The following is a 58,686-nucleotide window of genomic DNA, read 5'->3' on the forward strand; positions in this document are numbered from 1 at the left end:
TTTTCACTGTATCAACTAAATTTAAAATATCGAACTACGTTTTTTATTCCTTTTTTAAATTATTTAAAATAGGTCTTCCATTTTCAATAATCTCATTTTTTTCTTCAAATTTATACAAGGAGAATTACTTTTCAAGTAGATGATCGATTACGCAGCCACACTCCTCCATGGTTAATTGCACGCACACTGTAATAGGTACTGTAACCAAATCAAAAACTGGTAACAAGCCTACTGATATACACAGCGCACCCATGCCGTCGCTCCTTCAAAATTTTCAGCCAAAATCCGGTCCCGACCGACAGCGAGGATCACCACATGTAACGTGCACATGTAACCACAACCTAAAGTGGTAACAACGTATAATAAAGTACAACTGAGTCACATAAAGTTGCTAATATTTTCGTGTGTCTACGAGTAGTTGGCTATTTACTGAATTAGGTACCTACTATTAACACATATTATATTTCTATCGGTAAAAATATAAATGGAATTATTTCACAGTAGTCATAAAATATTTATTTGCAAGATTTTTAACTGTTACCAATGGTAACAGTGGTTATATGGACGCTTCGCCAGTGACCTAAGCCCACACGTAAGAAATGGTTAAAAATTACTGTATGCGTCGCGCGTCCCGTGTGAAAAGCTCTATTTGGGTCCAGATAATATCTGCGTCTGGGATACGCGTATCTCGGATTCAGTATCCTCGTCTGAAAGGACTCTAATTCATACAGGCGTACAGTATTTAACAGTATTACGTCAGAGATTATATTAACATCCATCGTTGAACATCGCAGAGTGGCAGCTAGAGATCCCCAAGTTGTTCCATATAACTTATGGATGTCCAAAGAGTCAGGATAAAATCCAAAAAAAAAGGACAGAAAGCATTATAATCACTGTACCGAAAACAGACGACACCTCAAAGTGCGAGAACTAGAGACCTATAACCCTCTTATCTGGTGCGAGTAAAATAATGACCCGTTTCATGCTTAATAGAATGTAAAATAAAATGGACCAAAAATTAAGACAAATCAAGCTGGCTTCCGAGCAAATCAGTCATGTATAAACCAGATTTGCACGCTCAGAATGATCATCGAGCAGTCGGTTGAATGGCAAAGTAAACTATATCTAAACTTCATTGATTTTAGGAAGGCATTCGATATCCTACACAGAGATAAATTGTGGGAAATAGTAGAAAGTTATGGGATACCGGACAGATTATTAAGAATGATGAAGTTGGTTTATGAAAACACCACAGCAAAAGTATTATACGACGGTAATTTAACAGAACCAATCGACATTAACAGCGGTGGAAAACAGGGTTGTATACTGTCTCCCACTCTGTTTATTATTGTCATGGACTGACTCATGACAAAAAGCAGCAAAAGTAAAACTGGGATACACTAGAATACCTTTGAACAATTAGAAGATCTTGAACACGCAGATGATGTATGCTAATTTTTAGCAGACATAGCATGCAGAAAAAAACCGAGAAATTTACCAAAGAAGGTAAAAAATTGGGTATGGAGATAAACAAAAATAAAACGGAACTAATGAAGATTAAGACACCGAGAGAAATAGGCATACAAATAGAAAACCAAGAGATGAAATCAATGGAAAGAGTCAGATATCTAGGAAGCATACTGAACATGACAGGAGGAGCAGAGGAGAATATTCAAACACGGATTGGTAAAGCACAGACAGCATACTATATGTTAAATAATATATAGAAATCTAATGAGATAATACTGGACACCGCAGTAAAAAATCTAAAGTAAAAATGTAAAGGCAGTACTATTATACGTATCACAAACTTGGAGAATAACAAAACATAACACTGGAAAGATTCAATCCTTCATTAATAAATGCTAAGAAAAATTCGAAGAAAATTTTGGCCCAACCAGATCACAATCTCAAACTTATGGAAAAGAAAACTAAACAAGAACGAATACATAAAGAAATAAGAAGGACAAGATGCAAATGGTTGGGTTGACAGAAACCGGACACAGACATAACAAAACAAGCATTAAAATTCCAACCTGCAGGAAAACGGCAACAGGGGAGGCCGATAAATACATGGAAGAAAACAATTATTAAAGAAGCAGAAAACGTCGGTCTAACCTGGAAAGAAGTCAGTGAAAAAGTACAAGATCGGCAAAAATGGAGAGTTGCCGTAGATGCCCTATGTTCCAGTGGGAACGAAGAGGATACGTAAGTAAGTAAAATGTAAATCTTAGGTATTTAGGATTATTTGTATTGTGTCTTGAGGAGTGCTGCTTATTTTTCTGGGTGCCATTTTATTATTGAGATGGTACTTCAGCTTTACTAGCACTGAATAAAATCTTCTTTTATTAAAATATTCTTACATAACTTTTACATCCTAGGAATAATTAAAACGATCGAAAATATCTACGAGAACAACACAATAAAAGTAAAAGCAGAACTAACTGATCCAATTGAACCAGGCAAAGGGATAAGACAGGGGCATTCCCTGAGTCCTCCATTGTTCAACCTGATCATGGATGAAATAATGACAAAAAGTAAGAACTAAAAAAGGATACCAAATGGGAGAAAAACAACTTAAAATAATCTGCTATGCAGACGATGTAATACTAATCTCTCAAATTGAAGATGATTTACAAACGTATGCTGCAGCAGTTTAATACAGGGTGAGTCATGAGGAACTGTACATACTCCTACCTCGTATAGAGGCTCCTATGGGGAATAACAAATGACCATTAAAAAGTGTCTGCTCCCATTGTTTAATAATATACAGGGCGAGTTTCGCATTTTGACCGAAATTTGTATTCGTCATAATTTTTGAACGGTCAGATCGATGTGTCTCTTATTTTGGTCAATCGTTACACTATTACCACCTAATCAACTGATTTATTCAAACTTGAAAAAAATCAGGTCCGGCTTCAAAAAAATTAGTTCGTTTGGGTCTTAGAAAAAATTTCACCCTGTATACGCTTTTTGAAAACTATAATATGAATTTTACAAATTAGACAAACAAGCAATTAAAATGACATATTTATTTTTTTCCCCACACGATTACTTAATTTTTTATAAAAAAATCAAATTTGACTATGAATTAAAAGTTTGGTAAAGTGAACCATAGATTTAAAAAAAAATAACTTTTATTACAAAAATTAATTTTTTTTGGACAAATATTTAATTTATGTTACTACCCAATCACCTGATTTAATCAAACTAAAAAAAAATCAGGCCCGGATTTAAAAAATTAGTTCGTTTTGGTCTTAGAAAAAATTTCACCCTGTATACGCTTTCTGAAATGTCTAATATAATTTTAAGAAATTAGACAAATAGACAATTAAAATGGCATATTTATTTTTTTTTCCCACACGATTACTTAATTTTTTATTAAAAAATCAAATTTGTCAAAATCGGAATTTTAACCTAAAAATGAAAAAAAAATGAAATCACGCTTAAACTCGCTACAACTCTGTTCCAGTTTAATATTTTTTTTCTGAAATTTTTACAGCACATATCTCTTACCATTGTGAAGACTATGAAAATTATTGTTGTAGACTTTCAGTCTTCTTCTCATAAAAGTTATGAATTTTTAAAAATGAAAGGTGCAGATTTGTTAATTGCAAAGTTAAATCGCAAAAATTAAGTGAAAAAATTTAAAAATCTATTTGATCACGCCTATGTTAGAGACTTTGATCACGTCTCTAAACTATAGAGACCAAAGAGAAGTGTTATGGGTTTTAGATCTAGACGTGGTATAGAAAAAAAATGGTGAAGCTTTTAATTTTAAGAAAAACGTTGTTTAATTTTTTTTATTTTTATGGTAAAATTCCGATTTTAACAAATTTGATTTTTTAATAAAAAAAATAAGTAATCGTGTGGGGGAAAAATAAATACGCCATTTTAATTGTCTATTTGTCTAATTTGTAAAATTCATACTAGAGTTTTCAAAAAGCGTATACAGGGTGAAATTTTTTCTAAGACCAAAACGAACTAATTTTTTAAATCCGGGCCTGATTTTTTTCTAGTTTGAATAAATCAGGTGATTGGGTGGTAACATAAATTAAATATTTGTTCAAAAGAAATTAATTTTTGTAATAAAAGTAATTTTTTTTAAATCTGGTTTCTAGTAAATTTCACTTTACCAAACTTTTAATTATTCATAGTCAAATTTGATTTTTTTATAAAAATTAAGTAATCGTGTGGGGAAAAAATAAATATGCCATTTTAATTGCCTATTTGTCTAATTCGTAAAATTCATATTAGAGTTTTCAAAAAGCGTATACAGGGTGAAATTTTTTCCAAGACTAAAATGAACTAATTTTTTTTAAATCCGGGCCTGATTTTTTTCTATTTTGTATAAATCAGGTGATTGGGTGGTAACATAAATTAAATATTTGTTCAAAAAAAATTAATTTTTGTAATAAAAGTTATTTTTTTTAAATCTATGGTTCACTTTACCAAACTTTTAATTCATAGTCAAATTTGATTTTTTTTATAAAAAATTAAGTAATCGTGTGGGGAAAAAAATAAATATGTCATTTTAATTGCTTGTTTGTCTAATTTATAAAATTCATAATATAGTTTTCAAAAAGCGTATACAGGGTGAAATTTTTTCTAAGACCCAAGCGAACTAATTTGTTTGAAGCCGGACCTGATTTTTTTCTAGTTTGAATAAATCAATTGATAAGGTGGTAATAGTGTAACGATTGACCAAAATAAGAGACACATCGATCTGGCCGTTCAAAAATTATGGTGAATACAAATTTCTGTCAAAATGCGAAATTCGCCCTGTATATTATTAAACAATGGGAGCAGACACTTTTTAATGGTCATTTGTTATTCCTCATAGGAGCCTCTATACGAGGTAGGAGTATGTACAGTTCCTCATGACTCACCCTGTATAATCGCCAGAAAATTTAACAGGTTAATTTTCCCCAAAAAGGAAAAATTCATGGTTATAACGAGCAAATCTACTAAGATGTAAATTAGAGCTGTAGGGTCAGATAATGGAACAATTTAAGTAATGGAGTTTAAATATCTAGGCATCACACTGTCTAGCTAGGGAAAGCTCAAAACAGAGGTGGAAGATCAAGTGAACAGAGAAAACAAAGCCGCGTGTGGCGTGAATGAAACAATATGGGGAAATAAAGATAACGGAAAAGAAATGAAAGACTGAGTTTACAAAACAGTCATCAGATAAATAATGACATAAGCGGCAAAAAGAATGCTAGAAACAGCAGAGATGAAACTGCATAGTTATAACAGCAAATCTAATAAGATGTGAATTAGAGCGGAGGGTCAGATAATACAACAATCGATGGAGTTTAAATATCTAGACATCACACTAGCTACGGAAAACTCAAAACAGAACTGGAAGATCAAGTGAATAGAACAGAGCCGCAGGTTTCCTGAAGGAAACAATATGGAAATAAAAATATCAGAAAAGAAACGAAAGGTAGAATTTACAAGAGTCATCAGACCAATGACATACCTACGCGGCAGAAATACGATCTGGCACAGAGAGGACAAAAATAATGCTAGAAATACCAGAGATGAAAACCCTTCGAAATATCGAAGGTAAGACACTATGGGACAGAGTTAGAAGTACAGATATGACAGAGATGTAAGGTGAAAAACATTAATAACCTGGGTAAGAAACAGAAGAGTAGAATGTAACGACCACATAATCTGAATGACAGCAAATAGTATGGCGAGGGACAGTTCCCCAATAGAAAGACCACGAAAACGATGAAACGACAACTTACTGGAAAAAAATTGAAAAAAACAGGCAGCCATGTTTGCACAAACAGAAGAATAAGAACTTGTACATCAAATGTTAAAGTTTCCTCTACGGTTTTTATGAATTCCTAAGTAAACCAACGAAAGTGTATGTCATCGACATAACCTAATTGGCGAGAACTACTATGTGGAAAATACAAAATATACAGATTGGAAAGAAGGGGATAGGAAAGAACAAAGAGAAGAATATTGAAACACATATGACCTTTATCGACTTGGAGAAAGCATACGATAGCGTGCTCAAGAAATAACTGTAGGAAGTCAAGACAAGTCAAATTTATTGATCACATGCGACATTATACAAAGTACATGTATGAGACAAGTCAAAGTTACAGACGTATTGATGTACACACCTCCGAAAGTTTGGCTGATGTAAATTCATTCGTATATCTATTGGTAATTTGTTAAAGAAACTTATGGCTGCATAATGTGTGCTACCTTCCAACAAAACAGAACGATGTTGTGGAAGCATAAAGTGATTGTCTCTGAATCTTGTTGAATAAACATGGTTAAATTGAAATTTATTAAATTCATAAATTTTGCAATGTAAATACATTATATACGAAAATATATACAGACCAGGAATTGTAAGAATATTGTTTTGTCTAAAGATGCCTCTACAAGAATCTTTAAATTTCATTTTATACATTATCCTAATAGCTCTTTTCTGAAGTACGAATATCTGCTCTAATTCATCAGAGGTACAACCCCAGACTTAAATGCCATATTTAGCTATTGAGTAAAAATGGGCAAAGTATACCTACTGTTTTTAATATTGATGTATTAAAGAGACGTGAAAGAATTCTCAATGCATAACATGCGCTACTTAATATGGATTTCAAATTAGAAATGGGGTTTGACCATTTACAATTACTGTCTAAAAGGACCCCCAGCAACTTCGTGCAGTCTGTTTTATCTATTGCTGCTTGTATAGTGGCTTGATGGTTTAATACATTATTTGACGTGAAAATCATATACAGTGGAACCTCGATAACTCGGATTAATCGGGACCGCGACCGATCCGGGTTAACGAAAATCCGAGATAGCCGGAGAATATGGTAAAAATTAATAAAATACGGTATACTTATAGATAAACTCCGTTAGAATTGAAATAACATGAAATATATTTATAAATATGCACAGTACCTGCTCATTAAGATTACTAAAAAAACACCAAACCCAAACGTAAGCAAATGGAAGCGAACAATACAAGATACACAATACTAAAGACCATTGTTTATAAAAGAATTTTTTAAATAGTCTTTCCTAAACAATGCTGACAGTTTGAAATAAAAAGGAATATATACTACATACAGGTGGCTGTTGTTTCTGCGGCGTGTGCTATGAGTCATTTTTAATATCGTATAGTTCAAATTACACACATACTCGTACACATTATCTCTCAAATATTATATTACACATTTTTATTGTTGAAAGGTTTGTCTGATAATTAACTATTTTGATTGGAAATAAGCCACAATTAAATTGAAAAATACAAAATATTGAAAATCAAAATGTTTATCTGATGAAAATCGGTCCGGGTTAGCCGGACTTCCGGGTTATCGGGGGCCGACTTATCGGGGTTCCACTGTACTTTAATTTCTCTTCATTCAAAACTAGTTTGTTGGATAAGAAATAACTGTTTATGGTGGATAGTATCTGTGTAGTTTTATTTTGCAAATTTTGATCAGATGTTCCTGTGACTAGAATGTTGGTATCATCCGCATAACTGATGATGTTAACCCCAGTCAGTGAATTAGTTACCAAAGCTATATCATTAATAGCAATGAGAAGAATGCACGTTAGAGAGAATTGAGTGAATAGAACACAAAGACTGTATAAATAAACACAGGTGCAAATAAAGTTAGGCAATGAAATAACAAAAACAATTATCGCAACAAAAAGCCCCACACGTTTGAACATATACATCAGGCTTTAAAAAGATTGTATAAAAAATGTGGAACAATGGGCATACCAGTACAAAAGAATATATAACATTCACTACTTCGCGCTGATGACCAAGTTATTTTTGCAGAAGACATGGAGGACATCGAATATACACTCCTGGCCAAAAAAATCGGGACACCATAAAAATGGGTCTTTTTGATGTCTCGAATCTCCTAAACTTGTTGTCCGATTTTAGTGATTTTTTAATATGTTACAGCCTTATTCTCTAAGAATATGGATGTAGTAATCGTGTTGCTAAACAGGTAAATGTCATTGTTTACCGGATGTAACAATAATACTGTGTTTTTTCCTGAAAGTTCGTCACACCCTGTGGAATATTCTAGCATTTAAAAAATATTGAAATTAAAACTTAATTGTAGCCTTAGCCTTTCTTAACATTCTTCTTTTTGACTCATTCACTTATGTTGGATAATGAAAAAATTAGGTACTTGACAACTAGCCATGTTCTCCATCAATACAGGGTGTTTCTAAATAAGTGCGACAAACTTTAAGGGGTAATTCTGCATGAAAAAATAATGACAGTTTGATTTATAAACATATGTCTGCAAATGCTTCGTTTCCGAGATACCGGATGTTAAATTTTTTCTTATACACTGACGATTTATTTATTGCTCTAAAACCGGTTGAGATATGTAAATGAAATTTGGTGGGTTGTAAGGGTCAGTTATTGCGCATTTTTGACATACAATTATATGTATTTTATATTCACCATTGGCGTGCATACGGGTCATATTACCTGTATGTACGCCAATGGCGAATATAAAATTTTTAGTTGTATGTCAAAACTGTGAAATAACTACCTCTTAAAACCTACCAAATTTCATTTGCATATCTCAACCGATTTTAGAGCAATAAATAAATCATCAGTTTGTATGAAAAAATTCAACATCCCGTATCCCGGAAACGAAGCATTTGAGGACATAGGTTTATAAACCAAACTGTCATTATTTTTTCATGCAAAATTAACCCTTAAAGTTTGTCGCAATTTCAATATTTTTTAAATGCTAGAATATTCCACAGGGTGTTACGAACTTTCAGGAAAAAACACAGTATTAATGTTACACCCGGTATACAATGACATTTACCTGTTCAGCAACACTATTACTACATCCATATTCTTACATAATAAGGCTATAACATATTAAAAAAATCACTTAAATCGGACAACAGGTTTAGGAGATTCGACACATAAAATATGACCCATTTTTAAGGTGCCCCGATTTTTTTGGCCAGGAGTGTATGATAAGGAAATTAAAGAAATAGTATGGTATGAGCTATGTGGACTCAAGATAAATATGTGTAAGACCGAATACTTATGCATTGGATCCGAGGTTTGTTAATTTGAATTTAGGTTTAGAAGAGACTATAAGAGTTGTAAGACTTTTAAGTATTTAGGGGCGCGAGCTTATATCGTCGGCTTATAAACCGAGACGGTACTTGTATGAAAGATATAGAAACGAAAATAGTACGGGGAAAACAGCCACGACAGCACTTCATGGAGTGATATGGAACAACACTCTAACCAAAGAAAACAAAAATAGGATATTTCAGAGCATAGTGCTGAATATTATCCTATTTGGGGCAGAAGTATTGCCAATGACAACAACAATACGAAATAAAATACGTACAGTTGAACTGGGCTTTGAGAAGATGTCTACAAATCACCAGAGAGGACAGAATAAGAACAGATATGGAACAGAAGTATAATGCTCAATTACAAAAAAAGTTGGAAAACAGAGTCCTATAGTGGTACCTGCGTTGTACAAAGAATGCGAGAGCACAGGTCGCCGAAAAGAATACTGGGCAGGGCCAGCCGGGAAGACGGAGAGAAAGATCTGCTATGAGACGGAAAACGTACAAAAGAAATGCTGATTAGTGTGACCAACTAGTTCGAAAACTCCAGGACATGGCCCGAATTACGAAGTCGTGCCCCGGCGTCCCGGACAAGACTTCCGGGCTACATATTTACAGATGCTAGCGTGTGTAGACACCAGGGTGTTGAAATCAGTTAAGGTTTGGAAAAACAGTACATTTACAAATACTAACAGATTTGGACACCAGAGTGTTGAAACCATCTAGCTTTTTTAGTGGCTATACATGCATAGATGCTAACGGCTATTGACAGTGAGTTTATATACCTACTTCTGTGGAAAAATATTCAAGTGATTTAGGTATTAATTATGATAATTATTATATTATTATAATATGATAATTATTATAATTATTATCTAATGATTTAGATAATTAAACGTTGTTGGGATATGAACAATATAAATATATTAACACAAAAGAACAACATAAAAAATAATATTAGGCTAATGGGCTGATCCATGACTTTTAGGTTGGTTGTGTGTGATGTTTCTTATCAGATTTCTACTTCTTTTTTTTTCAATCTGGACGTCCTTCCAAACCAAGGCAACAAAAGGAAAAAAGTATAAACCTGATGAGAAACATCACACAGAACCAACCTAATGCTAAAGAGGATGGATCTGCTCATTACCCTAATATTATTTTTTATGTTGTTCTTTTGTGTTAATATATTTATATTGATTATATCCCAACAACGTGTAATTATTTATTAATACCTAAATCACTCAAATATTTTTTCACAGAAGTAGGTAGGTATACAGTGAGGACGTTTGAGTTGGAATAAATTCATTATCTCGAAAAGGGGCGAAATTGAAGAGACACCCTGAGACAAGTCGATTTTTATTTTTAAATTATGACTTTGTGGCATATACATCATACTAGTGACGTCATCCATCTGGGCGTGAAAACGTAATCGATGATTTTTTTAAATGAGAGTAGGGGTCATGTGATCGTTCATTTGAAAGGTTATTTAATTCTCTATTCAGTACTCTAAACGTTAACATAATAATTTATACAGGGTATCCAAAAACAAATTTTTGAATTAAATTAATTCAGACAAAAAGAAGAATGTATGTAATTCATTTATTTCAAAATACATTTGCGTGCTGTCAGAAAACAGAAAGAAATGTTTATTTGACAAATAAACATTGAAAAAGACTGTATGACTTGTACACACTTCTAAGTAGACCAAACAGGCAAAAGAGTTTGTTTTACATACTATCAATTTTTTTGAGAACATACACCTGTTTGCCGGTTTGACCTAAATAAACCCACCTCTCTCTTAGCAGTTTGAACATTGATTTTAAGTGAACAGCAATGTTTATCTCCGAAATAAACATTACCTATGTATGTTCTTCTGACAACAGTAAAATGTATTTTGAATTAACTAAATTGCTTACATTCTTCTTTTTGTGTAAATTAACTTAGTAAAAAAAATGTTTTTGTACACCCTCTATAAATAATTATGTTAATGTTTATATTACTGAATAGAGAATAACCTATCAAATGAGCTATCACACAACCCCTACTCTCATTTAAAAAAATCATAGATTACGTCATCACGCCCAGATGGATGACGACAGTCATCATCATCATTCTCTTTGCCTTATCCCTATGCGGGGTCGGCTTCCCTAATTGCATTTCTCCACACAATTCTATCTTGGGTCATATCAATGTTAATCCCCTTTACCAACATGTCCTGCCTTATCGTCTCCCCCAGGTCTTCTTTGGTCTTCCTCTCCTTCTCCTTTCAGGAATTTGCATTTCAGCTATTCTTCATATTGGGTGATTAACGTCTCGACGTTGAACATGACCAAACCATCTTAACCTATGCTCTCTCATTTTGGCATCAATTGGTGCCACACCTAGACTTACCCTAATATACTCATTTCTAATTTTATCCTTCTTTGTCACTCCACTCATCCATCTAAGCATTCTCATTTCCGCCACATGCATTCGTTGTTCCTCTTTCTTTTTCACTGCCCACAGTGATGATGACAGTAGTATGATATAATATATGCCAAAAAGTCATAATTTAAAAATAAAAATCGACCTTTTCGAGATAATGAATTTATTCCAACTGAAACGTCCTCACTGTATAAAATCAATGTCAATAATAGTCGTTCGCATCTATGCATGTATGCTTCTTTGCATGAACATTTTTCAGTGCGTCACAAATGATAGTAAAAGAGGTAAGTCCCTGATAATATACATTTATAACATTTTTTCTAACATGACATTTTAGTTAAATCTGACAGTTGTCACATTTTATTTGCAATTTGGCATAAAAACAAATCAATTGTGTTTACTGCATTTATAAAATGGTATTTTCTTTTATTAGTATAGTCTTATAAACTGTACAGATTATATTTGTAGATATGTATATAATTCGTAAATAATTTTTTTCCGATTATAGCGCCATCTATTGACAACTAAAATAAATGTTATAAATGTCACCGACAAAATGTAATCACCGACGTGCGTTTTTTCTGTCACATACAATTTAATGCGTTAGAAAGAAATCGAAAAACTGTTACGCACTGAAAGATCCTCGTGAGAAAAAGCATACATATATCCACTAAAAAAGCTAGCTTGTTTCAACACTCTGGTGTCCAAATCTGTTAGTGCATACACTGGGGTGCAAAATTAACCGGACACCTTAAAGTGGGTCATTTTTGATGTATAGAATTTCCTAAACCTGCTGTCCGATTAAGTGATTTTTTAATATGTTATAGCCTTATTCTTTAACAATATCGCTGTAATATTATTGTTGCTAAACAATTAAATTTTCATTGTATACCGGGTGTACCAATAAAACTGTGTTTTTTTCTCAAAGTTCACCACACCCTGTCGAATATTCTAGCATTTATAAAATACTGAAATTAAAATCTAACTGTAGCCTCATGTTTTCTGAACATTTTGTTTTTTACTTCATTCGCTTACATTGGACCATAAAAAAGTTAATTTAACAACTAGCCATGTTTTTTATCAATACAGGGTGTTTTTAAATAAGTATGGCAAACTTTAAAGGGTAATTCTGCATGAAAAAAATAATGACAGTTTGCTTTATAAACGGTATGTCCGCAACTGCTTCGTTTCTGAGATAGGGGGTGTTGAAATTGTTCTTACAAACTGGCGATTTATTTATTACTTTAAAACCAGTTGAGATATGCAAATGAAATTTGGTGGGTTTTGAGACGTAATTATTGCACGTATTTTTGACGTACAATTAAGAATTTAATATTCACCATTGGCGCGCATACGGGTAATATGACGGCTCATATTACCCGTATGCGCGCCAATGGTGAATATTAAATTCTAACTTGTATGTCAAAAAATGAACAATAACTACGTCTTAAAACCCACCAAATTTCATTTGCCTATCTCAACCTGTTTTAAAGCAATAAATAAATAGTCAGTTTGTAAGAAAAATTGTCAACACCCTCTATCTCAGAAACTAAGCATTTGCGGAGATAGGTTTATAAAGCAAACTGTCATTATTTTCTAATGTAGAATTACTCCTTGAAGTTTACCATGCTTATTTAGAAACACACTGTATTGATGAAAAACATGGCTAATAGGGAACTTGCACATTTTTTTTATTAGATAATAATGTTCAGTTTTGTTTAAAAATGATTTTCAAAATTTCACGCTTCAAAAACTCGTAATAACTTAGAAATACATATTTAAAGTCTTCTGCGGTATAAAGTAGTTCAAACGGCCCGTGACGTCACATAGTTTTGCATTAGTTTTTATTATAGTTATATTTCGCTGTGTCTAGGTACACGATAACGTGTACGCAAATAAAAAAGTTAGGTAGACGCGAATTAAACTTCATCAAGCCAGTGACGTCATTATTTAGCTTGCGCAGTGACTATATATTTTGGTACATGCTATTTTGATATGTTTAGTGTTTGTTTGATAGAAACATATTTGTTAAGGGAAGGGAAGCAGAACTATTCAGATGTTTCAAACTTAATTGTAATAAATCAATGTATAATATAAAAGTATATATTTAGGTTAGCAAAATAATTATATGTATTTAGTTTACATGACATGTAGGTACAAAATATTGTTAAAATAATTTTTATACGTAAGTGAATTATTATAATCAACTATTCTAAATGCAAAATAAGCCACAATTTAACTAAAAAAAAATATTTTATTAACGTTTAGACGTCCAAATCGGATGTCATTGTCAAAATACAAAAATTAGTCAGATTAAATAAATTATTTAAAAAAATCTTTTACTAAGCAACAACATGTTTGTTTAATTTAATAATATTTTGTATTTTGACAACGACATCCGGTTTAGAAGTCGAAACGTTAATAAAATCAATTTTTTAGTTAAATTGTGGCTTAGTTCTCATTTAGAATAGTTGATTACAAAAATGCCACAAGGATAATAGCTTCAGAACAAGTTAATTATTATTGTGAAAACTTTAGGTCTTCCTTTTATTTTAATCTTTTACGGTAATACTATTTCATTTATAACTAAAAAAAATATATATTAATTTATAGTCTCTTATCTTTTTCGTACTATTTTAAAATGTTCTTAAACTCATTAAAAGAACTAAATAATTGTCCACACTCCGTAGTTACTTTAAAAACAAACACTAAACAAATAAAAAATAAGAAATCACTGACACTAACTTTTTTATTTGCGTACACGTTAGCGTATACCTAGACACAACCTTATATTTAGGTATGTTCTTCTTCTCCTTCTTTAGTTTATTGGCCTCCACCTACTTGGGTATTTGGCAAGCTCATCGTCGTGGAATAAGTCAAAAATATTTATATTCTAATGACATTTATCGTATATCATTGTAATAATATATATCAGTTTGTTAAAATTGTAGTTTTATACTGTTTTTGAAGGAAAGGAACGAAGGTTTATTATTGAAAATAAAACCATTTTGTAAAAGTACAAATTTTCTATGAATAGGTCTAACGATCAAAAACACTTGTAACGTCACATAAATGTATTTTCTACTGACGTTTATAACGTCTAATTTAAAATTCTGTTTACTTTATTGGAAAAATGTAAATGTAAAACCAAGTGACGTCACGACGCATTTTGGACCACCTGTTTTAATTTGAATTTTTAATCGTCTTTAGGGGCCAAACGAAAGACAAACAAAACTTTTTTATCTTTGATACATGTTTTAAATTATGTTCTGTTGTGATTTATAACATTTTTTTCGAATTTAAAAATTTATGCAAGTTCCCTATTGTTAAAGTACCTAACTTTTTAACGGTCCAACATAAGCGAATGACTCAAAAAACAGAATGTTGAGAAAACATGAGATTATAGTTGGGTTTAAAGAGTATTTTATAAATGCTAGAATATTCCACAGGGTGATGCGAAGTTTGAGAAAAAAACACAGTTTCATTGGTACACCCGGTATACAATGAAAATTTAGCTGTTTAGCAACAATATTATTACAACGATACGATATTGTTAAAGAATAAGGATATAACATGTTAAAAAATCACTTAAATCGGATAACAGGTTTAGGAAATGTGAGACATCAAAAATGACCCATTTTTAAGGTGTCCGGTTAATTTTGCACCCCAGTGTATTTGTAAATGTACTGTTTTTCCAAACCCTAACTGATGTCAACACACGTTAGCATCTGTAAATATGCTTCCGGGCTATTCGAATTTTCAGCGTTTTGGTAAAATGCAATTTTGAAAATGTTATTCTTCTAAGAATTCACATCAATTGAATTGGTGAGACGAAAAAAAGTCGACAATTTCTAGAGTGTAATACTAATACCACATCCAAAACGCATGTATTTTATATCGTGGTATTATAGTTCTAGTTCTACGCAAACTCAAATTGTGGACTTTTTTTGTTTCTGTATTTGAATAATTATCCTCTTCTGAAAAGACGATTCAAAAACATGGAAAATTCCATCAAAAATATCACTATCAACATAATAATGTTAAATAATCAATAAAATGATATTAAATTTCTGTATTTAAAAGAAATAGCCCGGTTTTCATTGAAAAGTCCCGGATTTTAGGTATATTCTTCAGCCTTGTCCCGAATTTGACAGATTTAGAGTTGGTTACACTAGCTATGGTAGATAGAGACCTCAGAGAAGGTGGCTAGGAGAATACAAAGATTACAGAAAAAGAAACAAAAGGTTAACTTATTCACTTCTTTATTTTATTTTTACAGAATGTTAAAAACCAGTAATCAATAAGTATAAACTAATTAATGTTCGTGGTTAGAGTTAAAACCAGTGCCGTTTTATCCATTGGGCGCTTGAGGTGGGCGCCCAGGGGCCCGGGCACCGGAGGGGCCCGTAGGGACCTTTCCTTTTATTAACCTATTAGTTCCTAGCGTTACAATTATGTAACAGCAAAGTGGTGCCATCTAAATGGATCCTCCATCCCATACGTCGCAAATTTTCAGTTAAAAACAGGTTAGTTCTTGTCAGAAGGTGATATTGTTTACATTGTTTTAAATGCTTGATTTTTTTAGAACTTTGTTTTGAATCTGTGCGTTGATAAAATACAATAAAAAAAATAAAGCTTCAAATAATGGACTTCGTTGGTAACGAATAAGTATATAAGTATACTTATAAGTATCTTATTTTGTATAAAGTTAATATTAGAAAACAAATAGTATAAGAAGATATAAATAAATACTTTTTGTGTAAAAAAGCTTTGATATTTTTTTAAATAAAAAAGTTATTAGGTTAATTGACTGTTACATATTTGTAACGCTAGGATGTAATGTAAGCATATTCTCCAGTTATTTTGTAGCAATATATCACATGTTTTATTTTCATTGTATGGTATTTTTAGTAACATTTTTTAGAAGTATGTATTAGTATTAGTATACAGTGTTTATAGAACTTAAGTGAATTTACAAATGCAGTATGTATCTAAGTTGTTTTATATCAGAGGTTTGATGCAGTTCTCCAAAGAGACCCGACTGTTTATGAAGCTATTAACATAGCCTTTGGAGAATACCACGAGATAGATGACTCTATAGAGGAAGTTTATATAGCGCCACCGGATCCGGCTACTCTGACGGATGAGGATTCCGGAGAAGAGTACGAGGGCGGAGATTTGGAAAGTTTGAGCTAACGTCAGCTACTTTCCGATGCAGAAGTTAGAACTGCTGATGGAATTATAATAGGCGAAGATATTCTTATTCAATAGTCAAAATCGACAGTATATAATATTTCTTTGACAAATGATATCTATATTATCTACACCTGCTCATATGGTATATCCAAAAGTTTCTGCAGCCCGGGATTGGGTTTCGGGAGATTTCATATATAACGAGAAACGATTTCCTGAATCAGATTATTCACTGTTTGAAAACGAATCAGTTGTTGATATATTCGGAATGTTCACAGATGAAGAAATCATTTTTTCCTGGTACAGGAAACCAATATGCTACTTTCAAGAACCTACCCGACCCACGAGTCTCGCCAGAGGAAATGAAATGATAGGATGGAACACCTCAAAAAAGAAGAAGTCAAAAAGTTAATTAATATTTTATGCGAGGAATATAAGAAAGATGTTGATGAAACCAAAGAGAACTTTATTTATTAACGCGAAAATTTTACTGTCATCGTTGCATTTGATTGTCTTTTTAAAGACAGATCACATGCTATGATTTTTTGTGACGGATATTCTTGAGTTGGGATTGATTTCATGTAATCGAATGAACTATCTTTTAGTAAAGTCGTCCCAGGAACGCAACTCATAAATATTGGCGGTATCATTTTAAAGTCTTCTACTTTAAAATACGTCTGAATTGCCAATATAAATGAGTCAGATTAAATAAATTATTAGAAGAATTTTTTTACTTAGCAACAACATTTTTGTTTATTTTAGTAGTATTTTGTATTTTGACAACAAAACCCGATTTGGGCTTCGAAACGTTAATAAAATCATTTTTTTGGTAAAATTGTGGCTTATTTCCCATTGAAAATAGTTGATTATAAAAATGCCACAAAGAAATAGCTTCAGAACAACAAAGAGAACTTGCATAATGAAATTATTCATTTTATAACGTTATGCCAAAATTTGAATACATTTGAAAATTTGGTGTCATCCAGGATATAAAGGCAACTTTTGCCAATTTTTAGCTTCACTGCAAGTTTATTTGACGATACCAATTTCTAATGCGTCAGCGAGCGGTCTTTTTTGGCTTTAAAAAGAATAAAGATACATATACTGAAGGTAAGAATGTCAAGAAAACCTAGACGCATAATCACTACCGTATTATAAAAAATGAAGAAGTGGAGCAACTGAATTTTGATAGTATTAATATGGCAGTTTGCTAATGCCTAGTCAAGAAAAAAAGTGAGCAAATTTTTGTCTTATATATTTTTTAGAATATGATTTTTTGTTTGTCATGTGTTGTTCTGTAGAACTTTCTGTTCTTTTTAATATTTTTAAATGTATTTTTTAGAATATTTTTACGTTTGCTATTTTTCTCGTTTGTTTTAAAAATCTTTTTTTTTATTTTTAAAAATGTATGGGTTTTACAATAAACGTTTATAGTTACAATAAAGCAGGTTAATTCATGTGTTTTTTTGTTAAAAAAATTGACAACGAATAGCAATGAAGGGGCCCCCTAAATCTCTAGTGCCCAGGGCCCGAAGTTAGGTTAAACCGCCACTGGTTAAAACTTCTCACAATTTCATGATTAAAAACCTAAAATATAATCTAAACATTACATCTACTCGCCTTTTGAATCTTCTAGCGAGGGCGCATGCCATTTAAGCCTTTCTTCATAGAATTTTATGACAACCTGTGGACACCTTATATTAGCCTGTTTAGCGGGTACGAGATCTGCTTCATCGGTTCCATTCCATTTGATTAGGAACATTAATTGTCCTAAAAATGTTAAATACAAAATATATTAATATTTAAAATAAGGTAATAATAATAAAGAAAACAATTTGAAAGAAAAAATAGACTCATTAAGTAGGAGAGAATAATAAAATGTTAAATCCTCTTCTTCTTTCTTATTTTAAGCCAATTATATATTATCTTCATACAGCTGCCCTCTCCGTGCTTAGGTCAGCAGTTCATCTCCTTCAAAGACGACTCACTCACCGATGTCCCCTTTGGTGATTTACTCATCCTCCTCATATTCTGTTAATGAGTTCATTCCATTTTAACACCCACTACTTAATATCATCGAAATTGCTTGTTAGTCAAGGAAATGAAACTGAAAAAGCAATTTTTTCGTCCAGCATCGATTTGAACAAAAATTTAGGATTAGGCTCACTTTACCCTCTAGTTAATTTTCTATATTGAGCCGTTGTACGCTTTTGGTTTTTTAAGGGTGAAAACTACCCCTAATTGTAAAAAATTATAAAATAACATTTTAAACTTTAATATTGTCAACATTTGGTTCTTATTAGTTACATAATGATTGTTTTACGTTTATCATAATATTTCAAGCCTTACAACCACCCTTGTTGGAGCTATATACAGGGTGTCCCAAAAGTAGTGGAACAGTCGAATATTTCGCGAACTTAACATCGGGTCGAAAAAGTGAAAAATACGTGTTCAATCATTTTCAAAAATCTATCCAATGACACCAAACACCAACCCCCACTATACCCCCTGGAGGTGGGGTGGAGGGTAACTTTAAAATCTCAAATGGAAACCCCTTGTTTTTCTTGCAGATTTGGATTCGTTACGTAAAAGTAAGCAACTTTTATTCAAGACATTTTTTCGAACTGTAGATAGATGGCGCTATAATTGAGAAAAACTATTTATCCTGATACCATAGGTAAATTATAGTAACGGCCTAATATCTCGAGAAATACACTTCCAAATGAGAAACCAAAAAAAAGGTTTTTAATACTTTCCGAAAACCTATCGAACAACACTAAACATGACCCTCCAACCCACCCCCTGGAGGTGGGGTGGGGGGTAACTTTAAAATCTTAAATAGCAACACCCACTTTTTATTACAGATTCGGATTCGTCATGAAAAATTAAGCAACATTTATTCGAAACATTTTTTAGAATTGTTGATAGATGGCGCTTTATTGGAAAAATACGATTTACTAGCGCCATCTATCAGCAATTTAAAAAAATGTTTCGAATAAATGTTGCTTAATTTTTCATGACGAATTCGAATCTGCAATAAAAAGTGGGGGTTGCTATTTAAGATTTTAAATTTACTCCCCACCCCGTCTCCAGGGGGTGGGTTGGAGGGTATTTTTGATGTTTATCGATAGGTTTTCGAAAAATATTAAAAACCTGTTTTTTGGTTTCTCATTTCACCCCAGTGGAAAGTAGGGTCAGGGCTGACGAGGAAGGGAGAAATGGTCCTCCGAAAAGGGGGTTGGGCGATAGGCCAGTAACCTATTCTTGTAAAAAAGTACTACTACGAAACCTTCAGATAGGCCTTGGAATGGACGGATATCAAGACGACGACTTTGGCAACGGAATATGGAATTTATGCTGGGAACATGGAATGTCAGAACGCTAAATAGACCAGGAGCACAGAGGGTCCTTCTACACGAACTGAAAAGATATAAAATAGGAATCACTGCAGTACAAGAAACTAAATGGTTGGGAAAAGGTATCCGGGACACTAAAACACACACTATACTGTATAGCGGTAAAGATGAAGGAAATAAAGAATTTGGAGTAGCCTTTATCGTAGATAATAAAATGAAGCACCTGATAACAGATTTTCAAGCCATCAATGAAAGAATCTGCAAGCTTAGGATAAAAACGCATTTCTTTAACATAACCCTTATAAATGTACACTGTCCCACAAATGAACAGGAAGAAGACACTAAGGTAGCCTTTTATCAAGATCTAGAACGAATATATGACTCAATACCAAGAAACGACATTAAAATGGTGATAGGCGACACAAACGCCAAGATCGGAAAAGAAGAAGAGTACATAGGGGTAATAGGGAAACATAGTTTGCATAGAGACACAAATGAGAATGGTCAGTTTCTAATAGATTTCGCAGCTGGAAAGAATATGATTATCAGTTCGACATGCTTCCCACATCGGGACATACACAAGGGCACTTGGATATCACCTGACGGAAACACAATAAATCAAATAGACCATATACTGACTGAAAAAAGAATGGCGACGAGTATATTAGATGTAAAAAGCAGACGTGGCGCAAGCTGTGACTCAGACCATCTACTAGTGCAGACACGGTTTAGATGCAAAATCAGTCGACAGGTAAAGGAAAAATATCCAAAACAAGAAAAACTAAGTCCCTGAGGTACAAGAAATATTTGAGAGAACAGTGGATGAAAAATTACTAGAAGAAAACAGAGCAGACTCCACAATAGAAAATCAATGGAACACCATAAGCAGTATCATACTAAACACAGCGAAATAAGTCATAGGAACAAAGACACAACGGAGAGAAGAAACATGGTTCGATGAAGAATGCAAACAAGCTATACAGGAAAGAAATGAAGCACATAAGAATTACATACTCAGACGTACTAGAGAGAGAAAAACAGAATTTGAGAACAAAAGACGAAGAGCAGATAAACTGTGCAGGCAGAAAAAGAGAAAGTATGAAAATTAACGGATACTAAACATAGAGAGGGAGTTTAAGGAAAACGAAACACGTAGTGCATACCAACTTATTAAACATTTAAGACAGGGATACAAACCGAAGACTAGCCTCTGCAAAAATAAGAAGGGTGAAATCATTAGCGATATGGACGAAATTAAGATAACCTGGATGACATATTTTAAGGAAGTATTAAACAAAGGGGCACAACCACCATTACAACAACAGAGGCAGCAGCAGGCACGGCAGGAGGTACAACAACAAGAGCTGGGGGAAGATGGAGAAGAAAATGAATTAACTAGACCCCCAACGCTAGAGGAGGTCCAAACGGCAATCCACATACAAAAAAGCCATAAAGCACCGGGAATAGATAAAATACCGGCAGAACTACTCAAGCAAGGAAGAAGGAATTTGACACAACAGATGTATCAGCTAATACGAGAGATATGGATAGAAGAAGAAATCCCCCAACAATGGAAGAAAAGTATAATCTGCCCTATTCATAAAAAAGGAGACAGACTGTTGTGTCAGAATTATAGAGGCATCTCTTTACTTTGTTCGGGATACAAAATATTCACAAACATCCTTAATCGAAGACTTCAACCTCTCACGGAAAAAATCATCGGGGAATATCAAGCAGGGTTTAGGCAAAATAGATCTACCATTGACCAACTATTTACAGTTAAACAAATACTAGCCAAAGCATGGGAATATGACATGGACGTTTACAATCTCTTTGTAGATTTTAAACAAGCCTATGATTCAATAGATAGAACAATTCTACCTAATATATTGGAAGAATTTGGCATACCATCAAAATTAATACGACTAGTGCAAATGACAATGACAGAAACAGAAGCACAAGTATGTATTCAAGGACAGATCACTGATGCGTTTACGATAACGCAAGGACTGAAACAAGGCGACGGACTGGCTCCAACGCTTTTTAATCTTGTTCTTGAATATGTAATTAGACAGTTGACGGTAAGCGGAAATAACATACTTTCAAACAAATCTACCCAATTAGCAGCATACGCGGATGATATAAACATAATGAGCAGAACAATGAATGCAGCGGAAGAAACCTACGTTGAGTTGAAATAGAGTGCAGAAGCAGTAGGGCTAGCAATAAACACAAATAAAACAAAACTACTCATACAAACCAGATCAAATAGACCGGCGCAACAACACTTTATTGACGATATAGAACATGTGAATAGATTCACGTACCTAGGAATGGATCTGGCTGCAAGCAATGAAGAAGAACCGGAAATAAATAGAAGGCTTGTGCTGGCAAATAAAGCCTATTTCGCGATGGGCCACATATTCAAATCGCGAGACGTACACCGGAAAACAAAACTCCGGGTATATAAAACAATAATCAGGCCCATAGTAAGTTATGGCTGCGAAACATGGGTGGTGACACAGAAATCTGCCAATGCATTAGATGTGTTTGAAAGAAAAGTATTACGTAGGATACTGGGCCCAATAAGTGAAAATAACAACTGGCGAATTAGGTATAATAGAGAAATATACGAGCAATATAGCGAACCAACTCTAGCACAACACACTAAACTGCAGAGATTACGGTGGGCAGGGCACGTGGTCCGCATGCATGAGAATAGAATCCCCAGAAAATTGCTGAATGCAAAAATGCAGGGAAGAAGACCTGTTGGAAGACCTAAAAAGAGATGGGAAGACGAAGTCGATGAGGATGCCAGGAACTTTCTGGGAACGTGTTCATGGAAAAGAACAGCGGTAAATCGAAATGATTGGAGAAGCTTATTGAAGGAGGCCAAGGCTCGATTTGGGCTGTAGTGCCATTGGATGGATGGATCAGGATAAATGGTTTTTCCCAATTATAGCGCCATCTATCCACAGTTCGAAAAAATGTCTTGAATAAAAGTTGCTTACTTTTACGTAAAGAATCCAAATCTGCATGAAAAACTAGGGGTTTCCATTTGAGATTTTAAAGTTACCCCCCACCCCACCTCCAGGGGGTGTAGTGGGGGTTGGTGTTTGGTGTCATTGGGTAGATTTTTAAAAATGATTGAACACGTATTTTTCAGTTTTTCGATCCGATGTTTAGTTCGCGAAATATTCGACCGTTCCACTACTTTTGGGACACCCTATATAAAAAACTGACTTATCCTAAAAGAATAATTTCGGCTTGCATCGATTTACATAAAACTTTGGGATGAGGATCATCTCACCCTGTACTTCATATTCTATATCATGCTCAAGGGCATTGATTATTTTTAGGGGTGTAAACCAGTGGCGGCTCGTGACCACTAAACGAGGCGGAGCACAAGTAGATAAATTTACCGTAGGTAAATTTACTCTTTACACAACTTAATAAGTAAATTTGACGGGTACTGGATGAAAAAGGATTTTTCGCTTTTTGACGCACTATCTTTAAAATTAGCATTTATGTATAAATAGATGATCGCATGGATAAAGAATTATTAAAATAAGGCAAAGATTAACGATATTATGTCATAACAAACCAACAACAAGAACAAGACTAACAAACTATTAACAATAGGTAACGTACTATGCATTTTTCTCATGAGGATTTTTCAGTGCGTCAAAGTTTTTCTATTTCTTTCTAACGCATTAAATTGTATGTGACAGAAAAAAACGCACGTCGGTGATTACATTTCGTCGGTAACATTTATTCTAGTTGTCAATAGATGGCGCCATAATCGAAAATAAAATAATTTGCGAATTATATAATATATATACGCATATAATCTGAACAATTTATAAGACTATACAAATGAAAGAAAATACCATTTTATAAATGCAATAAACACAATTCATTTGATTTTATGCCAAATTGCAAATAAAATGTGACAACTGTCAGATTTAACTAAAATGTCATGTCACTAAAATGTATATTATCACGGACTTACCTTTTTTTCTATCATTTGTGACGCACTGAAAAATGCTCATGAAAAGAAGCATACTTTAGTATTTTTAAATGCTAACTGCTAAATGCTTTTTAAACTGTTCCTTGCTATTTTCATGAGTTTTTATTTTTTCGTAAATAGGTATGCACTAAATCAACGACACCATGTCTTGCCCATGTAGAATCACTCCCAGACAAAACACACACGAAACAGAAAAATGCATTTTTTCATCACATCCACAAATTAAGCTATTTTTTGAATAACTATATATTTCTATTGAACTTCCTTAAACGGCCTTTAAAATTTGAAGAGCTAGATGTTGAAGCTTTCTGCGTAATTGATATATTTAAATCTGGAAGTGGTCTACCAAGTTCCTTGATTTGAATTTTCTCGTCCAGCGAGTGAGTTTTCACTAACAAACAGCTAATTTCTTCACTAAACAGCAAAATTTAAACAGAGCAAACACTCGATTCTCTGGTTATACCTAGATAAGCGAAAACCATTCTAATACACTGGCAAAATCACATTCTAAAACACACTCGAGCCAAAGTTTGCCTGGCTCGGAATCTCATAAGCACCGGCGTTGGTTGTACGCTGACCGCGTCTCCCTTTTCCTATACTGTTTAAGTCAAATCTCGAGCCATACGGAATGGTGCTCGGGCAGAGTTAAGTCACATGAATTACATGTTTTTTCGTGGAGATTAAATTACATAGGTAATGATAAATAATGTATGTAGATAATACATTGATATTAAAAAAAAAGAATGTGTGTACTTTGTACGCACGTAAGAAGTTATACTTCTATTATATGATTTCATCGAAATCAATATACTTTAAACAGTTTCTCTACTACTTTCCAAAAATTTTTATTAAAACAATACCAAAAATTAAAAAAATAAAAGAATAAAACACACACAAACACATTGAAAAATGCCACAAATGATTTCTGAACAATAATTGTTGCCAAAAATTTTAATTAAATACGTATTTTCTGAAAAAAATTATAATAATAATATACTTACAATTATAAAATCTATAAAAAAAAATAAAAAAATAACTTGCTTGGGGATTGAACCCACTTCACGTCTATCGCGCCGTAAGAATGTCGAAGCGATTTTCCACTGGACCACCTTAGCGTATACGTCATGTGGGAATATACACAAACTAAACGTTTACACCATAAACTTTTTGACATTTTGTTTATTTATATGAATTTAATTAAATTATTAGTTTGATTTTTGTCGAATTAAAATACAACAAAATATAGAGTAAGAAAACGATATATTAGATGAAGATTTGTAGAAAGTTTGTTCGTAATCAGATTATGTAAATTAAAGCATTGCCTACTAATAGGTAACTAGGTACATTATTTTTTTACATTTTCCAAATAGATAGGTATGAAGATAATTTTTTATTGGAATACAACTAAAACATTTAGAATTACGTACCTGCGGCTTTTCAAAACTATTTAAAAAGTCACTATAATTATAAATTTTATTTTATTTCTGTCCTCACAACAATAAAAACTAATATATACAATATTTTTGTTTACACCGATAACCTCCATATTGAACAATTATTGACAGATCATTTCAACACCCAATCAGAGCCCGTATAACGACTAATACCATACTGTCGGTGTGCGCATGCGCCAAGATTATTAAAATTTCACCCTCAATGAAATCGCGCCTAAAGAAGTATAACTTCAAAAACCAAAAAGCATAGTAAAAATATGTATTTTTACTGATCAATATATTTTCCGATAGCTCCGTTTTTCAGAGCCAGTGCCATAGCTCCGTGGCTTCTTAGGACTAGCCGGCACTGGTGTAAACTACCCCTTATTGTCAAAAATTATATAAAAACATTGTAAACTTTAATATGGGTAACATTTGGTTTTGATTGGTTAAATAATGATTGTTTTATGCTAAAGGATATAATATCATAATATTTCAACCCTTAAAAACCACCCTTAATAACACTGCAATTTTTATAAATAGATAATTTAATAGATCTATACAGAAAAAAAAGTAGAATTAAAGAATTACAAAAACATTTATTTACACAAAAATACGAATTTACAAATATGTACAAATACAACTACAGTAGAACCTCGGTATAACGAATCTGTAGGGTCCGAAAGAAAATTTGGTATATCGAGAATTTTTCAATAACGGGGTTCGCTGTATCGAGGTTAAATGCGCCCAATATTCGTTAAAAAGGGGTTCTTTAATCTGAATAGTACAGGAGTGTACTCTAGGAGTACACTAGGTATTAATCAAAGTGTAAACAAACACCAGCGTCAATGCTGCACTGACTGATTGATGTTTTAACTATTTATAATGGGAAATAAGCCACAATATTATTAAAAAATGATTTTTATTGACGTTTCGACTGATTGATGGTTGTAGGGTAGGGAGCAGGAAGTAGGTCCGATTGTTTTCATGTCTCGACTTGTCTGTGAGTCGCCACTATCTATACTCAACTACGCTAAACCGAGGTTTGGAACGGAAAAATGCGTAATACAGGGTTTGTGTGCGTTATACAGGGTGTCCCGAAAAGATTGGTCATAAATTATACCACAGATTCTGGGGTCAAAAATAGTTCGGTTGAACCTAACTTACCTTAGTACAAATGTGCTCATAAAAAAAGTTACAGCCCTTTGAACTTACAAAATAAAAATCGATTTTTTTCAATATATCGAAAACTATTAGAGATTTTTTATTGAAAATGGACGTGTTTCATTCTTATGGCAGGAACATCTTAAAACAAAATTATAGTGAAATTTGTCCGCCCTATAAAAATTTTATGGGGGTTTTGTTCCCTTAAACCCCCCCCCCCAAACTTTTGTGTACGTTTCAATTAATTCATTATTGTGGTACCATCAGTTAACCACACCATTTTTAAAACTTTTTTGCCTCTTGGTATTTTTTCGATAAGCCAGTTTTTGTCGAGATGCTGCTTCTTTTATAATATGTTTACATAAAAATTTTTTGGGGGTTTTGTTCCTTTTAACCCCCCAAATGTTTGTACACGTTACAATTAAGCTATTTTTATGGTACCACTAGTTAAACACAGTATTTTTAAAACTTTTTTGCCTCTTAGTCTTTTTTTGATAAGTCACTTTTTATCGAGATGTGGCTTCTTTTTCAAAATATACCTAAAAATGTAAATTATAAATAAATTTTCAGATTATTAACAGACTGTATAATAGTGTATAATCGTACTTTACCATATACAAATATGTGGTGGATTCGAAAAATATTCAAAATATCTCAATAAACACTGGCTTATCGAAAAAGGACTAAGAGGCAAAAAAGTTTTAAAATCATTGTGTTTAACTAATGGTGCCACAATAATAATTTAATTGGAACGTACACAAAAGTTTGGGGGGGTTTAAGGGAACAAAACCCCCATAAAATTTTAATGGGGTGCACAAATTTCACTTTAATTTTTTTTTAAGATGATGCTGCCATAAGAATGCGTCATGTTCATTTTCAATAAAAAATGTCTGAGTTTTCGATATATGAAAAAAAATCGATTTTCATTTTTGTAAATTCAAAGGGTTGTAACTTTTTTTGTGTGGACTATTGTAAATAGGTAAGTGAGGTTAAATCAACCTATTTTTGACCCTAGAATCTGTGGTATAATTTATGACCAATCTTTTCGGGACACCCTGTATAGGGGTTAGCTACACTTAATATTCATTATACAGGGGTTTTAATTTATTTCCGCAAATCGTAAAAATTCGTTATATCGAGGGTTAAAATCGATATAATTCATTATATAGAGGTATTTTTTACATTGAGTGTTATGGACGTTTGAAGGAGATTTAAAAAAATTCGTTAGATATATCGGGGAATTCTTTATATCAGGGTTCGTTATATCGGGACTCCACTGTAGTTTTTTATTCATCTTCCAGTATACGAATCGGTTCTGTGGTATTATACATACATTGAAAATGCTATATTAAGCAGACTATTCAAATTTTTCGAAAACAAAAATTCGTGTTATAAACATAGCTCCTTCATTTTTGGCGATAAAAAGTTTTTTCAAAAATGATTTTATAGGATTTTTGAAGAGCTATAAGACTATGTAAATTAAATTCCATAAGATCCCGTAGTTTTTAATTGGGGTGGGTTTAAAGGGCTCGAATAAGGGGGTGTACTATTCACTGTAATGAAAATATATGCACAAGAAAATTTTAGTTATTAAAAAAGCTACAATTTAGTAATCTATCATTTTTTTTCGTGTCTCCAGTATTTTCCGAGATATTTTGAAGAAAAAGGTGAAAAATACGAAATTGCAAAAAATCTATTTTTCTTTAAACTCCAATGTTTCCAAAATTAGGCCTTTTAAATATGTCACACTTCTTGGGTGTATTTATAATGCAAATATAAAAGGAATTACAGAAAGGTGAAGAGGTTTTCGTAGAGAAAAGCAGGCACCTACCTTTTTTTGATCATAAGTCGCTCAATTTTTATGCTAGAAACTTTTTATTATTTTTTTAAAGGTCTAATTGTATGCTTGAAAAATATTATCTCAGTTTTCCTCGAAAAATGCAAAGTTTTTCGGCACTGAATATTTCAAATTGTGCATTTCACGAAAAAAGCTAACCTTTAACATGCTGTATCTCGGTTCGTATTGGTCGTAAAAATATTATAGAAAAATAATTTGGGTTGTGTTACCAAAAGATACAATTTTGATATATATAGTTTTTTTTATTAAATGCATATTTTTCGAGTTATTCTGAAAAAACCCTCAAAAAGGTGGATTTTTTCGTCGAAAAACTGTTACTGTCAACCGCGAATAACTCGAAAAATATTAGTTTTACGAAGAAAATGTAAAAACATTTTTTTCTTAGAATCACTAGTTACATCGATTTACATGGTTAAAATGTAATTAAACATTCCCACCCCCGAGATGGGGTGGCAATCACCCCCAAGGTTTTAGCGTACAGCGGCATGATATAGAAAATGATCCTTTCACTATTTCCTACTTTCTGCGAAAATTTCAAGTAAATACATGCTGGACGAAAAAATTGCGAGCCAAAATGCTTCATTTGCTGGCCTATGTATGTATAACAGCAGCTTTAGGTACATCTACAGTCGGAAAAATGAAAGAGTACCCATGAACGAACATATAAAACACGCTGTATTTTCCTTTCACCGTGTGACAAAGAAAATTGCCCAGCGCAAGTACATATACAGCGCAAATAATAATTATTACATGTACTTGCGTTGGCCAATTTTTTGTGTGACACGGTGACAGGAAAATACAGCGTGTTTTATATGTTCGTTCATGGGTATTCTTTCATTTTTCCTACTGTAGGTCATGCAAGTCTCATGCTATGCAAGTCCGTCTTGCATGGCATATCTCTTGCCTAGTCTGATATGTTCACATCACAGCTATTTCTTATGTAATTTTAGATACCACTTTCATTGTTGCCAAGAGAAAAAATATATCAAAACATTCATCATCCAGCCTCAAAAGTCCACTGCTGAACATAGATACCCTCCCCTTGTTTACAACCCTGTCTATCCTGCGCCGCTCAAAACCATTAACTTTAGATATTGGAAATTTAAGTCCAGCATTAAATATATTCAAATATAAATCACAAATTATTACATCCAATAAATAAGATTTAAACTTACACAATAAGGCGTTAAGTTTTATTTTAAACTATACATTTTGCTATATTGCCAACAACTTGCATCAAAATAGCATGAAAAATAGAACACAATCTAATATTTCGTCTAGCAGAGATATTGCTTGTAAATACCACGTTGGCAGGCACAGTTACATAATCCAGCTCTTGCGTAGCATGAAAATTTCATACTGTAAAAATAGCTTTACAGGTTTGCTTTTTTCTGTTAGGTATCTTTTCAGCTATTCTACATCATCATCATCATCATTCTCTTTGCCTTATCCCTATGCGGGGTCGACTTCCCTAATTACATTTCTCCATACAATTATATCTTGGGTCATATCAATATTAATCCTCTTTACTAGCATGTCCTGCCTAAGCGTCTCCCCCAGGTCTTCTTTGGTCTTCCTCTCCAACTCCTTCCAGGAATCTGCATTTCAGCAATTCTTCGTATTGGGTGATTAGTGTTTCGACGTTGAACATTACCAAACCATCTTAACCTATGCTCTCTCATTTTGGCATCAATTGGTGCCACACCTTGACTTCCCCTACTCATTTTTAATTTTATCCTTTTTTGTCACTTCACTCATCCATCTAAGAATTTTCATTTCCGCCACATGCATTCGTTGTTCCTCTTTCTTTTTCACTGCATAACATTCAGTTCCGTACATCATAGCCGGTCTTATGGCTGTTTTATAGAATATTCCCTTCAGCTTCATTGAAATTTTTCTGTCACAAAACAACACACCATTCCATCGCTTCCTTCCATTTCATCCATCCAACCCTAATTCTATTGCATGCATCTGAATCCATTTCCCCATTACTACTATCGGTATTAAATCTGTAATACCGATCCTAGGTACTTAAAACTCTCGCTTTTCACAATCATTTCACCATACAAAGATATCATTTTATTTGTAGAACTCACATCTTTAAATGAACATTCCAGATACTCTGTTTTTGTCCTACTAAGTTTTAAATATTTTTCCTCCAGAGCTTGTCACCACTGTTCCAGTTTTTGTTTTTGTTCTAAGTCTCTTTCACTATTTCCTACTAGCACTAAAACATCAGCATACATTAAGCACCATGGGATGTTACCTTGTAGTTTTTTTTTGCTGTTATGGTGCTTCTCAGGCTTTTTTCATTACGTCACAAGTGACAGAAAAAAAGGTACGTCCGTGATTATAGACATTTATAACATTTGTTCTAGTTGTTGACAGATGTCGCTATAATTGGAAAAAATTATTTAACCCATTACATATCTATACGAATAAAATATAAAGTTCTTCTCAGTATTTTACACTGTAATTAATTTTGACTTTAATGGTTTTAAGAATGTACGGAATCATTGAATGACATTTTAGTGAAATCTGACAGTTGTCAGAATCATAATCAGCCAAATATGAAAAGGTTATTGCCCTTTTTTGAAATTTGGTATAAAAGCAAATCAATCGTGTTTATTGCAATTATAAAAAGGTATGTTCTTTGATTTGTATAATCGTATAAATTATTGTACAGATTATAGTCATATAGCCTCCTAAGTCCATAGGTCCAGCCAGCTGGACAATGTTTACTAATTTATTACACAGTGACTATTCGGGTTGAGCATCGCTGCGTCCTATATTGAAAGCATATTGGACTTCCTATTTATAAGTCAAATTTACTCGTTTCAAAAATTTGACAACAGCGTCTACCTCGGTAGTTTGTTGTTACATGTGGTGAAATTTTTTTAAGTTATGATGGTGGCTCCACAAAAATAAAGTAAGTTGCAGTGTTTTTCTGTATTTTACAGTATTGATTGTTTTTAATGTATGTTACTTGATGATTGGAGGTATTTGTGGTAAATATATATTTGAAAATAATTACAACTGGACACGTCAGGGGTCCTCTAAACTTTTTGTCCAGCATTTTGGACATTGGGACTTAGTTAGCAAAATATGTTACCATACTTACGTTTTTTAAGTTTAGTTACAAATAGTAAAAGGATATTGATGGAACGTGAATTGGAGGCTATTTTGACAGATAACGATTTTTTAGTCAGTGAAGATAGCGATAATGATCAAAGGAAATGGATTTATAGGAATTTAAGATGTATGTTCGAAGGTCACTAGCTCTAGGTGGTAAGCCTGCAAGTGGGAGGCAAGCTAGTGCGTCTATTTCAAGAGAACCAGAGACATCTGAAGATGAAGTTCCCATAACTCCTGTAAAAAGTCTACAGTTTTCCAGTTACCGCCTATAGATGTAAGAAAAACCAGTAATGACCATTTCCCAATAAGCTCTGTCAGCAATAGAAATTCTTATCGCGTTGCCTAAACCTCTTGGATGCACTAAGAAAACGAGATTCTTTTGTACAAAATGCAAAATGTATGTCTATTTCTCCTGAACCAGAATGTTTTTTCAGTTTCATACTTAAATTATATGAAAGTTAAATCCTGATGTCCATCATGCTGAACCTGTCATATTATGTGTGTCAAATAATTTTTTTATAGTTTTTATAGATTTTCGTTTATTGTTTTCACAAATGAGGAGAGAAAATAGAAAATATTAATAAAATAATAAAAACTTTTTTCTTTGGGCTGAAGAGGATAGACAATACGTAAATCATTTTTTTTATTATAGCGCCATCTATCAACAACTAGAATAAATGTTACAAATGGGTATATTCACGGACATACCTTTTTTTCTGTCACTTCCAACTTAATGCGTTAGAAATAAATCGAAAAACGGTCACGCACTGAAAGAAGTCTCTGAGAAAGAGTATATCCTACTTTCACATGAAATTTATCTTCTTCTTGAAATTTATCACACCCCATTTATCTCTCCCACAGCTGTCCTACCACTAGTCGTTACTCCCTCATACATATCTCGCACAATCTTTACATAGTCACCAGGGCTCCTTTCTTATCGAGTGCCCACCACAGAATCGAGGAACTCCATATGCTTTCTCAAGATCAATGAATACCATATGAGCGTTTGGTTCTTTATTCCTGTATTTTTCCATCAATAGCCTTTTCAGCTAATCTACAAATATCTTAATTTCTTTTGCTTATCTTTTGGTCTTTGATGTTTCGGGTCTAGTTTGTGCATTTTGGTAGCTGTCTTGTAGATTCTTAATTTGATATCAATACTTCTTTTGTTTCGCCACACTATAGGTATAGTTTTGCTGCCAGTTTACATTCTGTCATTTTTGCTGCCCTTGTAGAGAGACAGATATTGGGAGGCGGAAGCTAGGGGAGGCCAGGGCCCAACTTGGGCTGTAGCGCCATAGACGAGAGACTTCTGATCTTTTAAGGTTTTAGTTGAGTAAAAACAGTATAGTATATTTCTTAGAAAAGCAACGAAGATTTAAATCATTGTCTTGGACATATGATAATATGATAGAAATTGAAAAACTTATTGACTGCAATAAGCCATAATTCATGCATTTTACAATATTGAGACTTAATAAAACAAAATAATAAAAAGCATTACCCGGACTATCAGTAGCACCAATTATCTTCTCTGGCTCTAACCCCCTATCGAAGCCTAATGATTTTTTGTCGTCAGTTTTTTTCTTCACTGATCTTTGTTCTGTTAAAGTGCTTGGTCTGCGTTTTCTCTCATTTTCTTTGTCTTTCCTAGCCTTTTCCTTTTCAAAAGCTTCAATTAGTCCAGGACAATCTAAGTTACCTTCTGGTTCCCAGGTGTTGTCTTTTTCTTCATAGCCTATCCATTTTAAGAAGTACTCTTTAATACCATGATCATTAATACGACTATCAAGAATTTTTTCTACAACATACTCTTCTGGGGCTGGTGGTTCTTCTTCCGGAACAGGACTGTTTCTTTTACTCATGATTACCTAAAACATAGGACATTTTATAGTATAACAAATAATTTATTATCTCATTTTCATCATAATGAATAGAAAAATCCTATTTAATGTGCCACTCTTAGCCAAGCACAGGCTACAGAGACAGTACACATATTTATCCAGTACAGAGTATGCCTCAGTGCTATATTTCTTTGTAAATATATTTAAGGCAAAATGGTAGTCTTCCTTAAAGTCTTTTTAAGTTTTTATTATAAATAGGCTCTCGGGCTCGTTGAAGAATGGTGCCGAGGGCAGTCACTCTGAGTTAATTCTGAGAAGACTGCTGTGGTTTCGTTTACTCGGAGAAGGGTCATCGGATCTACTAGAGAGCTTAGCTTCTATGGCAAAACATTATCGATTTCCAAGTCAGTGAAGTACCTAGGAGTGACTCTGGATTCTAAACTGACATAAAAGGAACATCTGGACGCCAAGTTGAAGAAGGTCGCTGCAGCTTACTGGGCGTACAGAAGAACTTTCAGAGCCAAGTGGGGTCTGCAGCCGAAAATTCTACATTGGATATTCCAATCCATGATAAAGCCTATACTGACGTATGCGGCAATCGTGTGGTGGCCCCGGGCTAGACTGTCTTCAGTCAAGGTCCAGTTGGCTCACCTACAGCGGTTGGCATCTTAAGAGCCATGAGGACCACTCACAGCAGCTCTTGAGGTTCTGCTGGATTTACCTCCTCTACATCTCATTGTAGAGCATGAAGCTATGATGGCAGCCTATCGTCTCAACTGCTCTGGATACTGGTTGGGAATGAATGGGCGGATGGGACATTGTGACATTTGGAGACAGGCTATCGAGTGTTGTTCTTTACTTTGTATGGTACAAGACAGCACAGCCCCTCAATTAGAGTTCTCATCCTCCTTCTTGGTTCAATTTCCTGACCGGGATGAGTGGGTAGAACGAGAACCCAGACTAACTTGTAATGGGCTCACCTGGTTCACAGATAGGTCTAGATTGGACGAGCGGGCAGGTGCTGGAATGTATGGTGGTGGAGTCGGATTTGAGTCTAGCCAGGCTCTCAGCTCTCATGCATCAGTTTTTCAGGCCGAGATCTTTGCGATCCTAGTATGTGCTCAAGAGATTACAGACAGGGCTTGCTCAGGCAGGACCATCTCTATCTGCTCTGACAGCCAGGCAGCGCTAAGGGCTTTGGAAACAACCAAGATCAGCTGTAAGCTGGTTCTTGAGTGCAAGAGAGCACAATAGCTAAATATTTTTCGATAATCGCCGATTGTACCTCAGACGTAAGTCATATAGTGCAGTCACTGAAGGTGGATATGAGCTATTATCTCCGATTTCGTTGAACCTCCATCGATTTGCATGAAAATTGGTGAGTGGTTAGAGGATATCTCAAGGAACAAAGGTGACATGGTGCTAACTTGCGCTCTTACCCTGGAGGTGGATGGCACCCCTCCTCGGGGGTGAAAATTATTTTATTAAAAATAACCCCACAATTCGATAGAGGGACAAATTATAAGCAAAATTTATTATATAAATTTATTAAAATAAATCAAAACTTTTTGAGTTATTAAATATCAAAGATTCTAATTTTTCGTGAGAAAAATGTATGTTTTTAACCGATTTTTCATAAATAACTCAAAAACTGTAAGTTTTTTTAAAAAAAGTTATTATTATCAAAATTGAGGCTAATAAAAAATAAAACAAACTCCTTACTAGAAAAACCTTTTAATATTAACTAAAAGTGAGTTATAGGTAATTGAATGTATATTTCTTTCGTTGAGTACCCAAATCTAAGTATTCAAGCTTAAATACCGGGAAAATGGGTGCATTTTATAACATAAACTTATTAAACATTTGTCAAAGTTCATAGAAATATCTATCAAACAAGCCCTGTAACAAGTTGCTAGCATTAAAATTTATGCACCAAAAATTTTCCAAAAAATATTATTGTTTTTTTGTAAACACCTCTGTTAGTTTTTAAGATATAAGGTTCACCTAAAAACTAATTAGAATTTGATTCCAAGAGCTATTAAAAAACGTCAAAATTAGTCTTTAAAACCTCTTACTTTTTTAAAAATAAAAGATTAAATGGATCCTGTTACATGGTTCTCGCAGCAAAATTGAAATATTAAACGTTTCTATCTCGGTTATTTTTTACTCTACGGAAATAGTAAAATGGATAAAGTATTTGGAACAGAAAAAACTAAAATTTAATCAAATATGATTTTTTACGTATATTGAGTATTTTTGGAGTTATTATCAAAAGAAAATGAAAAGTACGATAATTTTAAAAATTCTGATTTTTTAAAATTATATCTTTTTTTCAAAAATATGCATTCTAAACCGGTCAAAATTGTTGAAATCATTAACTATGTTAACCTAAAGAAATTCTTGTGAGGATTATTAATAATTTTTATTTTTATGGAAATTGCGTATGTTTTATTTTTCACTTTTTCCTAAAAAAATCGAAAGGGTTCTCTTATTTATTTTATCATAACTTGCTTAATTTTGATGCTATTGACTTCTACTGGAGCTCATTTGATAGGTATTGCGAAGTACTTTGGCAAGTGTTTACCAAGTATATTATATAAAATGCATCGTTTTCCCGTTATGTAAGCTTGAAGACTTAGATTTGAGTACTCGTCGAAAAAAATATACATTCAATTACCCATAACTCACTTTGAAATAACATTAGTTTAGTTCTTTAAGTGTTGAGGGTATTAAATTTTTTATTATCTTTAATTTTGGTAATTATAGCTTTTTTACAAAAGGTTATAGTTTTTGAGTAATACGTGAAAAACAGCTTTAACACATGCATTTCTTTTAAGAAAAAATAAAATCTTTGATATTTAATAACTCAAAAAGTATTGATTTATGTTAATAACTTTATATAACAAATTTTGCTTAGAAGTTGCCCCTCTATAGATTTCTGGAATTATTTTTAATAACAAAATTTCACCCACGAGAAGGGGTGGTATCCACCCCCAGGGTAAAAGCGCAAGTTGGCATCATGTCACCTTTGTTCCTTGAAGTATCTTCTAACTACTCACCAATTTTCATGAAAATCGATGAAGGTTCAACGAAATCGGAGGTGAAAACCTTCAGTGACTCCACTAATATTAAACAGCTCTGACGATAAGAGTTGTCGCTTTTAATTCTAGTCAGAGTAAATTATCGAGGAATTATTTTTACTGGTTTTTTTGAAGCTAGTGATTCAACCGGTGAAGGTTTAACAGACTTATTTTGACAAATTTGGAAAAGTTATGGAAAAGCGGTGTAGTATAAAGATGTTGCAGCATGTAACTATAAAGTCAGATTGTGTAAAAATGTTGTCAGCAACTACAGAAAAAATTAAAAGTTACAGACAATCTAGCTATGACCAAATGAAAATTACTGCTAATGAAATTGCAGAAAATCTTGATATTAAGTTCCGAATTTCCAGCTGAAAATGAAATTCGAGCCACGAGAAAAAGGCGCCAATTCGATTACGATCATTGGACTCATTTCATCTGGATCAATTTAGCACTCATTTCAAGAGTCCTCACTAGCTGCTACTTTAGACTGCACCAACCGGATTGACAGTTTGCCAAAATTAAAGTCAGAAGGCAAAATTCTAATTTTTGTAAATGATATGTTAATACATATTTCATTTAATTTAAGGTATGTTTTGTTTTTAAAATAAAAGTTTTGGTTCATTTTGTGTAGTTTCATTTAATAAAAATAAAATTAAGTTTCAAAATACTTAAGGGGCGGCATTTCGAAGATTTGCATCATATTGAAAAGATGTATCGCACGGCTCTGGTCATCAACAATATTATTCTACATTTTCACGCCGCTAGTGGTCAAGACTTCTTTTTTCTTGATGATAATGTAACTCCGCATCGGTCTGCCACTGTAGTTGAAGCTCGAGAAAATCAAGGTATTCAGGTCTCCTGATCTCAACTGCATTGAACATGCTTGGGATCGACTCTAGAGAGCATAAAGTTGTGCTCATTACGAGGCGCCAAGCCTTACTCCGATCAATGTATCGTACCCATGTATCCAATACCAGGTAAAATATATGCAATATTTTAAATACTGTCGGCAAACGTACAACAAATACTGAGTAAATACGAAGGGACGACAACAATAGATACTAGGCAAGGATACAATCCATTGCTCTCCGTGGTGAGCAAACCCTTAGGGTTTGTTCACTACGAGGCGCCAAGCCTTACACCGATCAATGTATCGTACCCATGTAATACTGTCGGCAAACGTACAACACTGAGTAAATACGAAGGGGGACGACAACAATAGATACAAGGCAAGGATACAATCTATTGCTCTCCGTAGTGAAACGACCCTTAGATGCACACGAGCTACTCCCTGAAACTTTTCAGCAATTTTTGAGTTGTTAGATTTTTTATAGAAATAAGATGCAGCGATCTTAATTTATTTTATAATAAAAAAAAATTTATCCTTTACGTTTGATTATTTTTGTTTTTAAAGCATTATCTGATAATATCCCTAACTTTTGACGAGCAGTTTATTTTGATTTTCTGGTCAGTAAGCAACATATATATAAATTTTGCAATAAATTGTTTTTGTCTTGGCTTTTATATTTTATACTGTACATTATTGACGATTTATCTAATTTTAGTAAATTGTAGTTGTTATTTGTTATTTATATTATGTTTTTCTTTTGACTGTATGTAAGCTTTGTCCATAAAATTGTAAAAATTTTCAGTGGCAATAAAGCATATTTCTATTCTATTCTATAACATATTAGATCGATTCTGTTACATCACTCACAACAATTTGTTGTACTTTTGTTGACAATTGTTTACACATATATTTATCCTTGAAAATTGAGATAAGAAGTACCAATCTAATAAAATTATGCCCACACATAAACGAGGCGTTATAAGTAATAAAATTCTCTAATTGTTATGATTCTGCAAATCGCTTTGATGTTGCCCATTAGGTCAGAAAACTCAAAGACAATATGGCCCCAGGAATCGATGAAATCTGTTCTGAAATGTATAAAAAAGGTGGTGATCAACTATTTGCAACAATCCATAAATTAACAGTACTTATATGGCAGAATGAACTGGTACCAGAAGAGTGGCTAAAGGGAATATGTTCATTGCATAACAAAGATGATCAACTGGATTGTAAGAACTATAGAGGCATTACTCTCCTAGCATCTGCATATAAAATATTCGGCAATGTATTGTTTGAAAGACTAAAACTTTTCACAAAGGATATTGTTGATCAATATCAATGCAGATTCACTTCTGGAAAGTCAACTATGTATACATCAAATTCAAGCACATATGCAGATTCTAAAAAAGTCATTAGATTATAACATAGATACCCACCATCTCTTACCCACGTCGACTTCAAAGCAGTCTATGACAGTGTTAAAAGAACTGCATTATATAATGCAATGATAGACTTTGGGATCCCACCTAAGTTGGTTAAGTTGACACCACTAACAATGCAAAATGTAAGCGTTAGAATTCAAGGAGAAAACTCGACGTTTTTTGACATTAATAATGGTCTAAGACAGAGGGACGCGCTGGCGTGTCTCCTCTTTAATATTGCCTTGGAAAAGGCAGTCAGAAAATTAAATAGAATGAATGGAACTATTTTTAATAGATCAACGCAAATTCTCGCATTCGCTGACGATATAGTTATAGTGGGCAGAAGTATGAGAGATATGGTGCAGTGTTTTACAAGGCTTGCGGACGCGGCAAGTCAATTAGGACTTGTGGTAAACGAGGAAAAAAACAAATATGCAGTTGAGTCCGCGAATCTTTACCCGTGCGTCATCATTTAAAGCACAAGAAATAAGTCGATGATAAGTCGGAAATTGAAATTTAAACTATGCCACAGATTCTGGGGTCAAAAATAGGTTGATTGAACCTGATTTACTTATATACAATAATTCACATAAAAATAGTTACAGCCCTTTGAAGTTACAAAATGAAAATCGATTTTTTTTTCATATATCGAAAACTCTTAGAGATTTTTTATTGATAATGCACATGTGGCGTTCTTATGGTAGCAAAAAAAAATTAAAGTGAAATTTGTGCACCCCATAAAAATTTTATGGGGATTTTGTTCCCTTAAACCCCCCCCAAACTTTTGTGTACGTTCCAATTAAATTATTATTGTGGCACCATTAGTTAAACACAATGTTTTTAAAACTTTTTTGTCTCTTCGTACTTTTTCGATAAGCCAGGGTTTATCGAGATATTTTGAATATTTGTCGAACCCACCACATATTTTTACATGGTAAGTACGATTATAGAAACCTGTTAATAATCTGAAAATTTATTTATAATTTACATTTTTAGGTATATTTTGAAAAAGAAGCCACATCTCGATAAAAGGTGACTTATCAAAAAAAGACTAGGAGGCAAAAAAGTTTTAAAAACACTGTGTTTAACTAATGGTACCGCAAGAATAGTTTAATTGGAACGTACCAAACATTTGGGGGGTTTAAAGGAACAAAACCCCCATAAACTTTTTATGTAAACATATTAAAAAAGAAGTTGCATCTCGATAAAAACTGTCTTATCGAAAAAATACTAAGAGGCAAAAAAGTTTTAAAAACGTTGTGTTTAACTAATGGTACCACAATAATGAATTAATTGGAACGTACAGAAAAGTTTGGGGGGTTTAAGGGAACAAAACCCCCATAAAATTTTTAAGGGGTGGACAAATTTCACTGTAATTTTACTTTAAGATGATCCTGCCATAATAATGATACATGTCTATTTTCAATAAAAAATCTCTAATAGTTTTCGATATATTGAAAAAAATCGATCTTCATTTTGTAACTTCAAAGGGCTGTAACTTTTTTTGTGAGCACATTTGTACTAAGGTAAGTTAGGTTCAATCGACCTATTTTTGACCCCAGAATGTGTGGTATAATTTATGGCCAATCTTTTCGGGACACCCTGTATGGGGCTGAAACGTGGTCCTTATCTCAAAATGAAAGACTTCTCGGTATTTTTGAGAGAAAAATTCTTAGAAAGATTTTTGGGGCCGTAAATGAAAATGTGCTATGGAGTCGAAGATACAACTGTGAACTGTGTCGGTTATACACCGATCCAGATATTGTGAAATTCGTTAAAGTGCAGAGACTTAGATGGGCTGGACACATTGCTAGAATGCCAGATCACGAATACACTAAGAAATTAACTTTTTCAAAACCAGAGGGCACAAGAAGTAGAGGACGGCCACGAAGAAGATGGATTGATGATGTAGAAGAAGACCTAAAGATTCTAGGGGTCAGAAGATGGAGGGAAGTTGCCAGGAATCGACAGGAGTGGTGACTTCTTTGCGATCAAGCCAAGATCCACGACGGATTGTCGGGCCACTTATGATGATGATGATGAATCTAATAAAATTATGCCCACACATAAACGAAGCGTTATAAGATAAGTAATAAAATTATCTAATTGTTATGGTTCTGTAAATCGCTTTGATGTGCCCATTAGGTCAGAAAATGAACGTGAAATACGGCGATACCGTATATATAATTTTTCAGGGTTACCACAGAATTGCATGAAAATTTGGATTTATTTCCGCTTACTCTCCACTTCACTTTTGGACTTGTGCCGTTGGTTGCTTTTACTTGGATGGTGAAAGCCACGCCTTCTCGGGGATGAAAAAACATACGTTCAAAATAAGTCCGTAAATGGATAAACTGACTAATACTAATCAACTTTGCTCTACATAGTTTTTTCACTAGGTCAATACTTTTTGAATTATTTGCGAGTGAAAATGTTTTTTATAAAATTAAGTATTTTATCGAAAAATTTTTTGGCAAAATTGTAGCTTATAAAAAAATTTAAAAAATGGTGTATGTAGAAAGTCTGTGGACCCAGTAGAAATAGAGTAGGAGCTCATGAAAAGTAGGTTCTTATTTGTAAAATTACAAACCGAATATTTCAAAGATAAATAACCAAAAAATTAAGCACTTTTCACGAAAAACTCATAAAAACTTTTTTAAAGTGTTTAAAAAAGCTTTATTTTTGTTTGTTTTATAAAAGTTTCTAATAGCATCAAAACTAAGCAAGTTCTGGCAAGCTTCTAGCAACCCTCAAAATAAAGCTGATCACTTTGTTGTAAAAAAAATGAAAATCATCCCTTAATTAGCATCCCAAATGAAATTAATTATTACCGCTTTACAATTTAATTTACTTATGTATTGTTTATAAATAATATGTGAGTTTCACTGGTTCAAAGTGCTTATTTTTGAAAGGGTTATAGTTGAAAGGACTTAACGAGTAACTAATCACAAGTGTATGCAAACTTTGAACAGCCATATAATATGAACAAATTCTTGTCTTAGACCCGTTTGCCATTATGCTAATTTCAGTACTGATTTCAGTACTAAAAATATTAGTTAGCTGCGCGAGCCGATTTAGTATGAAAAATCTGGCTTTGTGTTTGCTACTATCTTAATTTCAATAATTAGCATGTAGGCAGCATGCAATTTTGTATTGATAACCGAACCTATTATATCTGAAGTTTGTTTTATTATTAGAGTATGTAAATAATAGAAACAGGTAAATAATGATGGTGAAAAAGAAGCTAAAATTATGTGCAGTAACTTTAATTGTGATAATGATTTATTATGACAATTAAGAAAAAATACCATACACTTAAGAAATAGCATGGAGGGTACCAGATTATACAAGAAAGAGAGGAAGACCACGAAAGCGATGGAGAGAGGCAGTAGTAGAAGACCTAAACGGAAAGAGAATAACAGACTGGAATAAGTTGACAAGTAACAGAAAGGTATGGAAAAGAACAACAAAGCTCTGGGCCTTAAAGGCCTGTAAAAAAGCTTCTTCTTCTTCTTCTTCATCTAGCCATTCACGTCCAGATCTGAACATAAGCCTCTTTAAGTCTTCCTTTCCATTGTTTCTTGTTGTACGCTACTTGTAGCCAATTTTTCCCGGCAGTTCGTTTCAGAGCATCTGTCCATCTCATAGGAGGTCTGCCTCTGGGTCTTTTGTATTCGTATGGTCTCCAGGTTGCGCCAGTTGTTAAGATCGCTCCTAGCTACATGTCCAGCGTATTGCCATTTCAATTTTAGTGACTTTTGTACCACATTGGTGACTTTGGTTTTCTGTCTTATCCATGTGTTTGTTTTCCTGTCCTTAAGTGAAAAAGCTACATAATATACAGGGTGTAACAAAAATACAGGTCATAAATTTAATCACATATTCGGGGACCAAAAATAGTTCGATTGAACCTAACCTACCTTAGTACAAATGTGCACGTGAAAAAAGTTACAGCCCTTTGAAATTACAAAATGAAAATCGTTTTTTTCCAATATATCAAAAACTATTAAAGATTTTTTATTGAAAATGGGCATGTGGCATTCTTATAGCAGTATTATTTTAAGAAAAAATTATACTGAAATTTGTATACCCCATAAAAATTTTATGGGGGTTTGGTTCCTTTAAACCCCCCCAAATTTTTGTGTACGTTCCAATTTAATTATTATTGTAGTGCCATTAGTTAAGCACAATGTTTTAAAAACTTTTTTATCTCTTAGTACTTTTTCAAAAAGTTAGTTTTTATCGAGATATTTTAAATATTTGTCAAATCCACCACATATTTGTATATGGTTAAGTACGATTATGGAGATTTTGTAATAATGTGAAAATTTATTTATGATTTACATTTTTAGGTATATTTTGAACCATATTAAAAATGAAGCCACATCACAATAAAAGGTGCCATATCGAAAAAATACAAAGAGGCAAAAAAACCACTAAATCCGGGCAAGCTATCTCTTTATTACCAAAACGTTAGAGGACTCCGTACCAAATTAACTGATTTAAGTATTAATGTGTCAAACTGTGTCTACAATGTAATCATTTTTACAGAAACTTGGCTTACTGCCGATTTCAATGATGCTGAACTTGGATTGACAAATTACAACATTTTCAGACAAGATCGTACACCTGAATCTAGCAAATTTGTAAGAGGAGGAGGAGTTTTAATAGCCACTAAGAAGAAATTTTCCGTTAAAATTATTCCGTCAGATTCCTCCATTGAGCAACTTTTTGTTCACTTGTGTGGTAAGTTTATCTTGAGAGCATTGTATATTCCACCAAAGTCTACACCTAACAAGTACCAAGTGCACTTCGATCAGCTTATTAGTATAGGTGAACAATATTCAAATTCCAAATTTTACCTCTTTGGTGACTACAACCTGCCATCAGCTGATTGGGAACTTGAAGACTTTTGCTCATCGGCAACTGCTAAACCTAATACATCGTTTGCAGAAACGGAGGCGATTGGTGTTATCTCAAATATGTGTGCTCTTGATAATCTATTCCAATCAAATAACATTGTCAATTCTAGAGGCGCTATTCTAGACCTTGTTCTCTCATCAGAAGAGCTTGTGCTAACCTCGGCAGTTGATATATTGATTCCTCCAGACTTATATCATCCTCCACTTGAATCTATCTTACAGCTACACTTTGATCAGAACACTACTGCAGGCGATGGTGAATACTACTATGATTTTCATAAAGCTAATCTTCCTTGCATTTATCAATACTTAGAAGCAATTGATTGGGACAGTCTTATAAGTGATAAAGAACTTTCCGAGATGATAGGTACTTTCTATGATATTCTTTACTGTGTGCTTAATATGTATGTTCCATTGAAAAAAGTTTGTACAAAGAAATTTCCTGGTTGGTATTCTAGTGAACTTACACAATTAATACGTGACAAAAAGACTGCCCATTTAATTTACAAGAGTAACAGGTCTCCTGGGAATTATGCAAGTTTTAGTCAACTTAGAGCTCAGTGCAAAATTTTATCAAAAAATTGTTATGCTAATTATATACATTCAACTGAGATTTCGATCCAAGCTAATCCAAAAAAATTTTGGAAATTTGTAAACAGTAAGAAAGAAAATAATAGTATGCCTGTCTCAATGTCACTCAACAATACACTAGCCTCTAATGGCAACGATATTGCAAATTTATTTGCTAGCCATTTCTCTTCAGTTTTTAGTAATAAAACTCTTAAGCATAATGACAATTTAATACAGTCTAAGGTCTGTGTATCTTCCTATATTATACCAATTTCAAAAATATACGAAAAACTTTCAACTCTTAATGTCAATAAGGGACCTGGGCCAGATGGTATTTCTCCCATTGTTCTTAAACGATTCTCTTTTATTCTGTCTCGGCCGCTTTATCATATTTTTAATAAATCCCTTCAGTTGGGGGAATTTCCTGACGTTTGGAAACTATCCTATGTCACTCCAATTTACAAAGCAGGTAATAAAGCTGACATAACGAATTATCGTCCTATTTCTATTCTCGGCACAATTCCCAAGGTATTTGAGAGTATTGTTACTGATTACCTTAATTATGACTGCTCTTGGATACTAAATTCTCAACAGTTCGGATTTTCTTGTGGTAAATCAGCAGAACTTAGTTTGTTGCTTTATGTTGATACCTTGTCTGAAGCTTTGGAGAGGGGGTTGCAGATTGATTCAGTGTATACTGACTTCTCCAAGGCTTTTGATAGGGTGAACCATGATCTTTTGTTACATAAGCTCAAATTATATGGCATAGAAGGTTCTGTGTTGAAGTGGTTGGGCAGTTACCTAACAAATACAACACAGCAGGTTAGGGTTAATCATCATTACTCCAACACTTTTCTAGTAACCTCTGGTGTACCTCAGGGCTCTCATTTGGGTCCACTTTTGTTTAACCTGTATATTAACGACATCGTCACCTGCTTCTCTAACACTTCTGCTCTCTTATTCGCTGATGATCTTAAATGTTATCAAATCATTAATAATCAAGATGATGCAATATCATTGCAATCAGATTTAGATAATTTAGCCAACTGGTGTCTTGATAATGGGATCGATTTGAATGTCAACAAGTGTCACATTATCTGGTTTTGTCGGAATCATCATTTATCAGTATTTAATTATACCATAAATGATCAATTATTGGATACGGTAGACTCAATTAAAGATTTAGGTGTTGTTCTTATTCCTCTCTGAGCTTTAACCATCACATCAACAATATTACTCAAAGATCCATGAAAATGCTTGGCTTTGTTAAAAGGACAACTCGTGATTTCACAAACGTGTTCGCTATTAAAATGCTCTATTGTTCTTTAGTCAGGACGCACCTTGACTACTGTTCTCCAGTTTGGTCCCCACATTATTTACACCTCAAGAACAAACTTGATAGTGTTCAACATAATTTTCTTAGATATATTGGGTTCAAAAAACACATCAATTATAATTATACAGATATGGAATGATTTTTGAATATCTCTTCTCTGGATGTCCGTAGGAAGCGTAAAGATCTTACAGTATTGTTTAATATTATCAATGGCATATATTACTGCCCTGAACTCCTTGCTAAAATATTGTTGTTTGTTCCACCACGATCAACAAGACAAATTCAAACCTTTCATATTTCTTTTCATAGATATAATTACTCATATTTTACTTTTGTTCCTAGAACACTAAGACTTACTAACTCCCTAGGTGACCTTTTACTTTTTGGTAACTCTGTTGATGTTTTTAAGAACCATTTAACCAAATTAAATATTTAGCAATGTCATAACCTTGTTATTTGTTAGTAATTAATGTTTTGTAATTATTTTACTTTGTCATGTCTTTTTAAATGTTTTGTACTCTCTCATTTTATTCTTATATATTCAACACTGTAATTATCAATATCTTATTAATGTATTACCGAATTGGGCTTGCCCGTATAAATAAATAAATAAAAGTTTTAAAAACACTGTGTTTAACTAATGGTACCGCAGTAATAGTTTAATTGGAACGCACACAAACATTTGGGGGGTTTAAAGGAACAAAACCCTCATAAAATTTTTATGTAAACATATTAAAAAAGAAGCTGCAATTCGTTAAAAACTGCCTTATCGAAAAAATAATAAGAGGCAAAAAAGTTTTAAAAATATTGAATTTAACTATTGGTACCACAACAATAATTTATTTGGAACGTACAAAAAAGTTTGGGGGGTTTAAGGGAACAAAACCCCCATAAAATTTTTATGATGTGTACAAATTTCAGTATATTTTTTCTTTAAGATGTTCCCACTATAAGAATGCCACGAATGTCCATTTTCAATAAAAAATCTCTAATAGTTTTCGATATATTGGAAAAAAACGATTTTCATTTTGTAACTTCAAAGGGTTGTAACTTTTTTTACGTGCACATTTGTACTAAGGTAAGTTAAGTTCAATCGAACTATTTTTGGTCCCAGAATATGTGGTTTAATTTATGACCTGTATTTTTGTTACACCCTGTATATTATATGCTTGTCTGTATGTTTGTTTTCTTAGTTATTATTAGACCAGGGCGGATCTGTAAAAATATTAGTACATCTGGACGTTGAGAGGTGACTCAAATGTTTTTGCAGAAATTGCTTGAAAATAACTTAAATAATAATATTTGAGTTATCCTCCCTCTCAAAAAGGTCCGGAACATTGTTTAAATAATCAAAATGTCAAAAAATGAAGGAAAAATTCGATTTTTTTCTTCGTTTTTTGATTATAACTTTAAAAGTATTCATTTCCGAGAAAAGTTGTACTGACATAAAAGTTGCATAATTAAATTTCCTACAATATAGAATTGGTTAAAAATTTTAAAAAAGTCACCCTTGTTGCAAAATAGCAATAATTGCGAAAAAACTATACAAAAACAAGTATTCGCATTTTACGGTTTTTCAACCATTTATGCTACACTTAATACCTTCATATTTCACCCAGAAAAACTATATGATACACTAAAAGAGTGCTGTAAATTTCATTAAGATCGGTTCAATAGATTTTGCAAAATAAATTTTGCAATCCAGCTTTCGCAAAAAAAATTCGTTTTTTAAATTGCTACAGAACTGAAAATAAAGCAGATAGCAAGTTGAAATTTTTTTTACGTATAGAAGTGTACTGTACCTTTTATTTGCAATTTGCAAAATTAAAATCGATTAACTGCCACGGCGCCGGCGTCAGGAATTTTTTTAAATAAACATTAATTATTGGTGCTACGCGCAGGACAGCGGATAGTTTGCTCTGATTGGGCATTTCAATGACCTTTGATAATGATTGATACATTTTAATTTTTATTAAATTTCGATATAAATAAATAAATTTGTTTATTGCAAAATAAAAACACATACTCTATCCTTTAAAATAACACTGTTTTTAGCAAAAACTTGCTTTGTTCATATATTTTAACGTAGAGAATAAAAGTTTATTATTTTTAAGCATATGCAATTGTTTAAACAATATTTCACAAACAATAATAAAATTAGTTTGATTTTTGTGGAATTAAAATATTAAAATACAAAAAAATAAAGAGTAAGAAAATAATATATTAAATAAAGATTAGAAGAAATTTTGATGGAAATCAACTTGTGTGAATCGAACACCGCTGTCCTGCACGCAGCACCAAAAATTAATGTTTATTTAAAAAATTTCCTGATGCCGTGGTAATTATTCGATTTTAATTTTGCAAATTGCAAATGAACGGTACAGTACACTTCTATAAGCAAAAAAAAAATCAACTTACTATCTGCTTTATTTTTAGTCCTGCAACATTTTTAAAAAATGAATTTTTTTTGCGAAAGCTGGATTGCAAAATTTATTTTGCAAAATCTATTAAACCGATCCTAATGAAATTTCCAGTGTTGTTTTACTATATCATAAAGTTTTTCTGGGTAAAATATGAAGGTCCTAAATAAATGGTTGAAAAACGTAAAATGCAAATACTTGTTTTTGTATGGTTTTTTTGCAATTATTGCTATTTTGCAACAAGGGTGACTATTTTTTTAAATTTTTAACCAATTCTATATTATAGTAAATTTAATTACGCAACTTTTATGTCAGTACAACTTTTCTCAGAAATGAACAGTTTTAAAGTTATATTCAAAAAACCAAAAATAAAAAAATCGAATTTTTCCTTCATATTTTGACATTTTGATTATTTAAACAATGTTCCGGACCATTTTGAGTGGGAGGATAACTCAAATATTATTATTTGAGTTATTTTTAAGCAATTTCTGCAAAAAAATTTGAGTCACCTCTAAACGTCCATCTCAAAACAGATGAGCCCTGGACTATATCATGTATTTGGTCTTTTTTACACTCATTTTTAGTCCATATTCTTCACAGAAACTGTTTGTTTTCTTTAGTAGTAATTGGAGTTAATCAGCAGAGTTTGCTATAATCACGGTGCCATCTGCATATCTTATGTTATTAATAGATCTTCAGTTAATTATTTCTTCACTTTAGGATAGTGATGCTTCTGCCTAACTCCTCTCCTGATTTCAATTTCTGGACTGGGTTCATTATCTATTACAATTTGTGCTCTTTGATTCCAGTAAAGGTTTGTTATTATTCTTAAGTCCCGCTTGTCTATGTTTTTTGTCTTTAGAATTTGGACTAGCTGTATGTGCACTACAGTGATACAAACGGTGATATCTTCTCATACTGATGTAGTGATACTGAGACAACCAAATATATTGTGAGATTTGTATCGAGATACTGATACTTGCAGCAGGTGTCGATACTGACCGCAACGTAAAATGGGCCCTTTTCTTAAAATGTCAGATATTTTAATGGTTAACCTTGTAATTTAAAAATTATAGGTAAAAATGTTTGTATGTCCAATGTGATTGAACACATGCCTAACTTGTTTCTTTATTATCATGATGAAAGTAATTGTTCATATGAGTAGATTGCTGAATTCTTCAGAGATTATTTATTTTTTATTTTACGGGCAAGCCCAATTCTACAAAAATACATAGTGTAAAGAAAAAAAAACAATAACATAATATAATATAAAAAACAGACATACAGAAATATAAATATAATATTAGAAGTAAATATGTACTATGAAATAATATCATAAAACCAAGTTAACAAATTACAGACCCTTCACTCAAATATTGATCCCATGTAAATTTCTTTTAAAACGACTGATGGAGTTGTCGAACAGTTGTAAATTGTAAAGGGAGTTTGCTAAATTCAAGACTCTGGGTACGAACGAAAAAAGTGAATAATTAAACCTGTGGAATGGTACATAAAATGTTCGCACTTGTCTAGTGGTGCGAGGTGGTACAAACAGTGCGATCTTATTAAGTAGTTGAGAACAACTGCATATACCATTTAAGATCTTGAATAATAGCAAAAGGTCCCTTTGTTTTCTCCTGCTTGCAAGAGAAGGGACCTGTAGTTGATGCTGCCATACAGCGTAATCTTGATAGGTATGAAGCTTAAAAGCAATGTAACGGAAGAAACTATTTTGGACTTGTTCAAGTTTCCTAATGTAGACCAAGTAGTGTGGGGACCACACTGAAGAACAATACTCGAGGTGAGACCTGACCAAAGAGAAGTAAAGAACTCTAATACTGGATATGTTTGTAAAATCACGAGTTGTTCTTTTTACAAAACCCAGCATTTTCATAGATGTTTGAATGACATTGATGATGTGAGTATTGAAACAAAGAGAGTTTTCCAGTGTAATCCCCAAGTCCTTGATTTTATTAACAGTGTTGAGCAATTGGCCATCAATGTAATAGTTTGATAATATTGGGTGGTGAGTACGGTTAAAGTTAATTACATGACATTTGATTGAATTAAGGTTCATACCGTTAAGTGAACACCATGCAGAGAGGTTATTCAGTTCTGATTGCAATATGGCAGCATCATAATGATTTTTTATAACCTTAAAGCACTTCAAGTCATCAGCAAATAGCAAGGCGTTACAATCGTGAAAACAGTTGGTAATATCATTAATAAATATATTAAAGAGTAATGGACCCAAATGGGACCCCTGTGGTACACCTGACTTAACTGGAAAGGTTTGTGAGTAAAAGTGGTTTACCCGAACTTGTTGAAATCTTTCGGTTAAATAACTCTGTAACCACTGCAACAAAGGTCCACTTATGCCATAGGAGCTAAGCTTTTGAATCAGGAGTTCATGATTTACTCTGTCAAAGGCCTTGGAAAAGTCAGTATAAATTGAATCAACTTGAAGTCCCTCCTCCAAGGCTTCAGACAGAAAATCAACATAGGTCAACAAACTCAGTTCAGCAGACTTACCTGTAGTAAAACCAAATTGCTGAGAGTTTAGGATCCCGGAGCTATCGAAGGTGAGGAAATCAGTTATAATACTTTCAAAAACCTTTGGTATAACACTAAGAATAGATATAGGGCGGTAATTACTAATATTAGATTTATTACCAGATTTATATATTGGTGTGACATATGAAAGTTTCCAAAAGTCTGGAAACTGACCTACATCCAAAGATTTATTAAATATATGAAACAAAGGTAAATTCTTCAGAATTCTTCAGATATATAAATATCACAGTTATATACACTGCGCCTCATTAAAAAGAGGCCACCTAAAATTTTTGGCATTTTTTAATTTTTACGAATCCTACAAGAAATTGATTGTCATTAGATGTTTGTGTAATGTTTAAGAATATATGTTCTAAAGCAGTATGCAATCATTTCTTAACATGTTGACGGACAGTGCGTCAAATGTATAAGCAAGTGTTGTGACACTATATGTATTTTGCAAAGTAGAATGGAGAAAAATGCAACGCCTATAGACGTTGTGTCACATTACATCAATCGAAATTAGACGTCTATAGACGTTCTGTCCATCGTGTTAAATAATAAATATCAAAAAAAAACTTCATCTTCTTCCAAAATGATGATTTTATTGGAAAATTAAAAAAATAAACATTGTACATTTGTTCTGTTTTCGTTATAAAATTTACAATTAAGTCGTGATTATTCATATTTGTATTACCACCTCTATTGTGAATTACACTCCTCATTTGATTTGTCATTAAATTGATCAAATTCTGAGTGTTGTCTTAAGGAAAAGCTTTCCATTCTTCCATGAGCATCAACCGAAGCTCCTCACGATTTATTGGAGCAAGTATTCTGTTTCTTACTCTTCGTTTGAGTTGGTCCCAAACATGTTCTATCGGGTTCAAATCGGACTTTGAGCCAACCAATTCATTTTTGACACACCAACGGTTTCCAAGTATTGCGTTACCATCCTGGCTACGTGTGGCCACACGTTGTCTTGCATGAAAATAAAGTTTTCACCCACAAATTCAGCAAAAGGCAATACATGCTTGTCTAGAATTTCGGTAATGTATCAGTGAGCATTCAACGCTCTCTATCAATAAATACGAGATCAGTACGGCCTTTGAATTAAATGCCTGCCCAAACATTACCGAACCTCCTATAAAAGCAACACATGCTGTCGAACACAAGCAGCATATCATTCCCCACATTTTCTGTATGTTTTGATGCAACCATCTGAGCCATAAAGAACCATCTTGGACTCATTACTAAACAAAACATTTTTCCAATCTTCTATCGTCCAATGCTCATGGTTTCTAGCAAACTGTAGTCGGCGTTGTTGATGTGCTACTGTTAACAAAGGTCCTGTTACTGGACAACGAGCCCTTAGACCAAATTCTGTCAACCTTCTTCTCGCGGTAGAAGTGCTTAATGTTCACAGGTGAGATTTTGCAAAGTGCGTTGTAAAGAATGGTCTTCTCTGGCTGTCATGATTCTTCTCCGGCCTGGTCCTGGTCGTCATTCTTGAGATCCAGTCTCTACGAATCGTTAGTAAGTTTTTTGGACCATACAATGACTGACTCAAAGCTGCGTGGCCACTTTTCTTTGACTTATTCCATTACCAATCAAAGTAACAATTTGAACAGATCTAGCAAATCCCTGAGCCATAGTTTTAAGTTTAAAAATTGCACAAGTTAACTCTTTGAATAACTGTACACAAGTGAAAGATTTTTGAAAAACAAAATAGCCATATTCCAAGAAAAATAAGGTACAAACAACAGGTGCATTATCTGAAGTGATAAGACTGATATCAATTCTGCAAACTTATTACCCTTAATTGACATGTTGGCACTGTTTGTCGGTGCCTAAAAGACGCTAAGTGTTTCTGCATGTGGGAGTTTAGTTACAATAGAAAAGTTGTATAAACTTTGATGTAAGTTATTGAAAAATTCTTATAAAATTCTAAGTGGCCTCTTTTTCATGACGCACAGTGTACCTAGATCTAACAATGCAATGATTCATGCTGTATGATGTATGGAATTCATGTACTAATAAATATGATTCATTCATCTGAAATCTCATTTATACTCTATGATTACTGAACTATTTTGCTGGATATTAAGATTTGTTTGTGTGTTTACTAGAATGTTAAAATATTCTAGTAAACCTCATTAATATTGGCTCAAAATAACCTGCTTATTGTTTGGTACCTCACAATTTTTGATATACTTAGCTCTATTTTTTTTTGTTAAGTTCGGAATATTGAGTTTTATGTACAGTAAAGATAAATTTGTATTAAAATAAAACATTACCAATAATTAGTGCTTTGCTAAAATAAAGGACATTATTAAACAATGTGTGTAGGAACACTTTGCTAGATATTGTTATATATGTTTACACATGTTTACATGTTAGCAGCAAATTGTGATCATAAACAATCCTGTGGAAGAAAATAATAAAACAGTTGTAATTGTTATAAAGCCCTATGTTAGGTTAAAAACCAATCTGCCGCAAAATACATTATTTACATACCTTATTATTTCTATTTAGAGATACTGAGCCTTAAAACAAACACTCTATAATATAATAAAATGTTTTTCCTAATAGACGCCACTATTTTTTGTATTTTGGATTGACAATGAAGAAGATTTATACAGAAGCAAACACTACCAATCACAAGCACCAAACAAAATGTCAATTTTTTAGCTGTTGCCGGTTGGATAGGAAGTTGATGGTGGTTGATGGCTGTATAATTAGGCATATTTTAGAGTTCAGGTGGTACCTATTATTATTATTTACCTATATTGACAGTATTAATTTCAATATGTATACTGAATTTAATATAATACATTTATTTTTACAATAAAATGATTTAAATCTATGCTCAAATTGTATGGAGTAAAAATGATATCTTAGAAATACAGTCGAGGCCATTAAAACATTAAAAAAGAAGTAGAATACTGGAGAAAAAAACTGTTGGTACTATTTCCAGAGTTGCCAGGTGTAGTGTGATCACTGATCAGTATCACAAATCACAAAGTAAAATATAAATCGGCACCATAAATATTATGGGAAACTGTTTTATTTTTAATTTTATGAAAAAAAGTTATTCTTTATAAAAAGTTCTGCATATTCTAAAACCTAAAATACAATCATCGAATATTAAATTTTTTCAGAAATATGGGCCCCGTGCGTGACCATGGTGAGGATACACGAAACTATGCCAGCGCCCGTAGCGGCGAAATATGACAACTTTGGCGATTAAGGATTGAATAATAATTTTTTTTAATAGATATTTCGCTTACCTTAATATTGCCGTTTTGATTTTTATTATTTATTTTTATATTTTCATACTGAATTTCTTTCCTTCCCCGTTGTGTTAGACACACACCACAAAAGTAATAGTTCAATAGTTTCAACTATAATGTTAAAATCTGGTAATAATAATTCACACTGCCTAATTGCTTTCGATGTACACTTAATTTTAATGTTTGGTGTTAACTAAACCATAACGAAAAGTGAAGAAAAATCCTTAAATATGATATTTTCTTCAGATAACTTTCAAATATCTATTTTTTAATTTGACGTTTATTTGACACTTTAACCTATTGTTTCTTCTTCTTCTTCTTCCTTTATTGGGTTATATCCCTCGGGATAATTCGCCCAGCTTACACCAGGGAAATACTCTTGTCTTGCTCTGGGCAGTCGAATATTTCCAAATATATATGTTAAAGCCTCAATTTTTTTTTTAAATATATATTAGCAGGAACATCTTCGTATAGGGCCAGACAGTCCCTACAGGAAAGGCAATATTATACTATAAGGGTTAAGGCTTCTATCATTTTGGAGGTCCAATATCTTTTTATATCTTTATCTTCTTAATTTTTTTAATACAAATTTGGGAATTGATTAATTTATAAATTAAGTTTGGCTAAGTTAAGGAATTTAAGGATCAGGTTAATCCTACGTGGATTAAGGTTGGACATAAGTAGGCAAATTTCAATGGGAGTAGGGATATTTGTCTTGGCTAATTCTTTATATAGGTCAAAATTGGGTGACATATTTATAGGGCACTCAAAAATCAGATGATTTAAGGACCCAACTCGGCCACAGTCACAATATGGGTCATCTTTTACTCCTATCCTGAATAGGTGAACTGGAGTAGCACAATGACCTGTCCTCATTCTAATAATGGTGGTTATATGTCTTCTGTCTTGGTATGCAAAATTGTGGTACCAAGGGAGTTTATCTATCTGACCTACAATTTTAGAGTAAAATGAATTACTTCGATTTTTCCCCTGCCATTCTTGCTTCCACTGATTCCAGATGGAATGCTTGATGTCTGGTAGAAAGTTGGAATAGTGAAGAGTGATACCAGCAGCTACATTTAAGGTTCTACCTATATTAGCTAGTTTATCAGCCACCATGTTCCCTTTAATATTCGAGTGTCCTGGAATCCATGCCAGACTAATATTAACGTTATTTTCTTTCGCTTCAATGATGCCTCTCTTGGTCATGAACGATGAATGTTCTGTTTCCATAGAATAGGTTGATCTGCCTATTTTCTGTAAGGCACTTTTAGAGTCCGAGCAGATGATTGCTTGTTTAATCCCATTTTTCAAAATAATTTGGAGGGCATGATTAATTGCGACAATCTCAGCCGTGCATATTTGGGTATACTTAGGTAGTTTACTGGTATAAGAATAGTTGATCTCTCGGCTAAAGACACCAAAGCCTGCTGATCCTTCATCATCAACCGAGCCGTCCGTGAAGAATTTGGTGTGACTAGGTTTATTTAGAATTATTTTTTGGAGTTGAACTGAGGCAAGTTCATCTGAACGATTAGATTGGATATTTATGATTGGAATTGTTGATAATTGATGGTCTAGTTCAAAGTTATGGCATGGGTATAAGTCACTTAAATATAAGTTGGGATAAGTACTTTTAAATTTGTTTTTTAAAAGCACTAGAAATGGAATACTTCTGTTTTTCCAATGATTTTGGTTCCTTTGAATTGCCAAGTCTAACAGGTCGAGAGCGGAAATAATTGGGTTGCCAATTAACATTAAATTTTTTAATATAAATTTAGAGCTAAGCCATTCCCATCTAGATTTAAGCGAGATCTGACCACTTTCACTTAAGAGAGCATGAATTGGGGTAGATTTCATGCATCCAATTATAATTCGGATACTTTTGTATTTTAGTTTCTCCAATCTTTTAATTAAGGAAGTTGGACAATCGAAAATTACCTGGCAGCCAAAGTCCAGATGGCTCTGAATCAGACCATTGTGTACAATTTGTAAGGTTTTTGGATCACTTCCCCAATAAGTCCCACAAAGAGCTCTCATCACATTCAGGCCACGATTTACTTTTAGTTCTATTGAGTTTACATATGAATTCCACTTTAAGTTTTTTTGAATATTTACCCCCAGGTATTTGACTGAATCCACCCAACCAATATTCTGGTTACAAAATATTACGTTGGGGGTAGGGATTTTCGTGTTTCCTTTTGTAAATAATATTGCAGAAGATTTGTTCTTAGACAGATTTAAATTGTGGTCTAGCAACCATGATTCCATCTGAATCAATAATTTATTTACATTAATTACCAATTCATTAATATCACTCCCTCTAATCAGAAGAACCAAATCGTCTGCATACTGAATTAGTTTGCATGAAGAGGGGATTAAATCATACAGGGAAAGACAATATAGGTTGAAGAGGATAGGGCTTAATGGGGAACCTTGGGGTAGTCCCAGACTTGATTTTCTTGGGCCATGGGTTTGTCCCAGTTTGTCTTTGACAAATAGCTCTCTATCATTTAGAAGGCAGAAAATCAAATTAGCCAGTTGGGTTGGAATGTTATACTTTAATAATTTGGAATACAAGAGTGATATATTGACATTATCATAAGCAGAAGAGATATCTAGAAATATGCCAACAGTGTATTGATTTTGAGCGAAGCCTATTTGAATTGTTGAGGTGAGGTATGTAAGGCATTCCGTACAACCTCTACCCCTTCTAAATCCTAGTTGTAGTGGATTAAAAATCTTATTATGTTCCACAATCCACTCTATTCTATTCTTTATAAGAGTTTCGAGCATTTTGCCTACACATGAAGAAAGAGCTATTGGTCTAAAGTTTAACGGATTATTACAATCTTTATCTTTTTTGATTATAGGTAAAATTACTGATTGTTTCCACTGAACAGGAACTATACCCGTTCTAAGACTTTCATTGAAAAGTTGAATTAATAACAAAGATCCAACAACGGGAAGATTTTTTAACATTGAGTAGGAAATCTGATCCAAACCAGGAGCCGAGTCAGATTTAATTGAGAGGGAGTTCTGATACTCGTCGAGAGCAAATGGCGGTTCTAGGGCTTGAGGAGATCTAACCAATACTTTATTGACAGCGGAAAGGGGGGTTAAGCAACATAAAATTTCGTGGGATATAGGAGTAGAGGGCAATTGTGTATATATTGAAGGTTTCGAAGCCGATACCTTATTAATTTTCTCCCACACAACTTTTAGAGGAGTGTTTCTATTTAATTTACTGCAAAATAGTCTGAAACTATTTTTACGTTTTGATTTTAGGAATTTTCTTGATTTGGCTATATTCTTTTTAGCCTCGATATAGTTTTCCATTGAGGGGATATTTTTAAATTTTTTTAAGGCAGACACTCTCGCAGAGACGACTTCAGCACATGAGTCATCCCACCATGGAATGTGGTATTTGGAATTATTAGGAGGGTGAAGCCAAGGTATTGTTTCATCAGCTACCGATGATATGGAGTTAGTAAAAAATTCGTAATCTTCCCTGGGAGAAGCTAAGAAAATGCTGTTTAAATTGTTATGATAAGTAGACCAATCAGCTTTCTTTAGATTTCTTCTTTTACATGAATGCGGGGGAGATTGAGGACATACACCTATCTGACATATTATGGGGAAGTGGTCACTAGTTCCAGTATCTGAAATAGTGGACCACTTGCCCACACTGGCTGCCACATCGACTGATGCCATTGTTAGATCTACTACCGACTTACTGCCTCCTGGGGCCACCAGTCTAGTTGGGGACCCATCATTGAGAAATACTAGCTCAAGTTCCTCCAAAGAATCAAAAATAATCCTACCATTGTGACTGTCTCTAGAACTACCCCATGCCTTATGATTACAATTTAGATCACCCATGATTAAAAATGGCTTATTAAGTAATTTAACAAGGGAAAACCAGTTGGATTTGGAGATAGAGTTGTCTTGTGGACAGTATATATTAAGAATATTCAAATTAAAGTTAGGGAGAAATGTGAGTTGGAATTGGACATCATGATTGAAGCCTGGATTGGCAATTTGAGTTTCCCTATAATCAATATTATTTTTGATAAGAGTAATTAATCCGCCATAGCCATCCTCTCGATCTTTTCTGATTATTTGATACCCTCTACATCTTATAACATGTTGGTTTGAGAGCCAAGATTCGCTAATAAGGATTATATCTGGGTTAAGGTTTTTTATAAGGATTTTTAGATTGTCAAAATTAGTGTTATACGAACGTATATTCCACTGAATAATAGTTATCGGAGTGTTAGGATTCATTATAAAGAGTATGTTTGCTAGACCAAGGAGTCAAAAGATCTCGAATCCTCAGGCTCGAGATCCTCTATTCCCCTCCGACCCTGGTTTACATTTGTATTGAAAGGTGATACACTTTTGTTTATGCTAGTCTTTAGATCTGCCATATTGTAAGGAATGGAGTATGATTTTGAGTTTATTAAGTCCCCAATGAAGGTCATGACGAGCTCCCTGTGAGATTGGTTCAGCATAGACATGGCCTGATTGAAATCCAAATGAAGTTGGGATAAAGATTGTGAGTTAGTGATTTGAGAATCAGAGTGAGCAGGATTGAATTTTGAAGTCGAAGGCTCATTTATTCTTCTACATGATGGATTAATAAGTAGTCTTTGGTGGGAGATTTTATCATAACCTGTATTTTCTTGTA

The 58,686-nt window shown here is 33.2% G+C and overlaps 1 protein-coding gene across 2 annotated transcripts; it reads right to left on the reverse strand.

Annotated features, from left to right (window-relative positions):
- Positions 1–15,783: 15,783 nt before the first annotated feature.
- LOC114329841 (chromobox protein homolog 1) lies at positions 15,784–54,010 on the reverse strand. 2 transcript variants are annotated; one of them, XM_050655827.1, is made up of 3 exons: positions 53,994–54,010; positions 33,212–33,578; positions 15,784–18,501 (listed from the first exon to the last, which is right to left on the reverse strand). In XM_050655827.1, the coding sequence occupies exons 2-3, from the start codon at positions 33,570–33,572 to the stop codon at positions 18,344–18,346; spliced, it is 519 nt and encodes a 172-aa protein (XP_050511784.1). In that variant the 5' UTR covers positions 33,573–33,578; positions 53,994–54,010; the 3' UTR covers positions 15,784–18,343. The 2 variants fall into 2 exon arrangements, with proteins under 2 accessions (XP_050511784.1, XP_028134899.1); XM_028279098.2 differs by lacking the exon at positions 53,994–54,010 and adding an exon at positions 53,221–53,411.
- Positions 54,011–58,686: the final 4,676 nt, after the last annotated feature.

This window comes from Diabrotica virgifera, chromosome 7 (genome assembly GCF_917563875.1).
Source record: "Diabrotica virgifera virgifera chromosome 7, PGI_DIABVI_V3a".
Taxonomy (NCBI): Eukaryota; Metazoa; Arthropoda; class Insecta; order Coleoptera; family Chrysomelidae; genus Diabrotica; species Diabrotica virgifera.

Coding starts and splice junctions, on each gene's coding strand:
- LOC114329841 (XM_050655827.1), bottom strand. CDS start 33,572: ATGAGTAAAAGAAACAGTCCTGTTCCGGAAGAAGAACCACCAGCCCCA. Junction 18,502..33,211: donor TGGTGCTACTGATAGTCCGG/GTAATGCTTTTT, acceptor TAACATTTTTAG/GACAATTAATGTTCCTAATC.